Raw genomic sequence first — 72,089 nt, 5'->3', positions numbered from 1 at the left:
TCTTCGCTCTCCGTCATCGCCATCACGTTGCTACGCACGCCGCTCCTACTGGATGACGGGACGGCGTGCACGACGACGTGATGACGACGAAGGAGAGCGCCGGCCATGCAGGGGATACCGGCACGGAGCAGATACCGAGGAGCCAGGTAAGGTCCCTCCCGGTGTCCTGTAAGCTGTTCGTGACGCCGTGATTTCACCGCGGCGGTCCCGAACAGCCCGACTGAACAGCCGGGTCATTGTCTTCAGACGCGGCGGTCAGCTTTCATCGCCGCGTCTGAAGGGTTAATACAGGGCATCACCGCGATGGGTGATGTCCTGTATTAGCCGCGGGTCCTGGCCGTTGATGGCCGCAGGGACCGCCGGTTTTAATGTGTATTTGCCGTATAAGATGCACCAACTTTTGCTCCCCAGTTTTGGGGAAGAAAAAGTGCGTCTTATACGGCGAAAAATACGGTAAATATGTGCAAATAACATGTCTGACTGGTCTGCTTCTTTATGAGATCATCTATACTCTAGAGAAGCACAAGGTGGAATTAATCAAATTTGCTTTTAAAATGGGTCTTTTTTGGGGGGGGGGGGGGGGTATTCCTGGTTGTAACAAAGATGGGACTTGCAAATATCCTTCAATATTGATTGCAGAATTTAAAATAACAAATTACATGCGCCAATGGTTTTTGGTGACTTATCCGCACCCCCCGCAATCATTATCGTGAAGTTGCAATAAGTTACTATGGAGGGCAGAATGACTGGCAGACTGTACTAGCCGAGCACCAATATAACCATTTAATGTAGTGCATAGTATTGATCAGTATAAGCAATCCAGTTCACTTCTCAAGTGTGGTACCTTCCTGTTAGGTGGCGGTGTGGCAGACCACCAAGGCAGGATACGGGAACCACACAGAATGGTGCAGGTGTACCAGGCCGGCTGTATGGCCAGGCAGCGGGCCCTGAAGCGACCTGTATCTTCTGGATCTCGCCCTAAGGTTCGGGTAGAGTGAAGGCCGAGGTGCAAAAGTGCCCAGGGAGTGGTGAGCCCAGGGTGCCAGAACTCACTTGGGAGTAGCGACCCCAATTGACGAATGGCACGCAGCACGCACTTTATCTCTCACTCTTCTGAGCACTCACCTCTAGTGTTCCGGCCTTCTGGCTGTTGATATGCAGAGAAATTTTTTTAGATCCGGCCGGATGTCAGGGGAGTATCACACTGTGCACATCCACTTAATTATTTTATATGTTTTTTGGCACTGTGCTCACGTTTGTGTTCTTTTTATGTACACTAGGATTTGGTCTGGGTGCGGTAGCCCTTCTGGGTGTCCCTCCTGCCGGTCTAGGGGAGGTGTGTGTGTTCCTCACCTCCTGCTTTAGCAGGAATGCCATAATGGTTTTACTGTTTCCTCAGTGGCAACTTGGTTAACATCTAATTGTTTGCCAGGAACATTTTTCGGTCCCTGAGTAGCTTCGGTGAAAGGGGACATTGCACCTGGGACCTTGCAGGTGCCTTTTGGCCTGGAGGTGAAGGGTTCGGTTTGTTGGGGGGGCCTCTCTGTTGGAGAAGGGCTTGCGATGGACCGCATCCTCGTGCATGTTTTTTTGTGTGAACACTTGCACTTTTTACTTGCACTTTGTTGATTTGAGAGCACGTACCTCAGCTCTTCAAAAAATAAGCAATCCAGTGATTGCTTATAACAATCTTCTATCATGACTTAAAAAGTTATTTATTTTTTAAATATACAATTTTTAAATGTTAGAATCACTCCCCTTTCTCCATTTCCAAACAAAAAAGTGAACCTAAAAAGAAACAAACATATTTGGCGTTGTAACGTGCAGAATTGTCAACTCTGTTAAATTATAATGTTTACACTCATGCAGGTTGAGCGACTGATTTGTCATCGTATATACAGGATATCAGGAAAAAAATATATAGAAAGTGATCAAAAGTCAGATCTAAACAAAAAGGATAGAGATAAAAACAATAAATTCATGTGTTTGGAAAAATAAAAAGTTACAGGGGTCGGAAAAAGATGATAGCACATTTCTTTATATATCTTTTTGTTATAATTACTTAAGTAGTAAAATAAAACAAACCTCTATAAATTAGGTATAATTATCACAATCATATTGACCTACAGAATGAAGATAACAACATTTTTATTGTAAAAAGGACACTGCGTATTAAAAAATAACTCCGCAAAGTACAAATTCCAATTGGTCCAACATACAGTAGTGTTTCTCGCATTAATAAATATGAATTTGATAATTTCTTAAGGTTCTATATCATTTTTTCGGAGGTTTGACTTTATTGCATCATGTTGCATATTTATTTTTGTAATATACTGCACCCACTATTTCCCTAATGATTTGTTCTTATTGTATGTATATGTTTTTATTATGATGAATTATAATAATATGATGCTTTATATGGCATCTTTCTATGTGTGATTACATATTTTGTCTTATACTAGTGGGGGGGGGGGGGAGGGGAGCAAAGACCGAGACAATGGAACAGACATTTCCACCGCACCATGTAACTGTAGACAAGGAGGAATCAACAGCCGGCTCATCGTCATCATTTCACACTCTTTTTTCTCCTCCTGGGAAGCCTTCAAACCAGTCACCCAAGTCAGCAAGGGCCGTAGTATCCTGTGATCCTGCACAACCTCTTAAAGACAGTGAAAACTTTGGTTTGCTGAGGCGGCTGCTACTACTCCCACCAGGCACCTGGCTGCCTGCACTGGTGCTGGTACTGCCACCAACATTCTTACTGCTAGAAGACATGACAGGGATCTTCTATCCTCTACCCTGTCCTCTCCTAACCATTCCTTAACCCCTTAACAACAATGGACCTAAATGGACGTAATGGTGCCGTGGAACTTAGCGCACCATGACATGCAGGTCCCAGCTGCTATCAGTAGCCAGGAACCCGCCGGTAATAGGAGAAATCAGCGATCGTGCGGATGTCTGCCATCAACCCCGGAAAATACCGTGATCAATACAGATCACAGCATCTGTGGCAGTGCGGTACTTAAAATGGATGATCAGATCGCCTGCAGCGCTGCCACGGGGATCCAATCATCCAGCATGGCGGCCAGAGGTCCCCTCATCTGCCTCCAGCTGTCTCCAGTGTTCTGATGCTCTGGTCTGAGATCGAGCAGACCACAGCAGAAGAACATCGATAATACTGATCAGTGCTGTGTCATGTACATAGCACTGAACAGTATTAGCAATCAACTGATTGCTATAAACAGTCTCCTATGGGGACATAAAAAGTGTAAAAAAAAAAGTAAAAAAATGTAAAAAAAAAATTAGAAAAATCCCCTCCCCCAATAAAAAATGTAAATCGGTCCTTTTCTCATTTTACCCCCAAAAAGCACAAAAAAAATGTATAAACATATATGGTATCATCGTGTGCGTAAATGTCACAAATATAATTTTAACTAAATAACTTAATAAAAAAGGCCAAAATTGCTGCTTTTTTGTCACATTTTATGACCAAAAAATTCATAAAAAGTGATTAAAAAGTAAAATATAAGCACCAGTGGTACCAATAAAAACTACGGATCACGGAAAAAATGAGCCCTCATACTGACCCATATACGGAAAATTAAGAAAGTAATAGGTGCTCAAAATAGGGCAATTTAAAACATACAAATTTTGTTAAAATAGTTTGAGATTTTTTTAATCGGTACAATTATAGAAAAGCATATAACATGGGGATCTGTTACGCCGAGCGCTCCGGGTCCCCGCTCCTCCCCGGAGCGCTCACGGCGTCTCTCTCCCTGCAGCGCCCCGGTCAGTCCCGCTGACCGGGAGCGCTGCACTGTCATGGCCGTCGGGGATGCGATTCGCACAGCGGGACGCGCCCGCTCGCGAATCGCATCCCAAGTCACTTACCCGTCCCGGTCCCCTGCTGTCATGTGCTGGCGCACGCGGCTCCGCTCTCTAGGGCGCGCGCGCGCCGGCTCTCTGAGACTTAAAGGGCCAGTGCACCAATGATTGGTGCCTGGCCCAATTAGCTTAATTGGCTTCCACCTGCTCCCTGGCTATATCTGATCTCCTCCCATGCACTCCCTTGCCGGATCCTGTTGCCTTGTGCCAGTGAAAGCGTTTAGTGTTGTCCAAAGCCTGTGTTACCTGAACTCCTGCTATCCATCTTGACTACGAACCTTGCCGCATGCCCCGACCTTCTGCTACGTCTGACCTTGCCTCTGCCTAGTCCTTCTGTCCCACGCCTTCTCAGCAGTCAGCGAGGTTGAGCCGTTGCTAGTGGATACGGCCTGGTTGCTACTGCCGCAGCAAGACCATCTCGCTTTGCGGCGGGCTCTGGTGAACACCAGTAGCCTCTTAGAACCGGTCCACCAGCACGGTCCACGCCAATCCCTCGCTGACACAGAGGATCCACTACCTGTAAGCCGAATCGTGACAGGATCATTTTCATTGTATTGACCAACAGAATAAAGAAAACGTCATTTTTACTGTAAAGTGTACAACGTGAAATTGCAGTTTTCTTTTCAATTTCTCCACATAAATAATGTTTTTTTTGGTTTTGCCGTACATTTTATGGTAAAATTAGTGATGTCATTACAAAGTAAAATTGATGACACAAAAAGCAAGAATCACATGGGTCTGTGAATGGAATTATAAAAGTTATGATTTTTAAAAGGTAAGGAGAAAAAAACGAAAATGCAAAAATAAAATTGGCCGTGTCCTTAAGGTGATAAAGAGACATTTTTTATTGAAAAAGATTAAAAGGTTATTGCTCTATTTTGGGAAGATATGGATCTCACCAAGTAATCAAGTGACGGAAAAACAGCCAGTCAACTTTCATTCTCAACGCTTTCAATGCTCATTTGTGATAGCCTGGGGGAGTAGGGTATATGGGGTGTAGCTGTGCGGTGACTAAATGGTGTCTGATTAACCCTCGCTATTCGTGATGTCCTACCACCACCCTTCCCATGATATGAGCTGTTCCACTGGATTTAGGGGGATTAGTTGCGGTCCAGCAATCACGCTAGCTTTAGCAGGGATTAGTTTAGAACTCACGGTTTAGTTCCGCTGAGGCCGGCAGGTTTTCTGGCCTAGCATGGCTCTGAAAGTTGCGCAGATCCATCCTGCTAGTCCGGCATCCAAGAGAGCAGCAACCCAAGAGAGTGCTAATTGGCTACAGCTCCCTTATATGGGCAGAGGCTGGACTAAAGCTCATTGGTCCATACAACTGTCAATCTCCTGTACAGAGAGTTATGGGTAATCATGTGACCCAAGGACCTCCAAAGGTCCTCCAACATACCATAGAGGATTTAACATAGTCACATGACCGAAGGTCCTGCGATGCTAACAAGGTAAGTACTCTAATATACCTTATATTAAATATACACATTTATGAAATATATACATAATAACACTCTAGCATTAGAAAATAAGGAGGCGACTAGGGGCTGTCCCACCTGAGGGACACTACCTGAACTTAGTAACTCTGACTTTAGGGACCACCACACTAGGTACAGTATGCAATATGGTACCGGGACACCACACATTCATGTTAAACACAGGTAGAATCACTAGATGTATGCTTAAACCCAGAAACCACTGGCAAGAACTTGACCTACAATGCCTATTTCCTGTTCCCTATAAACACTTTTAGGGTGCGTTCACACGCTGGTAGGTAGCGGGAAACCCACTGCGAGTTATGCTACCATTGATTTAAAGGGATCCGCAGACAGTCCACAAATCTGACACTGCTGCGGACTGTCTGTGGACCCATTCAAATCAATGGTAGTGTAACAGGAGGTTTCCCGCAGTGTGTGAGCGTACCTTTATTACATATTAATGTCAAAATACAGGTCAGCCCACTGCTCATTGCTTTGCTCAGCTTGCCTTGTATTGTAATGTGACAGCTTTTATGGGCTCGTTCTGCATAACACTGCTGGGATCTGTAGTGCAGCAACTGGACACAATAATGCAGGTGACAGGAGGTCACTGTCTGAAGTCGGGCCACGGCAAAATGCTTTGCTCGGTTTGCTTTGAATGGGATCAGTAGTTCCTCGACGCACTGCTCTCTTTTAGCTTTCTCTCCAAAATGGCGGCCACAATCAATGCACTGAGCTTTATCTACTTCTTAAACCCACCCTTTGCTGTGTCCTGATTGGCCTGGGAGCTTTATATCACAAAATGCAAGCAATGATTGGATAACCTGGGGTCATGTGATCTTGCTAATAGCTGCAGGGTATGCTGGGCTACCATGACGTCATCTCACTGCTCCAAGTATTTTTTCTTTCATTCAGGTGGCAAAACATTATGTGTTCCTCATACCGTCTTCTAATAATCGCGCCAATGCCAGGCTTGAGCGAGCTGAAGCTGACAAAGTTCAAAAGTTCTGCTAAGCCGAATTTACCATAAAGTTCTGAGCAAGACCAAGTTCCTCTGGCCGGCTCACTCATCTATCGCCCCAACACATATTTCACTTCTGTTTAAAGAGTTAAACTTTATGCCTTTATAACCAATATTTACTTTATTTTGACCACATGAAGACTGGGATTATTTTTGTCCACTTTGTCTATACACAGTATTCCGCTCTATTCGCTGTATTTTCCCTTTTAGCAAATATTCGGAAACATTCTGTTGATTATATCGGCTTGGCAGAATTTTAGAAATTTCAAATAGAATAAAATTTTAAGTAAGCTTAATAAATATAAGGCATAAAACATGTGCTGCAGAATGCAATCACGGGGGAACAGATGGGAAGTATTTATCTAGGAAATGATTTTTTAGTTGAGAGGACTGAATAATACAATGCGAGATATTAGAGGGAATGAACAATCCATTATAAAGGATAGTCATATGAGCACAGGAGATTGGGGGCAGAAAGAGACCACCTGCTCCGTCTACTCTGTCTTAGAATAATTCCATTTTATTTTTATTAAAAAAAAAGAAAGAAAGAAAGAAGGACAAGGTAAATTAAGAATATTTGTTTTAGGTCCACGAAATGGAACATTTTAAAGTAGTCGAGTCCAGAATCTCTTGCTGGTCTTGTCTAATAGTAAGTAACTCTGCGGCAAATTACCAAATTAGATCTGGTGTTCCATTTTAAAGGAGTACTCCACTGGCCAAAGTTTTCTCCTATAGACTTGCGTTGAGGGGGCGTGGCAATGATGTCAAAAGGGGCGGGGCCAACCCCTGCAGCGTGAAAAAAGCGTTCGGAACATTTACTTCCGAGCACTGGCCAGTGGAGTACCCCTTTAAGAGTAGGTTGACCCATGCAGCTGGTCGGGTTTGATTCTTTGAGGCTCATTGGTTGCAGCCTTAAAGGGGAATTCTGGACAAAAACATTTTATCCCCTATCCAAAGGATAGGGGATAAGATGTCTGATCTCCCTGCAGCACCCGCATTTTATGCGGGTGCTGAATCTCCAGTTTCGTAAACCTCTGGGTTTCCGGGACTGGGGGATGTGACGTCACGCCACGCCCCCTCCATTCATGTCTATGGGAGGGGGCGTGAATAGGGGATAAAATGTTTTTGCCCGGAATACCCCTTTAACCTCTTAGAACTCAAGGGTAGTATATTTTTGTTGTGCCCATGATTGTAGGGTGCTCAAAAGATTCTATTCAGAACCAAATTGGTTCCTGTTGAGCTTGAGGGTTTGTAGATAAGTTTTGATTGACCCATGGCACCCATGCGCTGTTGAACTTGAACCCAAGATCAGTGTCAGCAGAGCCCAAGGTTATGTGCTACTCCATAGATTAGGTTAACTACCAAATTTTGGGTCCAACCAACGATGATCTTGATTCCTTTGGGTTCCTAAGTTACAGGAGCTTATCCTTCCAATTAGAACTTTTTATTTTCACACATTAGACATGTCTTAAGTTTCTTCATAATTATATATATATATAACTTTTTTTTTTTTTTTTAAACATTGCATGTGTTCCCAAAGTGACCTTTTTTAGGAAGTGTCCCATGATGTCTGCGATTCATTTAGCAGTTCCTAATATGAAGAAAGAATTTCTCTCTATACTTTGTATTTTGACTTTGTTCTTCTGTCTTGCATATGTGGGCGCAATACAATAAAGAGTTCAAAGGGAACTAACAAAAAAGTGCGCTTATTCTGTGGTAAAGAATGCAGATCAGAAATTTCAGCTTCAGACCCAGCAGCCGGGAGAACCCTGAGGAGCCATCCCTTATAACACGTCTGCCGCTCCCGCTGTTCCCCCGCGTTCACAATCTAATGCTCATTACCCCTTTTAAAATAAAATATATGTCAGCACAATAGTATAATAAGCCTCCACCGCTATGTATCAGCTGCGTTTAAAGTAAATCTCTAAAACTAATTTCAGAATGAATTGGAAAACCAATGTCTGGCTACAGCTTTAACCCCTTAACCACACAGCAAATATTCATTTTTGGATTTTTGTTTTTTTTCCTAAAAGCTATAATTCTTTCTTTTTTCATCCACAGATCCATATGAGGCTTGTTGTTGTTTTTTTGCAGGACCAATTGTACTTTGTAAGGACACCTTTCATTTTACCATAAAATGAATCCAGAATAACATATTTTTTTTTTTATGCATAAATAAATAAATAAATTAACTTCTTGGGGACGCAGGGCGTACACATACACCCTGCATCCCCGATCCTTAAAGGGATATTCCAGGAAAAAACTTTTTATTTTATATCAGCAGGCTCCAGAAAATGAAACAGATTTGTAAATTACTTCTATTAAAAAATCTTAATCCTTCCAATAATTATCATCTGCTGAAGTTGAGTTGTTCTTTTCTGTCTGGCAACAGTGCTCTCTGCTGACATCTCTGCTTGTCTCAGGAACTGCACAGAGTAGAAGAGGTTTGCTGTGGGGATTTGCTTCTACTCTGGACAGTTCCTGAAACAGGTGTCATCAGAGAGTACTTGTTACGCCGAGCGCTCCGGGTCCCTGCTCCTCCCCGGAGCGCTCGCGGCGTTCTCCTCTATGCAGCGCCCCAGTCAGACCCGCTGACCGGGAGCGCTGCACTGACATTCATGATGGGGATGCGATTCGCATAGCGGGACGCGCCCGCTCGCGAATCGCATCCCAAGCCACTTACCCGTCCCAGTCCCCGGCTATCATGTTCTGGCGTGCGCGGCTACGCTCTCTAGGGCGTCTCTTGGTACGAAGTCTGCTTCTCCATGTCTCACTGTGCCTGTGCGGATTTCTCGTTCTGCCAACTCCTCCTTCTCAGCCGTGGCCGTCTTGGACTCTGGTTCTTCTGGAAATTTTATTCTGGCCTCTTTGCTTGATAGGTACTGCATCCCGGTGACCCGTCTCGTCAAGCCGCTCTACATTTCTTCGGTCAGCGGAGTGAAGTTGCACTGCACTGTGCGTTACCGCACAGAGCCCCAAGAAAATTGAATTTTTGGTCCTGCCCAACTGCACCTTTGAAGTCCTCCTTGGTCTGCCATGGCTCCAACGTCATTCTCCCACCCTTGACTGGACCACCGGGGATATCAAGAATTGGGGTCCTGCTTGCCGCAAGAAATGCCTCACGTCTGCTCCCAGCCCCGTCTGTCGGGCCTCAGTGTTTCCTCCTGTGCCTGGTCTCCCAAAGGCCTATCACGACTGTGCCGTGCCTCCTCATAGCCCCCGTCCTGGTGACACTCTGCCCTGTGACATGCTTCACCCTCTGCCCCCACTCCCCATTCCTTCTGAACTGCCTGCCGCTGATGTAGCTACCCAGGACTTCTTTTTTCAGAAGGAGACTCAAGAGGCGTCCCCTATTTTCTCGTCTCTTTTGAAGGGGCAAGGAGACAAAAAGAGGGGGATACCTAAAGGGGGGGGGGGTACTGTTACGCCGAGCGCTCCGGGTCTCTGCTCCTCCCCGGAGCGCTCGCGGCGTTCTCCTCTATGCAGCGCCCCGGTCGGACCCGCTGACCGGGAGCGCTGCACTGACATTCATGATGGGGATGGGATTCGCATAGCGGGACGCGCCCGCTCGCGAATCGCATCCCAAGCCACTTACCCGTCCCGGTCCCCGGCTATCATGTTCTGGCGCACGCGTGCCAGCTCTCTAAGATTTTAAGGGCCAGTGCACCAGTGATTGGTGCCTGGCCCAATCAGTCTGATTAGCATCCACCTGCTGCCTGTCCATATAACCTCACTTCCCCTACACCTCCTTGCCGGATCTTGTTGCCTTAGTGCCTAGAGAAAGCTACTACTGTGTTTACCTTTACTGTGTTCCTGACCTCCAGCTATTAGCATTGACTACGAACCTTGCCGCCTCCCCCGACCTTCTGCTACGTCTGACCTTGCTTCTGCCTAGTCCTTCTGTCCCACGCCTTCTCAGCAGTCAGCGAGGTTGAGCCGTTGCCGGTGGATACGACCTGGTTGCTACCGCCGCAGCAAGACCATCCCGCTTTGCGGCGGGTTCTGGTGAAAACCAGTAGCAACCCTAGAACCGGTCCACCGACACGGTCCACGCCAATCCCTCTCTGGCACAGAGGATCCACATCCAGCTAGCCAAATCATAACAGTACTTAGACAGAAAAGAACAACTCAACTTCAGCAGCTCATAAGTACTGAAAAGATTAAGATTTTTTAATAGAAGTAATTTACAGATCTCAGAGATAGTAGAAAAAATCCAGCTCACCGTGTGCTCGTCCCTTGCCCGGACTGTGCTGTGGCAGGCACTATGGCAATAAAGGAAAGTTGTCCAGCGAGCGAATAGTGCAAAAATCTTCTTTATTGTTAAAAGCCAGCAAACTGGATACAAGTGATGCGTTTCAGGTGTCCATCTGCACCCTTAGTCGTACATAGTGGAACAAGATAAAATTGTTGCACGGTGATGTCTCCCGCAACTGACTTTGCATCTTTTGTTACAGGAGAAACATTTAATATAAAATAATGTATCAGTTGTAACACTTCCTTTGTTATGTATTTAATTTCCCGTACAGAACGCAAAGTCCAGTACGTGGGATGCGCAACAAATTCCCTGAAAACTCGAATCAGAAAACATCAAACACTTAAACTCCAAACATGTGTCAGCCGTGTCAAAACATTGTGCACAATAGTGTTGGGCACGAATATCGCATTTCAAATTTTTATCGCAAATTCGCGAATATTGCGAATATATTCACTATATATTCAAAATCACGAATATTCACTTTTTTCCACATATTTGCCTATTGCTTCTTTTCACTTGGGGGCCAATTAGAATGATGCAAATACACTTGTCAGAAGTTATTAACAACATTCCTAGCAACCAATAGTAATAGTAATAGTCCTAGCAACCAATAGTAAAGTTGCCCCCCCCACTGTTTTCTTCCTCAAATATGCAAATATAACGAATACAGAAAATTCGCAAATATAGGAAGAATATTTGTCTATATTTTCGTGAAATTTAGCGAATTCGAATATGGCCATTGCTGCTCATCACTAATGCACAACAACATGCAGGAGACACCTCTAAGACGCTCCTTACTGGCATTGAAAGAGTAAACACGCCTTATCGGGGAGGAGAAGAAAACATTGCTTAATAGAGAGGTCTATTGGATCGTTAAATTGGCGCCCGAGTACCGCGAGGTCTAAACAGACGCCAAGATGTGTCACTTTACTATTGAAACAGTATCAAACCTTAGCTGTTTCTTCCTCTTTGCTTCTTCAATACATTGTTGCTGTTTAGTTGTTTCTTTTTAGCTTCCTCTGATAGTTCGGTCTTTTTTCTTTTTCTATTCATTTATATCAGGGACTCTCAGTGTTTGTTCTTTGCACTTATGTTGTGAAGTAATCGCAAGTTCCATTGTCTAGAACAGGAATATGTACAATTCCCCGTGTATATGTACTTATAGAGTATTTCTTATACTTGTCTACTTATTAGTGATGATACATATTATTCCTTTCTACAAGGGAATCATTTTTCCTTATATCCCTCTTTATAGGTTTTATAGTGGGTCTTTATACCATATTTCTATTTTATACATATTATTATGCCATCCTGTCTATTGATAACATCGGAATTTTTCTGGTATATATTGGCAGTGAAGTGTAAAAAGGATTTTACATGTAAAGGGTTAAGATTTGTGGTCCACCTCAATACAGATCCCCTGGAGGGGGTTGACCTCACTTCTCCCCATGCACATATATATGTGTAATTTATCTCGTTCCACTATGTACAACTAAGGGTTCGGATGGACACCTGAAACGCGTCGCTTGTATTACTGTTTTCTGGCTTTTAACAATAAAGAAGACTTTTTCACTACTTTCCTTCTTCATTTACAAATCTGTATATCTTTCTGGAGTCAGTTGATATATATAGAAAACGTTTTATCCTGGATAATCCCTTTAAGGACTCAGGGTGTACCTGAATGCTCTGGTCCAGTTTAACGGGTTTAAACCATTGTCCCCGGCATAGAACTTGACTGAACGTTGCGGATCACTGCTCATGGATCCCATCCATTCAGGTGTCTCTGTGGATAAAAATCACAGTAAATTGTAACATTTGAACATTTAATCTCATAGCAAATACGCTAATTCGTAATCCCTGTTCATTCCCCGGGGTTCCAGTGAACCTAACTTGTGTATCCAGAATAACTCTTTCTTAAAGGGGTACTCCGGCCCTAAGACATCTTATCCCCTATCGCCACTGGGGACCCCGCAATCTCTCAAGCAGCACCCACCTGTCTCAGCTGCATGAGGCGATGATCGCTCCATGTCTGAAGCCTCACAAACACGGGGATGGAGTATTGTGATGAGATGACTCCGCCCCCTCAATGCAAGCCTATGGGAGGGGGCGTGATGACCACAGGCTTGCATTGACAGGGTGGGGCGTGACATCACAAGGGGTAGAGTCATGACATTTGTTTTGATTTTTTGTTTAGATTTTTTAGTTGATCCTCCATCCGCCCGTATGAGTCTATCCCCCAAATTTGGGGAACATTTATTACATATACTTACTTTTGTTTTATTTCACCATTTCTAAAATGTTAAAACTTTAAATTTATCTCTGGCCCCTCCCATTTCTCTTAATTATCTTAGATGTTTCTCCACTTTGTTCGGAGTCACCTGCAGTAAATTAATCTGATTGGACAAGACACAACCCTGTCTATATAAGATCTCACAGGAAACACCAAGCCATGAGGTGGAAAAACTGCCTGTAGAGCTCAGACACAGCCCTGTCTATATAAGATCTCACAGCAAACACCAAGCATGAGGGGGAAAGAAGTGTCGTAGAGCTCAGACACAGCCCTGTCTACATTAGGTCTCACAGCTGACAATGTATATCAAAACAAACATTGAGCCATGAGGAGGAAATAACTGCCTGTAGAGCTCGACACAGCCCTGTCTACATAAGGTCTCACAGCTGACAATGTATATCCGAGCACACAGCAAGCCATGAGGGGGGAAAGAACTGTCTGTAGAGCTCAGACACAGCCCTGTCTATATATCAGAGCAAACACCAAGCCATGAGGGGGATAGAACTGCCTGTAGCGCTCAGACATAGCCCTGTCTATATATCAGAGTAAACACCAAGCCATGAGGGGGATATAACTGCCTGTAGAGCTCAGGCATAGCCCTGTCTATATATATATATATATATATATATATATCAGAGTAAACACCAAGCCATGAGGGGGGATATAACTGCCTGTAGAGCTCAGGCATAGCCCTGTCTATATATATATATATATATATATATATATATATATATATATATATATATATCAGAGCAAACACCAAGCCATCAGGAGGAAAGGATCTGCCTGTAGAGCTCAGAGACAAAAACACAAAATTGTTGGTGTGAAGACTTTTGAATATAGCACCTTATTGTATATGGTTCTTTTAGATCAGTGGTCTCAAACTGTGGTCCTCCAGATGTTGCAAAACTTCAACTCCCAGCATGCCTGGACAGCCGTCGGCTTTTTTGGATAGTGTTTTGGATAGATGTCGGCTTAGTCGGACCGGTGTGATTTGTATCTTCCAGTTGCGAATGAGTCAACGCTGAAGTCATATCACAAATCTTCCCTAAATGTTACCAGTAAGTTTTATGGCTCCAGGTAATGTCAGTGGTTTTATTATGTGAGTGTGAAGGAAAGATCAATGACTAATTATTCAAGGCAATTGGCATTTGCAAATCACCGCCTATCGCCTTTCTTCATTTGCTTTTTGACTTTTTTTTGTAAATCTTTTTTTACTCATTTGTTATGAAATCAGAAGTCATTCCAGGCCTTTACTGTTTCACTGTATGATGAAGAGCTCAGCGACGCCGTGAAATACCGGAGATTTATGGTGAGCCCTCCCGGCCAGGGCCCTCTCTCCCTCGCTATCAGTCATTTGCTGTGTCAGCTCCATTGTACTTGTGTTTGTCTTATATGTATTTTAACCCTTTATCATATGTACAGCGCAACGTAACTAAGGACACTCCCAAAAATAAATTAATAAATAAAATAAATGAAAAAATTATCATAACAACAACAGCAACAATAATGATAATAATAATAATAATAATGGTGGCGATTCATCAGTAGTAAAAAAAATGGGGTAAATTGTGCAAAAAGCTAACAGCATGTGGTGCAGTTCACATTTGTCCCAAATCTACCTGATTCAAGTAGCCTCATAATTACACCCCTTAACCCCTTCAGGACCAAGCCCATTTTGGCCCCTTAACCACTTGGGAACGCCCCCGTTCCTGAGTCCTGTACGCCCTGGTCCCGATACCGGCATTTAAAGCGTTCTCATGAGCTGAGAAAGCTTTAAACGCGGTGGGTCCGGACTGCTATCAGCAACACGGACCCAGGGTTAACCTTTTAAATGCTGCCATCAAAGTTGATTGCAGTGTCTAAAATTAAACTAAAAGTATCCCGGCAGTTCAGCGGAGCAGATCGGGACTATCGCGGCGAAATCAAGAATTCCCGATCAGCTGAGAGGATGGCGAGAGGATGGCGAGAGGGCATTTACCTGGCTCCCCACCATCAGATTGATGATCTATTGTCCAAGCCTGTCATGCAGGCTGGAGCAGCAGAGCACCGATAACACTGATCAATGCTATGCTATGGCATAGCATTGATCAGTATATGCAATCAGAATAATAAAAAGTGTAAAAAAAAGTTAATAAATGTAAATAAGAAAAAAAATAAGAAAAAAAATGATCAAAATGAAGTTTTTTTTTATTTCCTTCCACAAATATGTTTTTTCTTTGTTTTGCCGCAGATTATGTTATAAGAAAAAGTGATGTCATTACAAAGTACAATTGGTGACACATAAAACAGACAGAAGGATAGGAGGAAAAAACCAAAGTGCAAAAAGGAAAATTGTCATGTTCTGACCCCTATAACTATTTATCTTTCCATATATGGGGCTATATGAGGCTAATTTTTTTTGCGCCGTGGTTTGTAGTTTTTATTGGTACCATTTTTGTTTGATGGGATTTTTGATCGCTTTTTATTATTTTTTTATGGTAAATGAAGTGACCAAAAATGCCCAATTCTGGACACCATCGACCATGCGGTTTAGATAACCTTATATTTTAATATATCATGAATTTAAGCACGCTGTATTTCACTCTTGGACCCAGGAAGCACAATGGCCAACATTCATCATTGTAGGTGTAATTGAAGCATTTTTTACACCTTCTTTTTGTGTGCTGGTAATGTGTAGGAACAGCAAATCTATGAAATGGTCACAAAGCATTGAACCAATTAACGACCATGGACGTCTATGCTGATCCAATGGCCGTTAACGGGGTATGATGCGGGCTCCCGACTCGAGTCCGCGTCATACCGGCCGGCCCCCAGCCGATTCCTGTGGCTGGGGGCCGGCGTTAATAGCCGACATGCGGCCGGCTATTAACCCTTTAGATCTTCACTGTCAAAGTTGACAGGGGCGTCTAAAGGTACCTTTATCCTGTCCCTGATGGTCCAGTGGGGTGGATCGCCCCCCCACAGCGTGATCGCGGGGGAGCGATCCACTGCTGTGGTATCCTGAGGGTTTACCTCTCCTCCTGCGGCGGCTCCGGCGCTCAGAATGATAAAGCCTGGGAATCTAATGATTTCTCCTAAAAGTCCCTTAAGGGGACTAAAAGTGTAAAAACAAAAGTTTTAAAAAAGTTTAAAAACACACACATTAACCGCTTCCTTATTAAAAGTTTAAATCACCCCCCTCTTCCCAAATTCCATGTAAAAAATATATAAACATAATAAAAATAAACACATGTGGTATCGTCGCGTGCGTAAATGTCTGAACTATAAAAATATATAATTAATTAAACCGCACGGTCAATGGCGTACACACAAAAAAATTCAAAGGTCCAAAATAGCGTATTTTTGGTCAAATTTCACACCATAAAAAAAGGAATAAAAAGTGATTAAAAAGTCAGATCAAAACAAAAATGGTACCGATTAAAATTTCAGATCACAGCGCAAAAAATGGGCCCTCAAACCACCCCGTACGTGGAAAAGTAAAAAAGTTATAGGTGTCAGAGAAGGACAATTTAAAATGTATTAATTTTCGTGCTTGTAGTTATGATTTTTTCCAAAAGTACGAAAAAAATCAAACCTATATAAATAAGGGATCATTTTAACCGTATGGACCTACAGAATAATGATAAGGTGTCATTTTTACTGAAATAGGCACTGCGTAGAAACGGAAGCCCCCAAAATTTACAAAACGGCGTTTTTTCTTAAAGTTTTTTTGCACAATGATATTTTTTCCTGTTTCGCTGTAGATTTTTGGGTAAAATGACTGATGTCATTACAAAGTAGAATTGGTGGCGCAAAAAAATAAGCCTCATATGGATTTATAGGTGCTAAATTGAAAGAGTTATGATTTTTAAAAGGTGAGGAAAAAATGAATGAAGGGGTTAATACATTCTGCGTAGGTCACATTTTCTGAAATTTCACTCTTCACACCAAAAATCTAAGCTAAGTCTGGGCTGGTGTAGGTTTCTGGCAGTTTTGCACCTTTTTTGCGCCTTTTTACGAAAAGGCACAGTTCATAAAACCCGTCCATATCATGTGTATTGTCAAAATCAGTGGATTGCAACTCAAAACCAGCAGAAATGCATAAACCAAAAGGAGCAAAAAAGGACACTTGTGACAAAATAGCGCAAAATATATATAAAAAAAATAGGGGGGTAAACACAATGATAAATGCCGGCCAATGTCTTGGGCAGGCCCCTCCTACACTCGCACTACTCTGGCCCTAACATGCTCCCAATGCATTTCATCCAGAACCTGGGAATCATCATAGAGTTGATCAACAGAATGGGGGCAGTTAAAGGGGTTATCCAGGAAAAGAGAACAGTTTAAAGGGGTTATCCAGGAAAAAACTTTTCATATATATATATATATATATATATATATATATATATATATATATATCAACTGGCTCTAGAAAGTTAAACAGATTTGTAAATTACTTCTATTAAAAAAAATCTTAATCCTTTCAGTACTTATGAGCTGCTGAAGTCGAGTTGTTCTTTTCTGTCTAAGTGCTCTCTGATGACACCTGCCTCAGGAACTGTCCAGAGTAGAAGCAAATCCCCATAGTAAACCTCTTCTACTCTGTGCAGTTCCCGAGACAAGCAGAGATGTCAACAGAGAGCACTGTTGCCAGACAGAAAAGAACAACTCAACTTCAGCAGCTGATAGTTATTGGAAGGATTGCTATTTTTTTAATAGAAGTCATTTGCAAATCTTTTCATCTTTCTGGAGCCAGTTGAGATATATATATATATATATATATATATATATATATATATATATATATATAAACTGTTTTTTCCTTGAATACCCCTTTAATAAAATGGGCAATGGCTATCCAGCAGTTCATGGGAGAACGTATAATGAGACATTGAAGCCTGTATGTATAATTTGCCCATCACATGCACTTGTAGGATTTGTAACACTCTTTTTGGTTACATTGTATCTGTAAATAGGGTTAACTATTTGCTGTATGGGATTCCCTGTATATCCTGCTGTTTTGTATTGTTACTTTTGTAGAATCATTATAGGGCAGCAGACGGTATTACAGCTACAGGTCTCAATTTGTAGTACCCGAAATAGCACAAACATTTTTATTTTTTGATTAATAGGAGAACTGAATAACGTGCACCTGTTGTTGAAGAGAGCGCCCCCCTGTGCCATCAGGATGCTCTGTGCAAATGCAAGCACAACAGCTTGTTAATCAAAGACTATAGAGATGGGGGGGGGGGGGGGGGGGTGAGAGGACGGCACTAGATCAGGTTTTCCTAACCAGGGAGTTGTAGTTTTGCAAAAGCTGGAGGCACGCTGGTTGGGGAACACCGGATTAGAGGACAATAAATGCAGTGGCGGTTGTCGAAATCATAAAGGGGTTGTCGAAATCATCCTGCTAGTTTGTCTTCCCCTATTTGTTTGTTGCCGTTGCTATTACTCTGGATCAGATTGCTACAGTATGTCAGCTCCGTCTGGGCTCATTCGGAGATCCTGATTTGTTAGTTCTCCTTTAACATCCCCGACATGTGCCGTGTGGTGCGGATTATAGCATCTGCTCATTTTCATTCCCGTGTTCTCTTTTACCTTTTTCTAGTCAGGTTGGTTCTTGTCTCTCCAGCTGGTTCTTGGTTTACTTTTTTATGCCTCCAGCGGTTGCAAAACTACAACTCCCAGCATGCCCGGACAGCCAACGGCTGTCCGGGCATGCTGGGAGTTGTAGTTTTGCACCACTGCACTAGACTATGAATCAGATCATCCCATTTTTGTGCCATCTAGGCTTCTGCATCACTCAGCCCTTTCATATCTGTCGATTGCCTCATTTAACCGTTGCATTTCTTGCATTGTAAAATAAAAAATAACGAAATTTTGCCAGTAAATTCTGTTTATGGTTGCCCCGTGGAGCGGCGGGCATTGCCCATGAGATGCCAATGACGTATATAACACGTTACAAAAAAAAAAAAAAAAAATGTCCATCTGTGTCCGGTCTAAATAAATGTGTCCTAATTTATTTTACGCTCTCAGAATGAATAGGCAAAACTTTTGGAGAAGTTTTGGATCTCACAAGGGCACATTCACGAGCGTCAGATGGCGCGTCCCCTCCCCCCCAGGCTACATGGCAACTGGAATGAAAGGACGGCATCGAGTCAGCAGCAGCAGCTGGTGAAGGACCTCGCAGCGGCGGAGGTGGATTACGATGTTCCTGAAGGGATATTTTAAGACGTGGCACTTTGCCCACGAGGAAATAGTCTAATATCACCTTGAGGAATTTCTCGCTCGGTTTATGCAGAGCCAAGTTACGGCTGCTCCTAGAAGTGCTGATCGTGCAGCGGACGTCCTGATGGCGTCGTGTTCTATAGACACAGACAATAGAGGCTTAGGAATACAAAAGTCAATACACTAATGGAGAAATACCTCTGTATAAGAGCTGCCCGGCCCAGCTGGGATCGGAGAATGATATATGAGGAACATTTAAATGGGCACTGTCATTAAAGGGGTACTCCGGTGAAAAACTTTTTTTTTATTTTTTTTTAAATCAACTGGTGCCAGAAAGTTAAACAGATTTGTAAATTACTTTTATTAAAAAATCTTAATCCTTCCTGTACTTATTAGCTGCTGAATACTATAGTGGAAATTATTTTCCGTTTGAAACACAGAGCTCTCTGGTGACATCATGAGCACAGTGCTCTCTGCTGACATCTCTGTCCATTTTAGGAACTGTCCAGCAAACATATGCTGTTCTGGACAGTTCCTAAAATGGACAGAGATGTCAGCAGAGAGCACTGTGCTCATGATGTCAGCAGAGAGCTCTGTGTTTCAAACGGAAAAGAATTTCCACTGTAGTATCCAGCAGCTATTAAGTACAGAAAGGATTAAGATTTTTTAATAGAAGTAATTTACAAATCGGTTTAACTTTCTGGCACCAGTTGATTTAAAAAAAAAAGTTTTTCACCGGAGTACCCCTTTAAAACTAATTTTTGCTATTGCACTCCTTATGGTAAATTAAACATCTTTCTAATGTACTTTGTTTTAAAAAAAAAATGAAGTTTTCTGTGTTTTATTTGTGTTTAAAAAAGCTGCCACTAGGTGTCTCCCTACTTGTCCAGAGCACATTACTCCCCATTTCTTGCACCGACTCTGGACTCCTGCTGGCCTGGCAGAAGGCCAAAATTAGGAAGTGCAGTCTGGAGGGCTGGGGGGAGTGCAGCCTTAGCAAATCATAGCTCATCTCACACTGAACTGCTCTGGGCTGTGTGTAGCAGAGTGAGGGAGGAAGTTCTCCCCTGTCTGGCTTCAGATGATGTCACGCCTGCTGGAGAACGCCCCTTCCCAGACTGTGAATCTGACTGAGACTGAGCAGAAAATACAGAACAATATCAAGGTAGAAAACTAACAAATAATAATAATAAAGGCAGGGGGTGGTTTATCATGATGGGGGCAGTGACCTGACAGGATTATAAAATTTAACAAGATCATGACCCTCTTTAAGCCAATTACAATATTGTTGGGAAGATTTGTTTTTTTAAATAACAAGAAATTGTTTAGATCCGAAACTTTGCCAAATAATTCTATGTTATAATTTTTTATCCCATATATCAGAGTTCCAAATCTCCATGTGTGGCTGTAAAGGTAGATGGTAACATTTGAAGTTCCTGTGGCCACCACTAGGGGGAGCTCTAGATCTCACTGCAGACATGTTAATGATAGAGATGAGCGGATGGCCTAAATCCCATTTTTTATGATTCCCTCTAGGAGAATTGAAAAGGATCTCCTGTGCATAGAGCCGTATACTCCATGCTGTATACTATATACTTTGTATTGTATATTAAATACCTGCTGCTCAGTTCACATTCACAGGGCCGGGTGCAGGATGATTGGCCCGGAGTGCTGCCCGGTGGGGTAAATGCTAAAGCTGTGCACATATACTTCTCCTATACAGATGCTCTATGTGTTATGTACACAAGGGACAACCCTTATGTTGCTGCGGAGACCAGTACTCCAGTACTACAACTCCCAGAATGCCTTGCCTTCCCTTAGTTCTTCATCATACTCCTCTGACCCTACCTAATCCCTTCCCACAACACTCCAGCCGATTCCCCACAAGAGCAGAATAACTGATATCACAAATAAACAACACAGTAAGTCGGCACCAGGGCCTTTGAAGGAATTTGAGGGCCCAAAGCAAAATGGACATGGAGGCCCCCCCCCTCTTGATGTTCACGCACTTCACGCTCTAGGGCCGGCGTTACTACGTCCTGACGACGGCCCTAGAGCGCGACGTGAGTGGGAGCGCGACGTGAGTGAACGTCGATACGAGGTGCAGCAGAGTACCCCCCACATTAGGTGCAGCAAAGTACCCCCCACATTAGGTGCAGCAGAGTACCCCCCACATTAGGTGCAGCAGAGTACCCCCCACATTAGGTGCAGCAGAGTTCCCCCACATTAGGTGCAGCAGAGTACCCCCCACATTAGGTAGGCAATGTTCCCCCACATTAGGTGCAGCATAGTTCTCCCCACATTAGGTTGGCAGTGTTCCCCCCACATTAGGTGCAGCAGAGTTCCCTCCACATTAGGTGCAGCAGAGTTCCCCCACATTAGGTGCAGCAGAGTTCCCCCACATTAGGTGCAGCAGAGTTCCCCCACATTAGGTGCAGCAGAGTTTCCCCCACATTAGGTGCAGCATAGTTCTCCCCACATTAGGTTGGCAGTGTTCCCCCCACATTAGGTGCAGCATAGTTCTCCCCACATTGGGTAAGCAGTGTTCCCCCCACATTAGGTGCAGCATAGTTCTCCCCACATTAGGTGCAATATAGTTCTCCCCACATTAGGCAGGCAGTGTATGGCTGGAGGCTGTATGCTTGTGTACTGCCCCACTTCAGTGCTCCGACCACTGCTACTCCGGTCCGGCCATAGCATTAGTTCCCAGGACCGGAGAAGCGGTGGTCGGAACACCGAAGATGACGTCCCGCAGGTCACTTACCAAGCTGGCCAGCGCACGTCTTCCTCCTCCTCGATGCTTCGGTCTTCTGCGCCTCCATTGCTATGGGCACAAGCACGGGACGTCAGTGATGACCCGGCGTGCGCTATCACCCAGCGGCCCCTGAGTTTTTAAACTTAACGCGGGGCCGCAGACATCTTTCAGGGACACAGGAATGTCCTTAATAGTGATGGGGGGAATTGCCCTGTGGCTACAGGATGGGGAAGCACCGGCTCTGCTCAGGGCCCCAAGCAATTGCTTGGTTTGCCAGTCCTGTAGCAACGGGCCTGGTCGGCACTACCTCAGGGCCCCCTGCTTGGCATACAGTCCGATCCTGGCAACAGCTGCAGGTACTCCGATGCATACAGCAGAGAAATAGAGTGCGGCAGCTCACCGGGTGGATGCAAATCAACTTCTTTTATTCTTTAAAACATTGTGCAAGTGCAGACATGATAAAATCAGGAGAGAGAAGATACTCCAGGACTCCATGCAACGAACAACAGGTAACGCCGATTCACACAACACGTCTGCTGCTACACCCCATCTGCCTGTGATAGAACACATGTGGCATCTGTCTGCTTCTACACCCCATCTGCCTGTGATAGTACACGTGCTGCATCTGTCTGCTGCTACACCCCATCTGCCTGTGATAGCACACATGTGGCATCTGTCTGCTTCTACACCCCATCTGCCTGTGATAGTACACGTGCTCCATCTGTCTGCTGCTACTCCCCATCTGCCTGTGATAGAACACGTGCTGCATCTGTCTGCTTCTACACCCCATCTGCCTGTGATAGTACACGTGCTCCATCTGTCTGCTGCTACACCCCATCTGCCTGTGATAGAACACGTGCTGCATCTGTCTGCTTCTACACCCCATCTGCCTGTGATAGCACACGTGCTGCATCTGTCTGCTTCTACACCCCATCTGCCTGTGATAGTACACGTGCTCCATCTGTCTGCTTCTACACCCCATCTGCCTGTGATAGAACACGTGCTGCATCTGTCTGCTGCTATACCCCATTTGCCTGTGATAGTACACGTGCTGCATCTGTCTGCTTCTACACCCCATCTGCCTGTGATAGAACACGTGCGGCATCTGTCTGCTTCTACACCCCATCTGCCTGTGATAGTACACGTGCCCGGTTTTTCCTTCCTAATCCTTGTTGGGAAGGAAAATAAACAAAGGAGGAAGCTTTTGACTTCATATCCCGTCCTCATATATTGTTGTCATATCCCGACCCCACATCCCATTCTCATATCCCGTCCTCCTATCCAGACCTCCTATCTCGTCCTCCTATCCAGTCCTCCTATCCCGACCTCCTATCCCGTCCTCCTATCTCGTCCTCCTATCCAGTCCTCCTATCCTGACCTCATATCCCGTCCTCCTATCCCGTCCTCCTATCCCGACCTCCTATCCCGACCTCCAATCCCATCCTCCTATCCCGTCCTCCTTTCCCGTCCTCCTATCCCGACCTCCTATCCTGACCCGTAATATGTGACCAGGTATTAAAATATCTCCAGCCGTACTGAAGTTATGTGGGAACATACATTTCCCATTGATTTGCATGAGACTTTAAACAAAAACCCCGACCCTCACAAATGGGGGTAGTTAAGGGTGAGAATGCGCATGCGCTGGAAGGTTACAGCAGTCTGGACGCGAGGTGATGTCAGATCCGGAGGAGCGCTTTTCCGGACCTGCGCTCTGTCAATGTTTATAAACGACAGACGATATGGTGGAACAGCGAATCAGAGTTAGAACACATGGACACGGAGGTGAGTGACCACCTACTTCTGGATATATAGACACAACTGTATTTAGGATCTAATGCTTTATGTTAGTTAATAAGAAGATCAGAATACACGATGTGAGAAAGCACTTGACAAGATAACAATTGAATATTTTATTGATGCACTTCCATGTGAAACATGTATATATTTGCATGCTGTTGTGTTATTGATGTAAATGAAGCCATGTGATGTCACTGATGATTATTACCATATATAAGGAAGTGATGTAATACTATTGAATTGCTTGAAAAAGGCCTCAGGGTGAGGCTGAAATGTCGCAATGTACCTGATGTTTTTTCTTGAAGTTTGGTGATATGACAGCAGAATATTGCATCAGTTGCAGCACCTGCTGTATACATTCCCTGTCTGCTCCTCTGGCTTAGTTATTGTTCTGCACAGGAAAGCATGATGTAACCACACCATATTCTTCCCTAAATGTATCAATAAAGATATATATATGCAATGTGGCTGTAGGGGCTGGTAAGAGATAGTGACATCACTCAGGGGGCAGGGCTAGAGCTGAGAGACAAGATCCAGCCATGTCTCCTGAGAAAGCAGAGGTTGAGGAGGAAAGAGCTGCTGAGACTACACCATACTGACAATAAAGGGACTACACAGCTTTCTGTTAGGGGAGAGGGAAACAATTATTTGCGTATTAGGAGTTTTGTCTATAACTCAGGAATGGTACAATGGATCTGGAATAGGTCACCTGCGTTGGCATCAGTGTCACCTGAGTTACTATGTAAAGCAGGTTAATGTCCCAGTATCCCTATAAAGCTAGAGATCAGCAAATCAGTTTGTCCAGTTTTTTCTGATCTCTCCGAGTTTCTGAAAACATTGGGGCTCCCTGCTCCTGTACACGTGTAGCGTACACTGCATGTGAATGTGCTGCCTGGTTGAAAGCTGCATTGCTACATGCATTGTTCTTCACAGTGTACATAAGCAGGGGCACCTATCAAACAACCAGAGTCCCTGCTACTGTGCAGAAACAGGTAACAAAGAGAAAATACAGCCATCACCTAAAACACTAAATTTACCAAATCAGTTTAACTCTTACCCTGCACCTCTGGACTAAAGAGCTGCTGTCTACGCTTCTTAATGCTGGAAGGAAAGAGGAGGGGGAGGGGGCTCCGTATTTGCTGTTTTCTTTCCAGGAATATTCCCATTTGGTTCATCCTACAAAATAGGCGTCTCAAAGGTTCGGAGCCACAATGTGTTTAAAATGTTTTAAATAAAACCCAATTTCTTGCATTGAAAATGTAGGAATTAATCTGACCAGAATAAAAGGAAAACAGAACAGTATTATAGATGTCGGCCTTTCTTTGTTTACAAGGTATTAGTTGTTTAGCTGTTGATTTATGTTTGTGTTATATAAATTGTTATATTATTATTTTTATATTATTATATTATTTAGCATTATTATATTTTTCTTCTTATTATTATTATTTTTATTGTTATTATAATTATATTATCATTTTCCTTTTTTATACCTTTACGTACAGTATTTTGTTGTGGCTACTAGTGCAAACTTCCTAAGACAGTGTTTCCCAACCAGGGTGCCTCCAGCTGTTGCAAAACAACAACTCCCAGGCATGCTAGGAGTTGTAATTTTGCAACCGCTGGAGGAACCCAGGTTGGGAAACACTGACCTAAGGGTTGGTTCTACCTAATATTGGAATATGGTGGACCTGGGTAACAAAGAAACGTTAAAAAAACCATGTTACAAGTGTTATTAACATCAAGAACACCATCAAAAATGCTAATTAAAAATGCAACGAAAAAACGTTCAAAATTATGAAGAATTAAAAAATAAATTCTATTCTTTTCGATTATTTGGTTTGGTTGCTCAGACGTATTTCTTGTCATGTGTTGGTCATGTCTCTCATCAGGGATGTTAACCCATGCTACATGTCATTTGTTATATTTTTGAAAATGTTTCAATCAAAAAAAAAAAAGGCCATAGAGTCGGCCATGACATCACTTTCCTCTGTAGTGCACGTGGCGCACTTCGCCGATATATGCGCTTAATCAGTTTGATATTTGAGAGGCGCCGCACCGTATTGACATTTGTGAAATATCCAAGTGGAGCCACGTAAACTCCATATTTAATATATTTAAATGTCACTTTGTATCTCAGACATCAGGACACAGCTGGAGCCGCCGGAGAGGACGCGCAAAGCGCATAAGTCATTACGGACCCGTGTGTGGTACTGGATTTGTTCTGTAAACACTTTCGTCTTGAAAATTTACTAATTTGGGTCAGATCTAAATCCTGTCTCTTTGTTTCGGGGTTTGACATTTTGGCTGAGTGCAGACTCAGCGTGACGTTGATACATAGAAATCTCGAGGAGAAACGACAAATTTAGCGCAATTTACTATTCACCTATAAAGAAGCTGTTTCTGGGCTGATTTACTCTGAAAGGAGTTTTTATACTTTCTGTCTTTACTCCTCTCGACTTTTAAGGTGTCTCATTTCTGTCTTTGTTAGGAACGTTCTCTTATTTCTACGGGATCAAACTAATTACTTATAAGGTCCCACCCAGAGAAGAAGACCCCTGTAATGACTCCACCAAGTAATTCACGAAGGGTTAAACCATTCTAGTCTATGGCAAAGCTTGTGGTTGCCGTAGCGATGCCCTGGCGTATTCTGGCCTCTCGGTTTTTCTATGGCCAGTGCTGTGTCCTCTTTGAGTCCATACCCTGCAACTTGGCCATTTAAAGGGGTACTCTGGCGCTAAGACATCTTATCCCCTATCCAAAGGATAGGGAATAAGATGCCTGATCGCGGGGGTCCTGCCACTGGGTCTTGCCCGCCGCACCCCGTTAAAATCAGTCCCCGCAGCGTGTTTGCTCCGAGTCTGATTACTGTCGATCACGGGGCTGGAGCATTGTGACATCACGGCTCCGCCCCTGTGTGATGCCACGCTCCGCCCCCTCAATGCAAGCCTATGGGAGGGGGCGTCACGCCCCCTCCTATAGGCTTGCATTGAGGGGGCGGAGCGTGGCATCACACGGGGGCGGAGCCGTGACATCGCAATGCTCCGGGGACTGATTTTAACGGGGTGCAGCGTGCAAGATGACGGTGGTCCCCGCGATCAGGCATCTTATCCCCTATCCTTTGGATAGGGATAAGATGTCTAAGTGCCTGAGTAACCCTTTAAGGACCAGGCCAATTTTATATTGATATTTTCGTTTTTATCTCCTCGCCTTGTAAAAATCATAGCTCTTTTATATTTTCATCCACAGAACCATATGAGGACTTGTTTTTTGCGTCACCAATTGTACTTTGTAATGAAATCACTTGTTTTACCATAAAATGTACGGCGCAACCAAAATAATATTATTTATGTGGGAAAATGTAAAAGAAAAATGCAATTTAGCAAATTTTGAAAGGTTTTGTTTTCACACTGTACACTTTACGGTAAAAATAACATGTTTTCTTTATTCTGTGGGTCAATACGATTAAAATGATACCCAGGTTATATGCCTTTTCTATAATTGTACCGCTTAAAAAAATCACAAACTATTTTAACAAAATTAGTATGTTTGCAATTGCCCTATTTTGACCACCTATAACTTTTCTAATTTTTCCGTATGCGGGGCGATATGAGGGCTCATTTTTTGCACCGTGATCTGTAGTTTTTATCGGTACCATTTTTGCTTATATTTTACTTTTTATACATTTTTATAAATTTTTTTTAGAATAAAATATGCCAAAAAAGCAGCAATTCCGGCCTTTTTTTTTACGTTTACGCCGTTCACCATACGGGATAGTTAACAATATATTTTAATAGTTCTCACTTTTACGCACGCAGCGATACCAAATATGTTTACTAATATTTTTTTATATGCTTTTTTGGGGGTAAAATGGGAAAAACTGATGCTTTACATTTTTATTGGGGGAGGGGATTTTTCACATTGTTTTACTTTGAACTTTTTTTTAACTTTTTAAACTTTTTTCTTTTTGTAATTTTTTTTCATACTAAAAATAGGGGACTATTGCTAATACTGTTCAGTGCTATGCATAGGGGCATAGCACTGATCAGTGTTATTGGTGATCTTCTGCTCTGGTCTGCTCGATCTCAGGAGACCCCAGGTGAGGGGATCTCCGTCTGCCATTACAGATGATCGGATCCCCGCGGCAGCGCTGCAGGCGATCCGATTATCCATTTTAAGTGCCGCACTGCCGCAGATGCCATGATCTGTATTGATCACGGCATCTGAGGAGTTAATGGTGAAAATCAGCGTGATTGCGGATGTCTGCCATTACCGGCGCACAGCCAGGACCTGCCGCGCATGACCCGAGCACCATTCCTGTGCTCACGTTCATATCCATCATGTAATTGTACGTCATGGTTAGTGTTGCTCGCGAATATTCGCAATACGAATTTTATTTGCGAATATCGAATATTCGCGAATTCGTGAATATTCGCGAATATAGCACTATATATTCGTAATTACGAATATTTGTTTTTTTTTTCTTCACAGTACACATCACAGTGATCATCCCTCTTTGCTTCCAGCTTGTGTAGTGTAAAGAAGGCTCTAATACTACTGTGTGACACTGGTGTGCGAATTTTCGTATATGCAAATTTATTTTGTCCGTGTTTTATATATGCAAATTTTCGCATATGTTAATTTTCGCACACGCGAATATTTGCATATGCGAAAATAAAACGCGAATATTCGCGAATATATGACGAATATTCGTACATATATTCGCAAATATTCGCGAATTCGAATATGGCCTATGCCGCTCAACACTAGTTATGGTGCCTTAAGTACCACCGCACCATGATGTACATTTACTTCCATTGTCGTTAAGGGGTTAAAGGGGTTCTCTGCCCCTAGATATCTTATTACCTATCCAAAGGAGCTGCTGAGACCCCTGCGATCTCTGTGCAGTACCCGACATTCATTTAGAACACTGGGTGCGTGCAGCAGGGGTTATTATGTCACTGCCACGCCCCTCATGATGTCATGACATGCCCCCTCAATGCAAGTCTATGGGAGGGGCATGGCAGCTGTCTCACCCCCTCCCAAATACTTGCAAAGAGGGGGCATGGAGTGACATCACGAGGGGCATGGCAGTGATGTCACGACCCTCGCCACCCACTCCAAGAGTTGGGAGTACTCCTTTAAGAGCTCAGTTGTCTCTCAGTTTTTGCCTGTGAAAGAGGTTGTTCTCTGAAGCATTTGCCTGCATCTGTATCTGATTCTGTCTTTTTGGTTTTGTGACTTCAGCTCTGAATTTGATTAACCCCTTGATACTCATTTTTTTGGACTTCTGTTGTCCTCTTGACTTTCTGATCCGGCTTGCTTACCATCTTTTATGTTTGTCTCCCTGTTAGTTTTTATATAGTGTGTGTTAACCCATTGTGTTCTGAACGTTTTTCCCTGACATTCCTGTTTTGCTGTAGTTTGTTATTTTGAACTGTGACGTCCCTGCACTTATTTCAGAGTAAAGATCATCTTCTAGTTTTTGAGTCATCGTTTAGGGCAATTACACAGTAGGCAGGGACAGGGGTCCTGGGTGAGAACTATGGAGCACTGTATCCCAACCCTACTAGATCTGGTTCAGGATATGGAGTGGATCGATACTCAAACATTACATTACCTGCCCTTTGCAGTTTTAATATGATATAGCTCCAAACAAAACAATAAAATGCAGCCAATAACCTAAATATTACACAAAGTCTCAGCATAAGATATAAATAACCTCCAAACAAAAACACTGATCACTGATGACAGCACAAAAAATGCTTTACTGAAACAATATAATGTACAGTAGGACATAAATACATAGTAAAAAATAATAATGTACATATATAATTACCGACCAAAGAAAAAGATAGCTGACCAAAAACAATGGGGGTCTAAACATCTACCATGTACATATCCTTACTCAGAGGTGTGTGTACTCCAACAGACATTTCACTCCTACTGAGCTTCATCAGGGGTCGTGAGTTTCATTATGATTTTAAGTGGTTTGTCAATTCATACTTGTTTATGTACCCTGCATTCTGAAGGCTTAGTTTTTAGACCCTTTCACTTTTTTACATTTTGGTATGTTGTTTCTTGTGCTTAAATAGGCACTGTCATCAAAATTATTTTTTGATATGTTGTAGTACATATGTACTACAACATATCTCTATTATATTTTCATTTTTTTTTTTATTGAAACCTTTTAATTTACGTTTGAAAACCGGCCATTAGGGGTCTCCCTCCTAGTGAGCAGGGGGGGGGATTAGGGATAGATGGACAATAGGCAGGGACAGAAAAAAAATATGGGGGGAGCTACACTTTAAATTAAAAAATCAGTTTTTCCCACCAATCTGCTCTTTATACAGGCAGGTACTAGTTCTGCTTTGTACCCCATCCCCAGTACTGGTTCCTCCGTGCTCCCACCCCCAGGACTAGTTCCACCCTGCTCCCCACCCTGTAATAGTTTCACCCTGCTCTTCTCCCCCAGGACTAGTTCCACCCTGCTCCCCACCCTGTAATAGTTTCACCCTGCTCCCCACCCTGTAATAGTTTCACCCTGCTCTTCTCCCCCAGGACTAGTTCCATCCTGCTCCCCACCCTGTAATAGTTTCACCCTGCTCTTTGCCCCCTGGATTAGTTTCACCCTGCTCCCCGCCCTTAGGACTTGTTCCACCCTGCTCTTCTCCCCCAGGACTAGTTCCATCCTGCTCCCCACCCCTGTAATAGTTTCACCCTGCTCTTCTCCCCCAGGACTAGTTCCATCCTGCTCCCCACCCTGTAATAGTTTCACCCTGCTCTTCTCCCCCAGGACTAGTTCCATCCTGCTCCCCACCCTGTAATAGTTTCACCCTGCTCTTCTCCCCCAGGACTAGTTCCATCCTGCTCCCCACCCTGTAATAGTTTCACCCTGCTCTTCTCCCCCAGGACTAGTTCCATCCTGCTCCCCACCCTGTAATAGTTTCACCCTGCTCTTCTCCCCCAGGACTAGTTCCATCCTGCTCCCCACCCTGTAATAGTTTCACCCTGCTCTTCGCCCCCTGGATTATTTCAGACACTTATACCGCTCGGTTCACGCTACAAGAAGATGGTAGGAAACAGTATTATTTAATCTACTACACACTGGCCATAATTGTATAACCCTAACCCTGACGACAGGTCCCTTTATTAATGACAATTCTTTTGTTCTGAGCAATAAATGGAAATATAATTAGATGATAATTTACTTTGCGCTGGAAAAGCTCTTGACCTGGATGTAACTTGTTAATCAACGCTCTTCTGATTCCGCTGAGCTCTGGAGCGTCTCTTTACTATAGATCTGTCTCCTATGTTACCTGGGTTAAACGCTCTTATCGTAGGGTCATCTGTGAATGGCGTCAAGGTTATCACTGATGAGTAAGGTACTAAGTATATGTTCATTGAAAAACATTGTTATACAAAGTATAAATAGTGGAGTGAGGAGGAGTGTGAAGGACCTCACTGGTGGTAATGGTGGTCGGGGAGGGGGGCGTCAGATGGGTTCAAAAATGAAGCCCACATAACCTCTTAGACCAGTGGCCTCAAACTGTGGCTCTCTAGGTGTTGCAAAACTTCAACTCCCAGCATGCCCAGCCAACGCTGTCCGTACATGCTGGGAGTAGAAGTTTTGCAGTATCTGGAGGGCCACAGTTTGAGACCACTGCTTAGACCTTGTATTTGGATTGCAGGAAAAAGAAGATTTTCTGCTGCTTCAGTTAACATTACAAATTCAGCCTTTGGGTCACATTTCCCCCTAAAATCTTGAGGAAGAACTACTTAAAGGGGTGCTCCACCCTAGGACATCTTATCCCCTATGCAAAGGATAAGATAAGACGTCTGATCGCAAGGGGTCCCCCCCCCCCCCCTGATCTCTGGGCCAGCACCGTAGAGTTCTGAACACAGAAGCTTGGAGCGGGTTCAGAACACCCCCTGAATTCATGTCTATGGGAGAGAGGGTGTAGCAGGTAAGTACATACCCATCACACCTCCTACCATAAGGTGTGAAAAAGGTGAGAGGGCTGGGGTCGCCCATCATCCTTGCACCGGATGACTGGGGTGCTGTGCCGGAGATCGTGGGGGGTCCCAGCGTCTGGACTCCTGTGATCAGACATCTTATCCCCTATCCAAAGGGATGGGGGGATAGGATTTTTAGTGGCGGAGTACCCTTTTACTTGAATTGTCTTTGACAAGAAGTCTTTGACATTTTTCATATAAACTGGCGCCAGAAAGTTAAACAGATTTGTAAATTACTTCTATAAAAAAATCTTAAACCTACCAGTACTTATCAGCTGCTGAAGTTCAGTTGTTCTTTTCTGTCTGACCACAGTTCTCTCTGCTGACACCTCTGTCTGTCTTAGAAACTGTCCATAGCAGGAGAGGTTTGCTATGGTGATTTGCTTCTACTCTGGACAGTTCCTGAGACAGCCAGAGGTGTCAGCAGAGAGCACTGTGATCAGCCAGAAAAGGACAACCCAATTTTGGCAGCTGATAAGTACTGGAAGGATTAAGATTTTTTAATAGAAGTAATTTACAAATCGGTTTAATTTTCTGGAGCCAGTTGATATGAAAAAAAAATATGTTTTTCACTGGAATACCCCTTTAACTTTGAGTAACCAAAGAAGGGGTCTGGAATTGTAAAAAGTCTTTGCCATTTTTAATCAAGGTACAATACACATTGGTATCAATCATTTTTACTCACTGGTAAACTTACAGGCCAGTTCTTGCAGACAATTAAGTTTTTTAGATACAATGAAGCATTTTCTGTAAAAAAAATAAAAAATAAAAAAAAAATTCAGACATAATATGCAAAATCTCTCATCTCATTTTTGGGAAAGGTTCCTGCCCATTTAATCTTCTCCACTATATCTGTAGCTGTGATTGGGCCTTTTTTTTATTCTTCTCCACTTGTGCATTTAAATTGTACCCATAAAGATGCCCAAAGCTCAGGGCTGGCATGAATAAGGAAGTAAGTGATTGTTGGCAGCTAAAAAAAAGGGAAAATGACTAAGTAGACGAGTGTCGGGAGATGTTGTCTGAGGACATTCATTTATCCGTCCTGTAGAACCTTCACCGGGCTGCGACTAAGACTCCTCATTTATAAGAGGTTCACAAATGAATGCCCTTTACCAAATTACAAAACATATATAATCCGGGCTGACAAAGGCTCAGGTAATATCAATGATGGATATGGGAGCATAAAATTATCCCTGCACAGTTTATTCTGACATAAATATCCTGCAGTCCTCATCGGAGATTGCTTCCGCGGACAACTCACAAGTGCGCTTGAAAAGTTGGTAACATATAGGTACACATGTCCAAAAATTATATTATAAAAACATATAAAATATCATTAAAAATAATAATAATAATGATAAAAAATAAAATTAACATCATCTTTCACTTTTACGATGATGAAAATTATACATTCGAAAACATCCCGTGTGCATCAGCCTGAAAGGTCCCCCGGCAGGTCATGGGTAAGATGTGACCTGAAGACAAAATTTGGGCGCCTCTGTTTTATTCCGGGACCGATCAGAATGTCAAGAAATAAGAACAATCAAAAAGAAAGAGCAAGAAACCTGCACTAGAACTGCGCCTCTTAAAGGGGTACTCCGGTGCTCCGGCGTTCTGAACATTTTGTTCAGAATGCTCGGAGCCGGAGGCTGTGATTGTGACATCACGGCTGCACCCCTTGTGCCGTCACACCATGCCCCCTCCATTCATGTCTATGGGAGGGGGCGTGTCGTCGACACGCCCCCTCCCATAGACATGAATGGAGGGGGCGTGGTGTGACATAATCAGGGACGTGTCTGTGGCGTCACGACCACTGTTTGTTAAGAATGCTGTGTGCTGCGGGAGATGGTGGGGCCACCAGAGGGACCCCCGCAATCAGACTTTGGATAGGGCATAACATGTCTAGCAGCAGAGTTCCCCTTTAAGTATTATCAAAATCTATTTGTTGATAGTAACCTAAGACCGAAGTACAAGACATATTAAAATGCCTAAAGTGTAAGTCCAAAGTTTCAGGCCCATGTGATCTTCAACTCTAATATGGGGAGACATGGGCCAAGCTGGGCCATAAAGTTGCCAAAGCAACTGCACCGCGCTCCGTGAAGTTCCGTGCACGAGTCCCATTCCTAAGACGAGAGCTCATGCAATAAAACTCTGTTGAGCATTATACGGTTGCCTCGGCAACTGCACTGTCCAGCATGGCCCGGGTCCCCCACCCTGGAGTTGAAGATCACGTGGGCCTGAAACTTTGGACTTGCACTTCAAAATCTGTCGACCACAGAGGAAGCGGCCGTATCCTACTTTATATTACTGGTCTCAAGTATTTCTCCTAAATATATCACTTGGCTGTTCTAAAAACATTTATTTTATATACAGGAGCCCCCTTGCCAATAGACAGGAAGTTACAGACACAAGACAGGAAGTGACAGCCATTTTTATTATTACAGGATCATCATTTATTGTTGGAAGAAAAAGGTGGAAGTGTTTTTGTTATTACATACATGGTGCAGATTATTCTATGTTTTTGGCTCCTTTTTTGATGATTTGATGTCCCTGAATGAGCCGGGAAGACTGACATTGGGATTGGTCATGTGTGAGCGATGGTGTCTGGATGGTGTCTTTTTTTACCAGAATCTTAGTGCCGGGCAATGAAATAATTTCCTAATGTCAGAACTGAAGAACATTTTAGCCACATTAAAAGACCTTAAACAGTAGAAATGCAAATAAAATAGTATTAGAACATGAACGGTTATTATGTAGTCCACTGGGTCACATTCAGGGGCCTGCACGGAGGAAACAAGGGCGCATTGGGTGCTGATGATCAAACCGGGGTACAGAATGAAGTAACCTGTCAGGCAAAGGCCGAGAACAGCCGGTCTTGGCTACGGCCACGTTGGTTGGCAGCATCTATGGGAACTTTTCACCCTTTAACCCTGTACAGTGGTCCCTCAACATGCGATGGTAATCCGTTCCAAACAGACCATCATTTGTTGAAACCATCGTATGTTGAGGGATCCGTGCAATGTAAAGTATAGGACAGTGGTCTACAACCTGCGGACCTCCAGATGTTGCAAAACTACAACACCCAGCATGCCCGGACAGCCGTTGGCTGTCCGGGCATGCTTGGTGTTGTAGTTTTGCAACATCTGGAGGTCCGCAGGTTGAAGACCACTGGTATTGGAGGTTATACTCTCGTGTCCCCGCCGCTCCGGACCGTAACCGCTCGTCACCGCTGCCCGGGATGTCGCCGTCCATCGCTGTCGCTGCGTCCCCGAGGTGTCCCCGACGCTCCGGCAAGGCCTCTGCTTCCCCGGCATTCACGCTCTTCATCGCCGCTATCACGTCGCTACGCACGCCACTCTTATTGGATGACAGGACAGTGTGCGAAGCGACGTGATGGCGTTGATGGAGAGCGCCAACGATGCAGGGGATCCCGAAGAGGACGCACCAGAGCCCCGAGGACAGGTAAGTGATTGTCAGTGGACCACACGGGGCACCGTAAACGGCTATCCAGTGGCAGCTGAAGCAGTCTGCGCTGCCGGATAGCCGTTTATGCGATGGCCCCGACATAAAAAAGCATCGTATGTTTATGCTGCCTTCACCATGTGATGGCCTCTGAGAGTGATCGTATGCTGGAATGAGCGTATGTCGGGGCCATCGTAGGTCGAGGGGTCACTGTACAAGGATATGGATTTTGCTGCTCTGTATCCCCAGGTTGTGTCTGCAGAGTAGTCAATGACTGGTGGAGTTGACAAGAGAAAAACAGAACTAAACGAGACAATGCCGGGTAGTCAGCAAAGACAAAATACAATCTCCAAACCATAGAAAACACAACTTAGACATAGGTACAGGTAATGGAGGATCAAACAATCCAATGTCAATACCAGTCTTACAGGCGAGGGTTAATCTAAAAGATTTTAGCACTATACTCAATGGGCTGGGTTAGTCATGGAAACTACATCCTCAGCAGGAGACATACACTAGGACTCCTGTAGTTTTAGGGTGTCTCTGCTTTTCTACATGTTTGACTTGGTGCTTTATGTTAGAATGCAGTGAAAATTACCTACTGAGCAGAGAGGTATACATTGTATGCCATGCTTCTCAGTGATGACTGGCCGGGCCAGGTCCAGAGTGATCGGCCCCTGAATGTATAAACGGTGAACAGATAATATCTCTGCCTCCCTCCGGGTTGCAATCAATCTCTTTTCTAGGCGCTTTTCACACTGAGCAGTTGGATATACAGTATATACCTTTTTTTCTCAGTGAACATTGGTTAGTCCAGGTGTAGAGTGATCGGCCCAGTAAATGTAGAGTGGCCGATCCGATGTCTGGGACAAGTCAATAACAGGACCCTGTGCAGCTTCCTTGGGACAGTTGCATGCTATAATGTCAACTATGATGGACTCATTGACAAGTGTGCACACTAGGTTGGATACTATTGAGAGCAGCATCTCTCAGGGGTCAGCGCCTCTCAGGGGTCAGCAGTAGGGGTTCTTGTGCCGGTTGCGGTGCCTGATCAAGCTAGTGCTGGTATGCAAATAGTTGTGCCAGTTGCGGGATGCAGTTCTGGTACAGGTAGGGGGATGTTTCCACTTAGTGTTGCTCCGGTATATTTTGTACCTACTAAGATATCTTGGATGGGAGAGATGTCAATCTGGCGTCCCAGCTTATTGCCACCCATGATGTGTCAGACACTAGAACCATAGCGTGTGGAGAGTTGGCAGCTGTACTCAAAAGTAAGGACACCAGGCTGAATAGAAAGCTATCTCTTTCCGTATTTATAGTGGCATTCAGTGTGTTCAGGGACGTGATCTGTTCAGTCAAGCCACAAAGAAGAGGGGAACGGGACACGTATTTGCACAATATTGCAGAATTGTGTAATAAATACGGCGGAACGTATTTCTACGATTATCATAAATCGTCCACTGCTGAGGTGGCGGCAGCCTTTGAACAACACGGTTATTGTTACGATTGGTCCAGACTGGATACAGAGTGGTTCTGTAGGCACTTTAGACACTGAAGCGGAATGGGTGCATTGGCTGTTGGTCGGGTTCAGCAGCGGATTCCATACGGGCTTGGTGGCTTTGCCGCAGAACACGTATGAGTGTAGGAATCTGCTGTCGGCAGCCAATGACCCCGTGACTGTGTCAGAATTGTTAAATGTGGAGGTGGAAAGGGGTTACATGATCGGTCCTTTTTCAGTCTCTCCTTTTCAAGCTTGGCATGTAAGTCCTATTGTTACGGGTAAGTTCAACATCAAGAAGCGGTTGATCTTTGATTTGTTGGCGCCGCATGTGTCAGTCAAACCTAGTATCAATTCTTTAATTCTGTCCCGTGAATTTGCTATGAAGTACGCTTCTACAGACCAAGCAGTTCAGATAATGGTAACTATGGGTCTAGGTGCCCGGTTATCTTAGGTAGATATAATGGATGAGTTGAAGCTCCTTCCAGTAAAGAAAGAGATATGGCAATGATTTGGAGATAAATGTCAACAACTATATTATTTCGCTATCAAACGGATGTTCGGCCCAAAATCTAGTCCCTGGCTATTCGACCAACTGGCTTGTGCCCTGCAGTGGATCTTACAGGACGTGGTGGGCTGTATCAATGTCATCCATTATCTTGGTGATTTTCTTCTGATGAGCCCCCCCCCCCCCAGCATGACCCTTGGCAGTTGACTGAATCACTTAAAGTATTGAAGTTGCTTGGGGTTCCTGTATCTCCTACGAAGGTGGAGGGTCCAGCCAAGGTTTTAACATTTCTCAGGATAGTCTTAGACGCCCAAAAAAGGGAAGCTAGCTTACATTCAAGATGTGGTGGGTAAGTTTTACAGGTCTCAGGTCACAAATAAGGCTGAACGCCAGAGTCTTCTGGGCATGCTGGCGTTTGCTATGAGAGTAATCCCACAGGGTAGAGCATTTATATCGAGACTGTCGGAGCTGCTATCATCCTCTCCTCATCAGCACAGCACAGGGAAAAGCAGCAACAGCAGATCTGGTTGTGTGGCAGCATTTTCTTGACAATTGGAACGGGGTGTCGTCCTTTGTGCCAGTTGTCTCCCCGGAATCTCCCCGAATATTTACTGATGCCTCATCTAGAGTCGGTTTCAAATCTGGTTTGCGAGGGTTACCAAGTAGATGGCCCAGTCAGGTGGATAGGATCCCCGGGTTCGTGGATAGCTCTGCTACCTTAAAAATTGTGCCTATTATGGCTGCCGCACAAGTCTGGGAGGACAGCTGGCGCAATACTTCAGTACTATTTGTCTGTGATAACTCTGCCACTGTGGATATTATAAATGAAGGTAGTTCCAAGTCAGCGGAAGTTATGAGGTTTTTGAGGAAATTAGTGTGGATTGCGTTACAGTGTAACTTCCATTTGGTGGCGGAACACATTGAAGGTGTTAAAAATGTAGCAGCTGCCTTCCTTTCCAGGTTAAAATATGTTGTTTTCTTTCAGGTGATGCCGGAGGCAGATAGGGACGGTTCTCCAGTTCTGCAGTTCCACTTTGCTTACGTTGGATTAGAACAGTAAAAGCAGGTGGCACGTAAACGTATTATTAGCACCCAGTGCTGCCCGCTCGTACAGCTTGGGGTGTTTATAATACATTTTTAGCAGAGTTTTCTAATCCCTCTGAAGATCATGTATCTAACTTATTTTGCTTTGTGACTTTTTGCCATCATACGAGAAAGTTATCTTATAACACGATTAAGGTATCCAGGCTGCGCCATTTCTATGGATACACCTTAATAAAATGGGAATGGTTGGTGATAATAACTTTCTGTTTGTGGAACATTAGTATATGTGAGGGGGGAAACTTTTCAAGATGGGTGGTGACCATGGCGGCCATTTTGAAGTCGGCCATTTTTAATCCAACTTTTGTTTTTTCAATAGGGAGAGAGTCATGTGACACATCAAACTTATTGGGAATGTCGAGATTCAGAGTAGAGTTTAGCGCCTTTTAGGACTATAAAACTGAATTTTATGAACTTAATATCTCAAAGACTATCACAATAAGCTAATGAAATAATAAAGGTAAATGTGCAAAAAAAGTGATAAAGAATAAACACAACTGCGCTGTGTATACTATAGGCATTCTTTCCGAATAGGGGCCGCATCGGCTGCCCGCTCATGTCATCAAGGGGTTGGGTAGGTGGAAATCATCTTGTTATGTTCGGTATATTCCAAATCCAGAGAATGAAATGTCTGATGTCTTTGTTAGTTCTGCACCTCTTAATAAATTGAAATACTTACCTATTTTGGCTTGTCGTTTGGGCTCTATAGGCGTTCCCTCAATACACGCGGTTATGGAACATTTCAGACCGCTTAGGTTATAGGTTAGGTAAGTACGTTTTTCTCATGTGAAGCCATGACCACAAATTCTTTTTTTTTTACTGACCGGGACCAGCACAGAAGAAACCGTATGAATAATGCCGGATGAGTATATTACAGCCCGGAGGAGAACAACAGCAACAGCAAATAATTGTGTAGTTGTGTAGTAATCCGTGTAGTATTAACCCTTGGTGTATTCATACCTGTAGTAGTAACCCCTGTAACAAGAATCCCTGTAGCAGTAAAGGGGTACTCCACCCCTAGACATCTTATCCCCTATCCAAAGGATAGGGGATAAGATGTCTGATCACAGGGGTCCCGCCGCCGGGGACCCCCGCAATATATCACGCAGCACCCACCTGTTACTGCTCCGGAAGCGCTGGAGGGTCTGTCTCCCGACCACGGGGACGGAAGATCGTGACATCACGACTCCACCCCCGTGTGACGTCACACCTTGCCTCCTCAATGCAAGCGTGATGCCCCCTCCCATAGACTTGCATTGAGGGGGCAAGGTGTAATGTCACATGGGGGCGGAGTCGTGATGTCACAATCTTCCGTCCCCGTGGTCGGGAGACAGACCCTCCAGCGCTTCCAGAGCAGTAACAGGTGGGTGCTGCGTGCTATATTGCGGGGGTCCCCATCGGCAGGACCCCCGTGGTCAGACATCTTAAGGATAGGGGATAACATGGGGTGGAGTACCCTTTTAACCCCTGTATTATTAATCCCTGCAGTATAAATCCCTGTATTATTAATCCCTGTAGAATTAACCCCTGTAGCATTAATTCTTTTAATAATAATCCCTTCAGTATTAACCCCTGTAGTATTAACCCCTGCATTACTAACTGTTCTGGAGGAGAAGGAGAATCGGCAGGAGGTGCAGATGTCTTCCCTTCACAGAATGCGATGTGTGTAATGTTCCTTCTGTCCTGTATCCTTTGCATTATCCTGATGTTCATTTCTGTGAATTCCATTTCTGTGACACTTCGGAGCGGCTCCTCGAGGCCCCGATCCTCTTATTTACATGTCTGTCACCATTTTCGCAGTTTCGGATGGAAAGATGTCTTTTCCTGCAGAAAGTTGAAAATAATCTGAACAAAAAGATCAGATCGGTCTGGATGGTTCTGTACATGAAATGCAGATGATGATACTGAAGTTACCTAAGATAAGAGTGCCTCCAGCTGTTACAGAACTACAACTCTCATCACGCCCAGACAGCAGAGCAGGACCAGCTGGGAGTAGTAGTGCCCCTGTAGCAGTCTATGGTCTCACAATAGCTTTGTGGGTCTTGTCCCTTACTGTAGGGTGACAGTGTCTGGGTGCTGGGGTGCCCATGGTGTTAGGTACAAATGACTTAAACCAGACCCAGTGGTGACCTGTAACAGGGAACAACCTTTACTTCCTCTGAGTTCACCAATGGGAAAAATAATCTTCTGTAGAGATGAGCAAACCCGGGATTGCTCCGAACTTTGGGGTGACAGCGACTCGCCGAGCTTTCGATGAGCCTGGCACAAGTGGTAATAATAGGAGAAGAGATGGAGAACACATGGCATTTGGTGCCTGAATAAATGGAGGAAGTACTGGGAAAAATGAGAGGACGTCAGAGTAGCCCAAAATACCTTATAGTTAGCAACAAGATCACATGACCCCATGTTATCAAATCATAGTTTGTATTTATGTGACATAGGCCAATCACAGCACAGGGGCCGGTTTAAGAGGCTTCATTGTGGCCACCATTTTGGAGAGAAAAAGCTGAGAGATACTATGATCCCAGAAAAGACTTCACAAATCCAATAGCATTTGAAAACAAGCTGAACCTCCTGTCACCTGCATTACTGTGTCCATTTGGTGCACTACAAATCACAGCCAGCAGTGTCACTGCAGTCACATTACAATAACTAGCAAGCTGAGGAAAACAGTGTTAATAGTAAATGGGAAATACACATTTTAGGCAAAGTTACAGGTATTTTCTGGGTTTAATCAAACATATATTAATTCTACGTGAGTTGAGCGTTAATATGCATTTAAAGAGAGTGAAAGTGAAAGCTGACAATTTCTCCGCCATTTGACTACTTGGTTAGTGTCAAATCACCTTAAAAATAACAATAATCTCTAAATCTTTTTCACCCCTGCCAAGTCCTCTGTAGGTGGTGGATGCAATGTCCGAGCATAGCACTAGTGGGATTGGTGTTGGTGGTCGTGGTGGGAATAATGCAAGGCATCACGGTGGATGAGCTGAGGGGGAGCAAGAGGATCAGACATTTATGCAGAGAGGAGTGATGGGGACGATCAGGAAGAGCTTGATTATGTAGATTAGGACAGGATGTGGGAACCTGGAGAGGAGGAGGGGACATGCTCAGAGCTGGAGGGTAGTGACCGAGGTATGGGCAGGACATCTGTCAAATGTACCGAACATAGGACTGCTGGTATTATCAGCTCAAAAAATAGTTTTCAAAATGTTCAAGAACCTCTTACCCCAGACTCATCTCCTGCGTCACTTCATAAATTAGACTTTTTCGGGAAACTGATACTTTAAATTGATTGTCAAAAAATGTTTTTACAATTTTCAAGGAGCAATGGCCGAGCACAGCACTAATGGGACTGTAGGTGGTTGGCGTGGAGGGGATACTATAAGGCATCATGGTGGATGTGCTGAGGGGGAACAAGGGGCCAAAAAAACCTTCTAGAGGAGGGGCACAGTCAGGTGGTGGTGTACCTGACCGGTATTCTGCCTTATCATATGCAGACAACGTGGCACTAAGCCGTGGCCAGGATCCAAATCTAGGAACTGTCTCTCTACGTATGGTGCGTTATCACAAGGCCGTGTGGGACAGTTAAGACGCCCCATAATGTGAAGAAAATCTTGCTGCTGCTTCAGAAACCTCCCCACTGTCTAGCAGCCAGGACTCGTCCACAGGCAGCACGTTATCTGTCAGCAGTCAGGCCTCGTCCACAGGCAGCACGTTATCTGTCAGCAGCCAGGACTCGCCCACAGGCAGCACATTATCTGTCAGCAGCCAGGACTCGTCCACAGGCAGCACGTTATCTGTCAGCAGCCAGGACTCGTCCACAGGCAGCACGTTATCTGTCAGCAGCCAGGACTCGTCCACAGGCAGCACGTTATCTGTCAGCAACCATTCCACATCCACAAGCAGCACATTATCTGTCAGCAGCCAGGACTCGCCCACAGGCAGCACATTATCTGTCAGCAGCCAGGACTCGTCCACAGGCAGCACATTATCTGTCAGCAGCCAGGACTCGTCCAAAGGCAGCACATTATCTGTCAGCAGTCAGGCCTCGTCCACAGGCAGCACATTATCTGTCAGCAGTCAGGCCTCATCCACAGGCAGCACATTATCTGTCAGCAGTCAGGCCTCATCCACAGGCAGCACATTATCTGTCAGCATCCAGGCCTCGTCGACAGGCAGCACGTTATCTGTCAGCAGCCATTCCACATCCACAGGCAGCACATTATCTGTCAGCAGCCAGGACTCGCCCACAGGCAGCACATTATCTGTCAACAGCCAGGCCTCGTCCACAGGCAGCACGTTATCTGTCAGCAGCCATTCCACATCCACAGGCAGCACATTATCTGTCAGCAGCCAGGACTCGCCCACAGGCAGCACATTATCTGTCAGCAGCCAGGACTCGTCCACAGACAGCACATTATCTGTCAGCAACCAGGACTCGTCCAAAGGCAGCACATTATCTGTCAGCAGTCAGGCCTCATCCACAGGCAGCACATTATCTGTCAGCAGCCAGGCCTCGTCCACAGGCAGCACGTTATCTGTCAGCAGCCATTCCACATCCACAGGCAGCACATTATCTGTTAGCAGCCAGGACTCGCCCACAGGCAGCACATTATCTGTCAGCAGCCAGGACTCGTCCAAAGGCAGCACATTATCTGTCAGCAGTCAGGCCTCGTCCACAGGCAGCACATTATCTGTCAGTAGTCAGGCCTCATCCACAGGCAGCACATTATCTGTCAGCAGCCAGGACTTGCCCACAGGCAGCACATTATCTGTCAGCAGCCAGGCCTCATCCACGGGCAGCACATTATCTGTCTGCAGTCAGACCTCATCCACAGGCAGCACATTATCTGTCAGCAGTCAGACCTCATCCACAAGCAGCACATTATGTCAGCAGCCAGGACTCGTCCACAGGCAGCACATTATCTGTCAGCAGCCAGGACTCGTCCACAGGCAGCACATTATCTGTCAGCAGCCAGGACTCGTCCACAGGCAGCACATTATCTGTCAGCAGCCAGGCCTCATCCACAGGCAGCACATTATCTGTCAGCATCCAGGCCTCGTCCACAGGCAGCACGTTATCTGTCAGCAGCCATTCCGCATCCACAGGCAGCACATTATCTGTCAGCAGCCAGGACTCGCCCACAGGCAGCACATTATCTGTCAGCAGCCAGGCCTCGTCCACAGGCAGCATGTTATCTGTCAGCAGCCAGGCCTCGTCCACAGGCAGCACATTATCTGTCAGCAGCCAGGACTCGCCCACAGGCAGCACATTATCTGTCAGCAGCCAGGACTCGTCCACAGGCAGCACGTTATCTGTCAGCAGCCAGGACTCGTCCACAGGCAGCACGTTATCTGTCAGCAGCCAGGACTCGTCCACAGGCAGCACGTTATCTGTCAGCAACCATTCCACATCCACAAGCAGCACATTATCTGTAAGCAGCCAGGACTCGCCCACAGGCAGCACATTATCTGTCAGCAGCCAGGACTCGTCCACAGGCAGCACATTATCTGTCAGCAGCCAGGACTCATCCAAAGGCAGCACATTATCTGTCAGCAGTCAGGCCTCGTCCACAGGCAGCACGTTATCTGTCAGCAGCCAGGCCTCGTCCACAGGCAGCACATTATCTGTCAGCAGCCATTCCACATCCACAGGCAGCACATTATCTGTCAGCAGTCAGGCCTCATCCACAGGCAGCACGTTATCTGTCAGCAGCCATTCCACATCCACAGGCAGCACATTATCTGTCAGCATCCAGGCCTCATCCACAGGCAGCACATTATCTGTCAGCAGCCAGGACTCGTCCACAGGCAGCACATTATCTGTCAGCAGTCAGGACTCGTCCACAGGCAGCACATTATCTGTCAGCAGTCAGGACTCGTCCACAGGCAGCACATTATCTGTCTTATCCTCTTCATTGTTGTGTCCTCCTCCTCTATCCTGTCAGTTATCTATTGGGAAATCTATGTCCTACAGACAACAGTATTGTCCCAGTCACCCCATTGTAGTGCGCCTTTATTTGCACCTGGACAAGCTGTTGGTGGCGCAGGCCCTCTCGTACCATCTTTAGGCAATTAATTGGGTGTGCCCAGCCCAGGTGGCACATACGTTGTCACCATTATTTTGCCAAATTTTTTAGAGGGTGGGCCACTCCATGCAGTTGTCTATGTGCAGCGCAGTACATGCCATAGTAGATATCTGAAGAAGTAGCCTTGGCCAGGGCCAATACTTGTCTTTTGTGGCCAACTTAGTCAACATCCTGCAGAACGAGGTTCAACCGCAACAGGGCCAGAAAATTGTGGTGACGCCTCCACAGGCAACTTCTGCCACCTGCCACTTATCCTCCTCCTCTATGGACATCTTAGTACCCCTCACAGGGAATGACATATAGATGTGTCCACCATTATCTTCCCCTGATTTTCACCCTAAGAACTGATGAGCTGTTGGTCCTATCAGGTAGACGCTCATAAATAATGTAATGCAGGAAAACCACGTAGACGCCTCCTACATTTACTGCATTTTCTTTAAGATATTCTGCTCCAGTTATCTGTCCTTTTTAAGATAATCTCCATAAACTTCTAAAAGGAATTATCACCAATCCCCAGGACATGATCTATGTGAGATATAAGTCCTGAGGCTTCTCCGCGCGCTGCGCCCGTCCGGCTCACACCGAGGATCCTTTCATCACATTCACCTTGATTCACCTTTTTGGTTTACAGAATATTTTCCGTCTCTTTCTTCCAAATGACTCCTTCTATACGGATCAATAAGCTCTGACACCCGGTGATGTCTGCGGTGGTTTTATCAACCTCCTAAGGTTATGGGGTCAGACTAATAATTCATGAGAAGTAATTGTCACAGCTTCTTGGCGTGTTAACCCCTCCTTCACCTTGACCTTTTCGTGTGTCCAGGGCCTCGGCGAGCTGAGCTGTGATCATTGGCTCCATTCTGCAGCTTTGATACAAAAATAAAAAAATGTTATTAGTCCTAGAATGCTGAGATGAGAAATCCAGATGTTTTGTGCCGTCATAATAGCGAAAACCCATTGACCTTCAAGGATAACCCGATCCTGTAGGGTCATTTCACACCCATCTTATTTACAATTATTTTTTTTAAACAAAACATAATTCAAATAATAACTGTTATTTAAGGCGACACAAACTGAGAGCGAACGAATCTACATATGGTGAGTGGTGTGACGCCTCACGTTTTTTATTATAATAATCAATCATTTAAGTGGAGTTCACAGGGACCACCAGACTTGACATGACCATTAAAGTATTATAAGTAATTCCCAGCTGTCCTGCGACACAATTGTCACATGGTCCCTAGTTGCTACAGATAGATAAATAGATTATGCTGAGACATTCAGCTTTATTAAGTTTCTTATATGGGGACAGGGCGGTATCCTAGGGAGGAGGCTTGAGACTGCAGGGACCTGAGAAAATGCTGTAGGTGGTTCTTAAAGGGGTACTCTTTGTTTAGAATGACACTCCCCCCTTGTGATGTCACGCCACACCCCTCATTAAGGTCTAAGGGAGGGGGCCCCCTGCCATAGACTTGCATTCATGGCGTGTGGCGTGACATCATGAGGGGTGTGGCCGTGACATCACGAGCCTCAGTGCACTGGGGTGCAGCAGCGGAGATTGGACATCTTATGCCCTGTCCTTTGGATAAGGAATGAGATGTCTAGGGGCGGAGCACCACTTTAAGTGTGAGATGTCTTTTTATGGGGCAAAGCAGTAATTGTGTGACCACAACCTCTGCACCCCCTATAGTTACCCCCCCCCCCCCTATTGTAATTCTCCATTCACTTCCTCGCTAAAAATATTCAGTTACTTGATCAGTTCACCACAAGTTCAACAAGTTTGTCTACTAAAAGGACAGAAACTATAACGCAGGAGGAGGGGAATGCAGATGCAGATTGTGAGACTCTCTGATGTGAGGAGGTGTTGGCGATTGGAGGGAAATGCAGATGCAGATTGTGAGACTCTGATGTGAGGAGGTGTTGGCGATTGGAGGGAAATGCAGATTGTGAGACTCTATCATGTGAGGAGGTATTGGGGATAGGAGGAAAATGCAGCTGCAGATTGTGGGACTCTTTGATGTGAGGAGGTGTTGGGGATAGGAGGGAAATGCAGCTGCAGATTGTAAGACTCTCTGATGTGAGGAGGTGTTGGCGATTGGAGGGAAATGCAGATTGTGAGACTCTATCATGTGAGGAGGTATTGGGGATAGGAGGAAAATGCAGCTGCAGATTGTGGGACTCTTTGATGTGAGGAGGTGTTGGGGATAGGAGGGAAATGCAGCTGCAGATTGTAAGACTCTGATGTGAGGAGGTGTTGGCGATTGGAGGGAAATGCAGATTGTGAGACTCTATCATGTGAGGAGGTATTGGGGATAGGAGGGAAATGCAGCTGCAGATTGTGGGACTCTTTGATGTGAGGAGGTGTTGGGGATAGGAGGGAAATGCAGCTGCAGATTGTAAGACTCTGATGTGAGGAGGTGTTGGCGATTGGAGGGAAATGCAGATTGTGAGACTCTATCATGTGAGGAGGTATTGGGGATAGGAGGGAAATGCAGCTGCAGATTGTGGGACTCTTTGATGTGAGGAGGTGTTGGGGATAGGAGGGAAATGCAGCTGCAGATTGTAAGACTCTCTGATGTGAGGAGGTGTTGGGGAGGAGGGCATTTTTGTTTATCTCTTTTTATTACACTTTTATTAGCTGATACAAATAGCGTCTAGTTATGAGGATCACAAATACCTGGTCATATAGCGGTCGTATTATTTAGTATTACACAAGTAAATTTCGATCACTATACAATAGCAGCTGCAGCCAAGACGTCGTGAATAATAAACGGAGCGGAATGTGTCCCGGGTCAGGGTGATTGCAGCATCGATATTGGATTGAAGGATTTAATTCTTGAAGTCCACAGTCCTGACTCATGAGACCATTGGAAACATTCGGTAGTTGAGATTTTTTATTTTTTTTGTACATCACTCGGGGTCTTTTTTTAGTCGGAGATTATTGACTCTGATTGTCTCTTCTGTCCTCATTGTCCCAATACATTTGTTTTGCAATATTTTCATATGGCGAACGCCAGGCAGAGTATTTTTCTCAGCGTGTGTCGCGGAACACAGTGACATTTAAAGGCATTCATCAAAAGTTAATGTTTTACTTTCCATAAAGTAAAGTTCAACAAAGCATTTCAATAAATTCCTGACAAAAAGCATTTGAGTCTCTCGCTGGCAGGAAATATGAGATGTCCAAATCTTATTGCCGTTCTTTAGCGTTCCGGAGTAAGATGTATGTGTTGTGTGCGTGCATACATCCGATCCATTACGGGGACGGTGAGACTGACGGATAGACTGTATAAACACCGTACAATGAACAGGTAGACCATCTGCGGGGAATTGCTTGTCCTTGAATGATGATGTGTAATAAGAAATAAATCAGAATTCGCCTTCAGCCGCGGTGATGCTCTTGCCTAATACAAAAGCTTTTGTTTTAAAGGGGTACTCCGGTGGAAAAAGTGCCAAAACATTAAACAGATTTGTAAATTACTTCTATTTAAAAATCTTAATCCTTCAAGTACTTATCAGCTGCTGTATACTCCACAGGAAGTTGTGTAGTTCTTTCCAGTCTTGTCACAGTGCTCTCTGCTGACACCTCTGTCTGTCTCAGAAAGAGCAGGAACAAGTCCCCATAGCAAACTTTTTGTGCTCTGGACAGTTCCTGACACGGACAGAGGTGTCAGCAGAGAGCACTGTGGTCAGACAGAAAATAACTACACAACTTCCTGTGAAGCATACAGCAGCTGATAAGTCCTGGAAGGATTAAGATTTTTATATAGAAGTAATTTACAAATCTATTTAACGTTCTGGCACCAGTTGATTTAAAGAAAAAAAAATCACCAGAGTACCCCTTTAAATAAAAATCCTTTAATCCATTTAATTCATTGTATTATGATCTAAACATGAACAAGTCCAAAGAATGGCCTCATGCACCATTATACCGGTTCCCCGATTAGTTCTTATGAATCTTGCCAGAATAAAGGATCGGGGCCTGGTCTACCTCCTTATTACCAGGGTCTTGTCCCTTAGAAACAATGTCTCATGGAGAATCGGAGAACCATCCACGTAGCGGACCCTTACAGAATATATAGTATACATATTATATACTATATTATATACTATACAATATATTTATTTACAAATCCCCTTAAAGGGGTACTCAGGCCCTAGATATCTTATGACTGGTGGTGGGTGGTATGGATGCTGGGACCCCCCCGAGATCCCGAGCCCAGGTCCTGGTCGTGACATCACGCCCCTCCATTCATGTCTATGGGAGGTGGCGTGACGTCTGTGGTCGCCTATCCTTTGGATTTGGGATAAGATGTCTAGGGGTGGAGTACCCATTTAACATCAGACATAAATGCACATCCTGGTGCCTGGGTACTTCATGTGATGAAGGCATCTGAAGCAATTAAGGTGGTTGTATTCACTCATCGGACCACCTGCAGCACGATCTCAGGGGTCTGATGAACGAAAAATTCGGCCGAAAGGTCTCCTCAACTGCCTCCCGCTGATCCGACGGGGAAATTCCTGTATAGCCACCGAAGCAGACTGTACAAGTAGATCACTGATATCACTGATCAGTGCTATGCCTATGCATTGCACTGGATAGTAGTAGAAATCCAAAGAGTGTTATAAACAGTCCTCTATGGGAAAGTAAACATTTTTAAATAAATAGTAAAAAAGGGTTGTTTAAAAAAAACTGTGAACAAACCCCTCCCCCATTAAAAATTTTAATTGAGCCCTTTTCCTATTTGCAAACAAAATAATAAAAAAAATATTTTTTTAAACATATTTGACACTGCCGAGAGTGTAAATGCCCTAACTATTAAAATATAATGGTAATGAAAAAAGTAAAAAATCCCCAATTGTTTTTTTTTGATCACATCAAGTTAAATGGAATAAAAAGTAATTAAAAAGTTTCATATACGTAAAAGCGGCACCGGTAAACACTTAAGATGACGGCGCAAAAATTTACCTTCACACAGCCCCATTTACAGAAAAATAAATAAAAAAGTTACAGGTCCCAAATTGTTCACAGAATAAAGATTAAATATAATTTTTTTCTATAAAATACACTTCTTAAAAACGAAAACCCAAATATTCAAAATTTCTGTTTCCTTTTCAATTACCCCCCCCCCCCCCAAAAAAAAAAAAATAATAATAATTTCTGCTTTGTTTTGCACAAAAAACATCAATCTCATATGGGTCTGTGGACGAAAAAAGATTTTTAAAGGGATACTCCGCCCCTAGACATCTTATACCCTATCCAAAAGATAGCGGATAAGATGTCTGATCGCAGGGGTTCCACCGCTGGGGACCGCCGTGATCTCTGCTGCGGCAATTCACACATCCGGTGCACAGAACGAACTTTGCTCCGTGCCGGATGACCGGCGATTTGAAGAGGAGGCTTGTGATGTCATGGCCATGCCCCCTAAATGCAATTCTATGGGAGAGGGCGTGACGGATGGCGAGCCTCATGAGCCTCTGGTGCTGCACCCGATGCTCTAAATGAACGCCGGGTGCAGCAGAGAGATTGCTGGGGTCCCCAGCAGCAGGACCCCCATGATCAGACATCTTATCCCCTCGCCAAAGGAGGTTAAATATTAAAGGGGTAAAAGTTAAATGACTTCTCCCCTATCCTGTGGATAAGTGTCAGATTGCAGAGGGTCCAACTACAGAGAGATTAGTGTGTGGCAGAGAGGTCCTTGTTCAGCCTTATTCTCTCTGATGAAGGCTAAAAACTCTGTTTTGGAGATGAAGAACTTAATTAACCAAATTATTTTATTCTCACTGTGTAGACAGAAACATAAACAGTGACTTGATGTCACCGAGAGAAGTCACATGTGGCCTAGGTGAAGGTATGCCCAGCAATAGCGGAAGCTCGGGGATGTAGCCCTACAAGGCATAAAACAGGCGCTAAGTGGTTTGGGTCCAACCCTTCTCCAGACGGAACAAGGCTGGGCTACAGACTTCCCCTGAAACCATGGGCTGTAAGGATCACGTGACCAAGGCATCATTTATCTGTATACATTAAATGCAGATTTTAACCCTTTAAGGCAATGCACATAAATACATTTGTAATAAACTACCAGTATCTAATACACATTGATACATTAGACAAAGTCCCTTTTCACTTCGTGTGTATAGGAGCTCGACCATCGGTCCCGCGACACTTCCCTTGGGCACAAGAGCCTTTAGTGTTTTGGCTCCTGACACTACCCTACACGGCCATTTATGTAATGCTCTACAAACTGTGAATTAGGAGACTGGTTTTATAGTTAATCCCTTATTAATTTATATATTTCGCTTTCATCGTATGAATTATTTATCTCCCTAGATGACATTTTAATTTTCGTGAATTTATTAGAGAGACGCCGTTTTGCTCGGGTTGCCATAGCCAGCGTTATATTACAGCCATCCACTCCGCCGCTCCCGAATATTTGACTGAGCATTAGAAGAGGCGCCCGCGATTGTGTACACACCATTTGTGAGGCTCGGAAGGTTTATTAAGGCTCTTCATTTTACTTGGGCGGCGTATGAGCACAATTAACATTTGGAAGATTTTTCATGCTAATATGTTCCAGTCCAAGAAATCTACAATTTCCCCAAAACTGCTTTATCGTCATTGTCTGGTTTGTTGCAGTTACAGGATTTGTGCCCAGTTACTGTTTATCCTTCCGCAACAAACATTTCGGAGCATCAAATATAAATCAGATACAGCATTTTTTTCTAGGGAGATTTCCGGGTCTTTACAGTCATCTTAAAGGGGTACTCCGCCCCTAGACATCTTATCCCCTATCCAAAGGATTGTGAATAAGATGTCTGATCACAGGAGGTTTGGCCCCTGGGACAACCTGCGATCTCTGGCTCCCCACCCTGGCGTCCTGAACATTTATGTTTACAACTCCGGTTTCAGGTGGCCGGGACGTCACGCCCCCTCCATTCATGTCTAGACATGAATGGAGGGGGGGTGTGACGTTTCGACCACGGCCGCCTGAAACCGGCATTCTGAAGAAGAATGTTCAGAACACCGCATTGCTGAGCCGGAGATCGTGGGGGGGGGGGGGGAGTTCCAGCGGGTGGACCTTCATGATTATCCCCTATGCTTTAAAGGAGTATCCCTACTATAGTCATCTATGGTCTTTGTATTGGATATGCCATAAATGTCTAAAAGATGAAGGTTTCACCCCTAGGGCCCCTATGTTAGTGTATTGATGTATCAGCCACCTTAAATGGGCACTGTCATTTAAAAAAATATATTGATATGTTGTAGAAACATGTCAAAAGTTTTGATCAGTCAGGGTCTGAGTGTTCAGACCACAACTAATCAGGAGAATGAGCCGGGAGAAGTGACATGACCAGGACAAGTTTCATATGACCAGGACAAGTGTCATATGACCAGGACGGCTCATAATGTAAGTCTATGGGGCCATCTTAGACATAGAGTGGGGAGAGCACAACCGTATTCTTCTCTCGCCGGTGATGCAGGGGATCCCGAAGATGATGTCCTGGAGCGCTGCGGACAGGTGAGTAACCATCACCGGAGCTCTTGGGGCACCGTAAACGGCTATCCGGTGGCAGCTGAAGCGGTCTGCGCTGCCGGATAGCCGTTTATGCGATGGCCCCGACATACAAAAGCATTGTATGTTGATGCTGCCTCTGAGAGTGATCGTATGCTGAAATGATCGTAGGTCGGGGCCATCGTAGGTTGGGGGGGTCACTGTATATATCTATATGGTATGTCGGGGCCATCGTAGGTCGGGGGGTCACTGTAAAATATTATGGTATTATGACTTGTGGGGCCATCATTTGTTAGTTTAGACCCAAGTGTTATTCAGGGTTGTTCCAGAATTCTGCAGAACCAGACACATTATTTTAATTAGAAATCGGATTTCATCCAGAAATAAAATAAACAACATTATTTATTCGTATTTTTCTCTCTCTTTAATCTGTTCTGCAGAGGAACATAGAACAATCATTATACAGATTACAGGCCGGGACCATCTGGAGTAAATACATCCGCACCGTACACTTAATGATCAGATAAAAGACGACGCTATCCTGTCTCTTCACCGTTCACATATTTTTTTTAATATTACAGCGGTTTTCCAGTTGACCGTCAACCATACAAAATACGGTAATTACCGAGCTCCGAGTGGATTCCTATGGAAATGATAATAAATTAAGACATATCGCTCCTTATTTTGTGCATGGTTCTAAGTGGTGTACATGGTAGAGGCAGCACCTATAGGGAAGGTTAACATAGTCCCCCCAATTATGGTGCTAAGTATTGGTCCCCATTTCTTTGGCATTAAAGGGGTACTCCCATGGAAAACTTTTTTTTTAAATAAACTGTTGCCAGAAAGTTAAACAGATTTGTAAATTACTTCTATTAAAAAATCTAAATCCTTCCAGTACTTATTAGCTGCTGAATACTACAGAGGAAATGGTTTTCTTTTTGGAACACAGAGCTCTCTGCTGACATCACAAGCACAGTGCTCTCTGCTGACATCTCTGTCCATTTTAGGAACTGTCCAGAGCAGCATATGTTTGCAATGGGGATTTTCTCCTACTCTGGACAGTTCTTAAAATGGACAGAGATGTCAGCAGAGAGCACTGTGCTCGTGATGTCAGCATAGAGCTCTGTGTTCCAAAAAGAAAACCATTTCCACTGTAGTATTCAGCAGCTAATAAGTACTGGAAGGATTAAGATTTTTTAATAGAAGTAATTTACAAATATGTTTAATTTTCTGGCACCAATTGATTTAAAAAAATAAAATAAAAGTTTTCCACGGGAGTACCCCTTTAACCTTAGTCCACTTTGCTGGTTCCTTGAACATACATCTATCCAGAACTGGACCTGCTGTCTCTAAGGGCTCCATAACAACAGTAATGTCTGCCTGTATGGTCTGTACACCCCCGACGGTTCTGTAGTCACAAGGTCCGGGTGTTATAAACCCACCAGAAAAACAATAAAAAATATAGCTGCAGGCAGCAATACAAGTGGCCGAGCGGCACAGCCGGGGTATAGCACACGATTGCCGAGACCCCTGGTGATAGAGAAGCTGATCGGGGACATGTCTGATAATTTTCGTACTGTTCAGACCAGTAATTTTAGAGAAAACTATGTTTACAGAATATTGCGCAGTCCAATATGGCCGACAAGTATAGTGATCAATTGGTATAGAACGTGAGGACGAACATGTCTTCTAAGTGTCACATTATTCAGACCATAGAACCATGTACACAGAATATTCCTTTAGTCTCTCTCTGTTTTTGACTCATATTGGGTAACAATTGCAGTCACCCAACTTTCCAAAAACCTGGAATTACAAACAGGGGCTTGTGATGCAGACATTACATGAGGAGGATGTGTCAGTCCGCACTGTGCTTTGTGTGTTCCACGTATGACGGTCTGGGCAGTGCTGGTAGACGCCATTTAACCCATTGTACAGAAATTTCCATTTCTCTTTATAAAGCCGGCATGTTTGTCACTCTTCATTTCAGGTTTGTATTCTCTTCATGAAACAGGAGGCTTAGGATGAACAATGCTGCAGGCAATGCTGCCCTGGATGTCGCTCCATCGCTGTCGCCGCGTCCCCGTGGTGTCCCCGACGCTCCGGACGTCTTCTTGCCCGGGATCCTCGCTCTCTGTCGCCGTCATCACGTCGCTACGCACGCCGCTCCTATTGGAAACTCCAGTTTTGGAAACCTCCGGGTTTCCGGGACTGGGGACGTGACGTGACGTCACGCCACGCCCCCTCCATTCATGTCTATGGGAGGGGGCGTGGTGACCGCCACGCCCCCTCCTATAGACATGAATGGAGGGGGCGTGGCGTGACGTCATGTCCCCAGTCCCGGAGGTCTCCGAAACTGTAGATTCAGCACCCGCATAGAATGTGGGTGCTGCCGGGAGATCGCGGGGGTCGGTTAGTGCTTTGCTGCGACCCCCTGGGTATGATCCCTGACTCATTTGTAAGGTCTTTTCCACAGTTGTTTTAATTTTTTCTACTGTAATCACCAGCACCTTAAGTGTTAATTCACCAGCACATTAAGTGTTAATTCACCAGCACATTAAGTGTTAATTCTCACCTGTGTCTTCACTTGCATGACGTTACCTGGGAAGAAGTTAAAAACGTGGTGTATACGCGATGACGTCCTTTAGCGGCCTGACGAAGCGCCTAGTGGCGTGATATGGTCCGGCGTCTGAACTCCCCCCGGATCCATCTGCTGCCGCCCTGCACGGACCGATGCGGTCTCCGGATTAAGAAGTCCGTTCTGCCAGCGCTGTGCTCGGTGGGCGCTCCGTGCTTCTTTCCTTTCTGTGTGGGTTATTACTGCATGTTTTACTTCATTATACGCGCAGCGCCACCGTTAATACGGTTGTTCATACATCTGATTCCACGATATACATATTGGTAGGATACATATGGGCAGGAATAGCGTTGGTGCCGACTGCTTGGATCTTTGAATAATTGTGATCACAGTGCAACCAAATATAATAAATTTTAAATCTGTGTATTAAAGGGGTTCTCCCTTGTTTATACTGTTTTTTGTTATTATGTTTGTGTGTTATGTGTGTATAAGTGTTTTTTTATGTGTGTTGTGATTATGTATATATGTATTTTCTTACCTTTTGTGAAGATCCGGAAGCTGGACCCCTTTTTCTTCCAGTGGGTTGCTGTGCACCTCGGCCTCCGCCATGTTGTGTTCGGTACATGGGATGTCGGGGGGGGGGGGGGGGGTGTTCTTGCTTCTGTCCTTCCTATCTTCTGACGTCCGAGGCAAATCTTTTATTCCTGTTTCTTCCGTGGCTCAGCGACGAATCTGCGGCCTCTTCTGGCGCATGCGCAGGTATTTTTTATTTTTTTTTACCAATAAAGTTTTTTTTGACCAATTGACAAACTGTCTGCGCATGTGCGAGTACGCAAGTGCTACGCTAACAGCGTAGCGTATGTTAGGTCTATGCTAATAGCATAGCTTCGCGCAAGCGCAGACAGTTTGTCAATTAGACAAAAAAAACTTTATTGGTAAAAAAAAAAAAATACCTGCGCATGCGCCGGAAGAGGCCGCAGATTCGTCGCTGAGCCATGGAAGAAACAGGAAGAAAAGATTTGCCTCGGACGCCAGAAGATAGGAAGGACAGAAGCAAGAACACACCCCCCGACATCCCATGTACCGAACACAACATGGCGGAGGCCGAGGTGCACAGCAACCCACTGGAAGAAAAAGGGGCCAGCTTCCGGATCTTCACAAAAGGTAAGAAAATACATATATACATAATCACAACACACATAAAAAACACATACTTATACACACATAACACACAAACATAATAACAAAAAACAGTATAAGAAAGGGAGAACCCCTTTAAGCGATTGTGGAAATGCATAGGTTTCAATATTGTGCAAAAATGTGCCACACAAACCAATATGGCTGCCTGACCATGTGACCTATGACCTTTATACATAGTGCTGGGGTCTACCATTGGGTAAAACTTCAGGAGTTTTGAAGCAACATTGAGGCAATTACAGGCATATTACAAAAAGCCCCATAAAAATAATAGGAATAATTGTTGATATTTACATTACTCAATATGGCCGCCGAACAATATGGCTGAATGACGTCAAACAAACCTTTATGAGTCTAGGTCACGGTGTAACCGTACACAGCTATTTGTACATCTGTATCTTTAAAGGGGTACTCCGCTGCTCAGCGTTGGAACAAACTGTTCTAAACGCTGGGGCTGGCGCCGGGAGCCCGTGACACCATAGCCCTGCCCCCTGCCCCCTCATGTCTTCACACCCCGCCCCCTCAATGCAAGTCTATGGGAGGGGGCATCTGTCACGCCCCCTCACATAGACTTGCATTGAGGGGGCGGGGCGTACCGTCACAAGGAGTGGGGTTATGACGTCACAAGCTCCCGGCCTCGGCTCTAGCGTTCGGAACAGTTTGTTCCAACGCCGATCAGTGGAGTACCCCTTTAATTGTTTCAGGAAGACATGTCTTGGAATATAGTACTGAATATTGTCACCTAAAACAAGATGGCTGCCAGCTCATGTGACCTATGACCTTTATATTGAAAAAAAAATCTTAAGCACAATAGAGTACTCTACCATTGTGCAAAGAAACATACATTTTTAATTAACAGTGTACATATTACACACATTTAAAAAAAATATTGGCGAGTGGTGGCCATATTGAATATGCAAATGAACCAGCTTTAACAACCTTGGTATAGGAGGTAACCATGAACATGTCTGCCAAATCATACATTATTCTAACATACGGTTTCAGAGAAGAAAATGTTTGTAGAATATTGAGCAATCCAATATGGCGGCCACACCATGTGACCAAAAGTCTTACAATGAACAAATCAGGACAACTCGGGACTCGGGACAACAGTGTCACCACAGACAGCGATTTATATATATATGTAGCTTTTGCGGTTGTAGAGAAGATTCTTGAATATTGTGCAAAATTGCCACAAAAACAAAGATGGCGGCCTTACCATGTGACCTATGACCTGTATATTACATAAGATTATGCACAGCTCATGGATCTACCACTATGCAAAGTCACATGTGTTCTGGAGTAACAGTGCAGCAGATATAAGTATTTAAAGTCCACGGCGGAATAGTAATAAAAATAATAATAATCTGAGCAATAACAATATAATCTCTCTTTGTGTATACAGACTCTAAATGAAGGCAGACAGCCCTTATACAATGGGACTTACTACTATATTTGGGAATGTGGGGGTCCTTACTACTATATGGAGCAGTGTGAGGGTCCTTTCTACTGTATGGGGGAAGGGTGAAGGTCCGTACTACTATATGTAGCAATGGATGTGAGGGTCCTCACTACTATATGGGGCAGTGTGAGGGTCCTTACTACTATATGGGGCAGTGTGAGGGTCCTTACTACTATATGGGGCAGTGTGAGGGTCCTTAATACTATATAGAGCAGTGTGAGGGTCCTTACTACTATATGGGGCAGTGTGAGGGTCCTTAATACTATATAGAGCAGTGTGAGGGTCCTTACTACTATATAGAGCAGTGTGAGGGGCCTTAATACTATATAGAGCAGTGTGAGGAGCCTTAATACTATATAGAGCAGTGTGAGGGTCCTTACTACTATATGGAGCAGTGTGAGGGGCCTTACTACTATATGGGGCAGTGTGAGGGTCCTTACTACTATATGGAGCAGTGTGAGGGGCCTTACTACTATATAGAGCACTGTGAGGGGCCTTACTACTATATGAGGCAGTGTGAGGACCTTTACTACTATATGGGGCAGTGTGAGGGGCCTTACTACTATATGGAGCAGTGTGACGGGCCTTACTACTATATGAGGCAGTGTGAGGACCCTTACTACTATATGGGGCAATGTGAGGGTCCTTATACTGTATGGGGCAGTGTGAGGTGCCTTACTACTATATAGAGCACTGTGAGGGGCCTTACTACTATATGAGGCAGTGTGAGAACCCTTACTACTATATGGGGCAGTGTGAGGGGCCTTACTACTATATGGAGCAGTGTGACGGGCCTTACTACTATATGGGGCAGTGTGAGGGGCCTTACTACTATATAGAGCAGTGTGAGGGTCCTTACTACTATATAGAGCAGTGTGAGGGGCCTTAATACTATATAGAGCAGTGTGAGGGTCCTTACTACTATATGGGGCAGTGTGAGGGTCCTTACTACTATATGGGGCAGTGTGAGGGTCCTTACTACTATATGGGGCAGTGTGAGGATCCTTACTACTATATAGAGCAGTGTGAGGGTCCTTACTACTATATGGGGCAGTGTGAGGGTCCTTACTACTATATGGGGCAGTGTGAGGGGCCTTACTACTATATAGAGCAGTGTGAGGGGCCTTACTACTATATAGAGCAGTGTGAGGGGCCTTACTTCTATATGAGGCAGTGTGAGGGTCCTTACTACTATATAGGGCAGTGTGAGGGGCCGTACTACTATATAGAGCAGTGTGAGGGGCCTTACTACTATATGGAGCAGTGTGAGGGTCCTTACTACTATATGGGGCAGTGTGAGGGGCCTTACTACTATATGGAGAAGTGTTCGGGGCCTTACTACTATATAGAGCAGTGTTCGGGGCCTTACTACTATATAGAGCAGTTTGAGGGTCCTTACTACTATATGGAGCAGTGTGAGGGGCCTTACTACTATATGGAGCAGTGTGAGGGGCCTTACTACTATATGGGGCAGTGTGAGGGGCTTTACTACTATATGGGGCAGTTTGAGGGGCCTTAATACTATATAGAGCAGTGTGAGGGTCCTTACTACTATATGGGGCAGTGTGAGGGTCCTTACCACTATATGAGGCAGTGTGAGGACCCTTACTACTATATGGGGCAGTGTGAGGGGCCTTACTACTATATGGAGCAGTGTGAGGGGCCTTACTACTATATGGGGCAGTGTGAGGGGCCTTACTACTATATGGAGCAGTGTGAGGGGCCTTACTACTATATGGGGCAGTGTGAGGGTCCTTACCACTATATGAGGCAGTGTGAGGACCCTTACTACTATATGGGGCAGTGTGAGGGGCCTTACTACTATATGGGGCAGTGTGAGGGGCCTTACTACTACATAGAGCAGTGTGAGGGTCCTTACTACTATATGGGCAAGTGTGAGGGTCCTTACTACTACATGGGGCAGTGTGAGGGTCCTTACTACTATATAGAGCAGTGTGAGGGGCCTTACTACTAAATGGGGCAGTGTGAGGGTCTTTACTACTATATGGGGCAGTGTGAGGGTCCTTACTACTATATAGAGCATTGTGAGGGACCTTACTACTATATAGAGCAGTGTGAGGGGCCTTACTACTATATAGAGCAGTGTGAGGGTCCTTACTACTATATAGAGCAGTGTGAGGGGCCTTACTACTATATAGAGCAGTGTGAGGGGCCTTATTACTATATAGAGCAGTGTGAGGGGCCTTACTACTATATGGAGCAGTGTAAGGGGCCTTACTACTATATGGAGCAGTGTGAGGGGCCTTACTACTATATGGGGCAGTGTGGGGGGCCTTACTACTATATGGAGCAGTGTGAGGGGCCTTACTACTATATGGGGCAGTGTGAGGGTCCTTACTACTATATGGAGCAGTGTGAGGGGCCTTACTACTATATAGAGCAGTGTGAGGGTCCTTACTACTCTATGGGGCAGTGTGAGGGGCCTTACTACTATATGGGGCAGTGTGAGGGGCCTTACTACTATATGGGGCAGTGTGAGGGTCCTTACTACTATATAGAGCAGTGTGAGGGGCCTTACTACTATATGGAGTCCTTGCTGTTTCTGTATTATAACCACTGTCTTTAATAGACCATGTGGTGGTTATATAGGGGTAAATGCATGTGCTCAGATGCCCCACCATGAATAAGGACAGTGATCTGTTCCGGTCGTCCATGTTCACCCTTACTTTGAAAAGAATATCTTGGCCTGTAATGCTACATGTTTCCTGTAGAGGGCACTGAGAGAAAACTGAATACTGAATACCCAGAAGTTTCCTCTGTCAATCACAAGTGAGAAGCTGGATGCCCAGCGATCAGCTGATCCCCAGTCTTGTTCTATGGCTTTTCTTATGTGACAACCTGCACTGAGCTCATTTGTTGAAAAGAAAATCTCATAAACGACAATAGAAAGAATGTATTTATCCTTCCGCTGTTTTCCTGTCTTTCTGCTGACAGAGACGCCTTCATCGCTCCATGTTCCACAATTTCTCTCAGCCCAGAAGTCAGAGGTTTACAGACGTTCTGCCATTCTGTTGTGTCAGAGAAGGTTTGATCAGCAAAATTCTCCATTAAAATACTTCAAAGGCGCCAAAGATCTCTCAGCTGTTGTGGGATAAATCCGATTCGTCCTCATTATGAGATGTATGGCGGCTTCTTTGTATCCCGGAGAGCGCTGTTATTTCAATTTAGTATTCTAAGAAATGCAGAGGAATGTGATAAAAGGTCTGAGAATGCGCCATTTAATGTCACCATGACAGATGTTTCAATTACACGGACAGGACTGTTTCTCCTTAAAATAGGTAGCAATGAAAATTTGATGAGATTTTGCTATTCCTGTTTATACTTTTCATTTATAATCCTGTTTTATGGCGTTGTATTCATTAGACCAGCTCCGATCTCACCACATAACTTGTCTCTTCTAAAGGGCCATTAGCACAAGAAAAAAATCATCCGAAAGTTTTCACAGTAAAGGTAAAATAGAGGAAAGTGCTGTCGTGTTTTCATAAAATGACCTTTTGTTAAAATCAAGTTTTTATGTTAAATATATTTTTTAGGAATTTTTGGTGATGCACCGCCACGAAGAGGCGCCAATAATTAACTCCTCAATACAGAGATTTTTGGGATTCTTCTGTCTAAAACTCGTAGATGGTTTGGAATGAATTCCAGAAAAGATTTAATACTTAGCTATCAATACCCAGGTCTATTATTATTATTATTATTATTTTTGTTTGTTATTAATATTACTATTATTTTTTTTATTATTGTTATTTTTGTTATTCTTCTTCTTATTATTATTGCTATTATTATCATTATTATTACTACAACTATTATTACTATTGTTATTGTTGTTATTATTAATATTATTACTATATACTGTTCCATAAACAAATACAAGGGGCTCTGGATGTTTGAAAAACATAACATTGAAGGTTAAAGGGGTACTCCGCCCCAAGACATCTTATCCCCTATCCAAAGGACGTTCGATCGCGGGGGACCCTCCACTGGGGACCCCCACAATCTCTCCTGCGGCACCCACATATCAGCAGCTGCACGGAGAGAAGATTAGGGGCTGAGTATCGTGACGTAACGGTTCTGCCCCCTCGTGATGTCACGTCCCCACCCATAGACTTGCATTGAGTGGGTGGGGCGTGATGTAACGAGGGGGCGGAGCCTTTACGTCACGATACTACGGTCCCTGTATCGTAAATCATCAGACATGGAGCAATCTTCGCTCCGTGCAGCTGGTGACCAGTGGGTGCCGCAGGAGAGATTGCGTTAGTCCCCAGTGGAGGGCCCCCCATGATCAGACATCTTATCCCCTATCCTATGGATAGGGAATAAGATGTTTTTTGTCAGAGTACCCCTTTAAGGATCCTAGATTTATTTGGAGAGGATATATAGTATAAAAGATGTGCTCTGTATCTTTATTTCAGTTCCATTTAAATTCCCCATGGAAAGCATGAAGTGCAATAACTACAGCATAGGAAAAACTCTCTGGGTTCTGACATCACAAAAGGGGGAAGGCTGGAGAATGAATATTGATGAGGCAGGGGAGCTGGGTGAGTCGGCTCCCTGCCTCCACTGCGTGCTGAAGTGCAATATGAATAACAGCTCATTTTAAAGCTGTACAGCAGCATTATTATCTCTTTAATATCATTCCTTCATGTTATAATAAATTCTGATACTCTGAACTGACTTTTGCCTCAAAGACAAAGAACAAAAAGGTATAAGAGAAGGGTAGAAAGCGTTGGGGTCAAAAAGAATCAAGAAGTGAATGTTACGCCGAGCGCTCCGGGTCCCCGCTCCTCCCCGGAGCGCTCGCTTCTCTCTCGCTACTGCAGCGCTCCGGGCAGCTCCACTGACCCGGTGCGCTGCGATACCGTCTCCAGCCGGGATGCGATTCGCGATGCGGGTAGCGCCCGCTCGCGATGCGCATCCCGGCTCCCGTACCTGACTCGCTCTCCGTCTGTCCTGTCCCGGCGCGCGCGGCCCCGCTCCCTAGGGCGCGCGCGCGCCGGGTCTCTGCGATTTAAAGGGCCACTGCGCCGCTGATTGGCGCAGTGGTTCCAATTAGTGTGTTCACCTGTGCACTCCCTATTTATACCTCACTTCCCCTTCACTCCCTCGCCGGATCTTGTTGCCATTGTGCCAGTGAAAGCGTTTCCTTGTGTGTTCCTAGCCTGTGTTCCAGACCTCCTGCCGTTGCCCCCGACTACGATCCTTGCTGCCTGCCCCGACCTTCTGCTACGTCCGACCTTGCTTCTGTCTACTCCCTTGTACCGCGCCTATCTTCAGCAGTCAGAGAGGTTGAGCCGTTGCTAGTGGATACGACCTGGTCACTACCGCCGCAGCAAGACCATCCCGCTTTGCGGCGGGCTCTGGTGAAAACCAGTAGTGACTTAGAACCGATCCACTAGCACGGTCCACGCCAATCCCTCTCTGGCACAGAGGATCCACTACCTGCCAGCCGGCATCGTGACAGTAGATCCGGCCATGGATCCCGCTGAAGTTCCTCTGCCAGTTGTCGCCGACCTCACCACGGTGGTCGCCCAGCAATCACAACAGATAGCGCAACAAGGCCAACAGCTGTCTCAACTGACCGTGATGCTACAGCAGCTACTACCACAGCTTCAGCAATCATCTCCTCCGCCAGCTCCTGCACCTCCTCCGCAGCGAGTGGCCGCTTCTGGTCTACGACTATCCTTGCCGGATAAATTTGATGGGGACTCTAAATTCTGCCGTGGCTTTCTTTCCCAATGTTCCCTGCACTTGGAGATGATGTCGGACCAGTTTCCTACTGAAAGGTCTAAGGTGGCTTTCGTAGTCAGCCTTCTGTCTGGAAAAGCTCTGTCATGGGCCACACCGCTCTGGGACCGCAATGACCCCGTCACTGCCTCTATACACTCCTTCTTCTCGGAAATTCGAAGTGTCTTTGAGGAACCTGCCCGAGCCTCTTCTGCTGAGACTGCCCTGTTGAACCTGGTCCAGGGTAATTCTTCCGTTGGCGAGTACGCCGTACAATTCCGTACTCTTGCTTCAGAATTATCCTGGAATAATGAGGCCCTCTGCACGACCTTTAAAAAAGGCCTATCCAGCAACATTAAAGATGTTCTGGCCGCACGAGAAATCCCTGCTAACCTACATGAACTCATCCATCTTGCCACTCGCATTGACATGCGTTTTTCCGAAAGGCGTCAGGAGCTCCGCCAGGATATGGACTTTGTTCGCACAAGGCGTTTTTTCTCCCCGGCTCCTCTCTCCTCTGGTCCCCTGCAATCCGTTCCTGTGCCTCCCGCCGTGGAGGCTATGCAGGTCGACCGGTCTCGCCTGACACCTCAAGAGAGGACACGACGCCGCATGGAGAATCTCTGCCTGTACTGTGCCAGTACCGAACACTTCCTGAAGGATTGTCCTATCCGTCCTCCCCGCCTGGAAAGACGTACGCTGACTCCGCACAAAGGTGAGACAGTCCTTGATGTCTACTCTGCTTCTCCACGTCTTACTGTGCCTGTGCGGATATCTGCCTCTGCCTTCTCCTTCTCTACTATGGCCTTCTTGGATTCCGGATCTGCAGGAAATTTTATTTTGGCCTCTCTCGTCAACAGGTTCAACATCCCAGTGACCAGTCTCGCCAGACCCCTCTACATCAATTGTGTAAACAATGAAAGATTGGACTGTACCATACGTTTCCGCACGGAGCCCCTTCTAATGTGCATCGGACCTCATCACGAGAAGATTGAATTTTTGGTCCTCCCCAATTGCACTTCCGAAATCCTCCTTGGACTACCCTGGCTTCAACTCCATTCCCCAACCCTGGATTGGTCCACTGGGGAGATCAAGAGTTGGGGGCCCTCTTGTTTCAAGGACTGCCTAAAACCGGTTCCCAGTACCCCTTGCCGTGACTCTGTGGTTCCCCCTGTAACCGGTCTCCCTAAGGCCTATATGGACTTTGCGGATGTTTTTTGCAAAAAACAAGCTGAGACTCTACCTCCTCACAGGCCTTATGATTGTCCTATTGACCTCCTCCCGGGCACTACTCCACCCCGGGGCAGAATCTATCCTCTGTCCGCCCCAGAGACTCTTGCTATGTCGGAGTACATCCAGGAAAATTAAAAAAAAGGCTTTATCCGTAAATCCTCCTCTCCTGCCGGAGCCGGATTTTTCTTTGTGTCCAAAAAAGATGGCTCTCTACGTCCTTGCATTGACTACCGCGGTCTTAATAAAATCACGGTAAAGAACCGCTACCCCCTACCCCTCATCTCTGAACTCTTTGATCGCCTCCAAGGTGCCCACATCTTTACCAAACTGGACTTAAGAGGTGCTTATAATCTCATCCGCATCAGAGAGGGGGATGAATGGAAAACGGCATTTAACACTAGAGATGGACACTTTGAGTATCTGGTCATGCCCTTTGGCCTGTGCAACGCCCCTGCCGTCTTCCAAGACTTTGTTAATGAAATTTTTCGTGATCTCTTATACTCCTGTGTTGTTGTATATCTGGACGATATCCTGATTTTTTCTGCCAATCTAGAAGAACACCGCCAGCATGTCCCTATGGTTCTTCAGAGACTTCGTGACAATCAACTTTATGCCAAGATAGAGAAATGTCTGTTTGAATGCCAATCTCTTCCTTTCCTAGGATACTTGGTCTCTGGCCAGGGACTACAAATGGATCCAGACAAACTCTCTGCCGTCTTAGATTGGCCACGCCCCTCCGGACTCCGTGCTATCCAGCGTTTTTTGGGGTTCGCCAATTATTACAGGCAATTTATTCCACATTTTTCTACCGTTGTGGCCCCTATCGTGGCTTTAACCAAAAAAAATGCCAATCCCAAGTCTTGGCCTCCTCAAGCGGAAGACGCCTTTAAACGGCTCAAGTCTGCCTTTTCTTCGGCTCCCGTGCTCTCCAGACCTGACCCATCTAAACCCTTCCTATTGGAGGTTGATGCCTCCTCTGTAGGAGCTGGAGTGGTCCTTCTACAAAAAAATTCTTCCGGGCATGCTGTTACTTGTGGTTTTTTTTCTAGGACCTTCTCTCCGGCGGAGAGGAACTACTCCATCGGGGATCGAGAGCTTCTAGCCATTAAATTAGCACTTGAGGAATGGAGGCATCTGCTGGAGGGATCAAGATTTCCAGTTATTATTTACACCGATCACAAGAACCTCTCCTATCTCCAGTCTGCCCAACGGCTGAATCCTGGCCAGGTGGTCTCTGTTCTTTGCCCGATTTAATTTTGAAATTCACTTTCGGCCTGCCGATAAGAACATTAGGGCCGATGCTCTCTCTCGTTCCTCGGATGCCTCGGAAGTTGAACTCTCTCCGCAACACATCATTCCTCCTGACTGCCTGATTTCCACTTCTCCAGCCTCCATCAGGCAAACTCCTCCAGGAAAGACCTTCGTCTCTCCACGCCAACGCCTCGGAATCCTCAAATGGGGTCACTCCTCCCATCTCGCAGGTCATGCAGGCATCAAGAAATCTGTGCAACTCATCTCTCGCTTCTATTGGTGGCCGACTCTGGAGACGGATGTCGTGGACTTTGTGCGAGCCTGCACTGTCTGTGCCCGGGATAAGACTCCTCGCCAGAAGCCCGCTGGTTTTCTTCATCCTCTGCCTGTCCCCGAACAGCCTTGGTCTCTGATTGGTATGGATTTTATTACAGACCTACCCCCATCCCGTGGCAACACTGTTGTTTGGGTGGTCGTTGATCGATTCTCCAAGATGGCACATTTCATCCCTCTTCCTGGTCTTCCTTCAGCGCCTCAGTTGGCTAAACAATTTTTTGTACACATTTTTCGTCTTCACGGGTTGCCCACACAGATAGTCTCGGATAGAGGCGTCCAATTCGTGTCAAAATTCTGGAGGGCTCTCTGTAAACAACTCAAGATTAAATTAAACTTTTCTTCTGCATATCATCCTCAATCCAATGGACAAGTAGAAAGAATTAACCAGGTCTTGGGTGATTATTTACGACATTTTGTTTCCTCCCGCCAGGATGATTGGGCAGATCTTCTACCATGGGCCGAATTCTCGTATAACTTTAGAGTCTCTGAATCTTCCTCCAAATCCCCATTTTTCGTGGTGTACGGCCGTCACCCTCTTCCCCCCCTCCCTACTCCCTTGCCCTCTGGTTTGCCCGCTGTAGATGAAGTGACTCGTGATCTTTCCACCTTATGGAAAGAGACCCAAGATTCTCTTTTACAGGCTTCATCTCGCATGAAAAAGTTTGCCGATAAGAAAAGAAGAGCTCCCCGGCTCCCGTACCTGACTCGCTCTCCGTCTGTCCTGTCCCGGCGCGCGCGGCCCCGCTCCCTAGGGCGCGCGCGCGCCGGGTCTCTGCGATTTAAAGGGCCACTGCGCCGCTGATTGGCGCAGTGGTTCCAATTAGTGTGTTCACCTGTGCACTCCCTATTTATACCTCACTTCCCCTTCACTCCCTCGCCGGATCTTGTTGCCATTGTGCCAGTGAAAGCGTTTCCTTGTGTGTTCCTAGCCTGTGTTCCAGACCTCCTGCCGTTGCCCCCGACTACGATCCTTGCTGCCTGCCCCGACCTTCTGCTACGTCCGACCTTGCTTCTGTCTACTCCCTTGTACCGCGCCTATCTTCAGCAGTCAGAGAGGTTGAGCCGTTGCTAGTGGATACGACCTGGTCACTACCGCCGCAGCAAGACCATCCCGCTTTGCGGCGGGCTCTGGTGAAAACCAGTAGTGACTTAGAACCGATCCACTAGCACGGTCCACGCCAATCCCTCTCTGGCACAGAGGATCCACTACCTGCCAGCCGGCATCGTGACAGTGAAGAGTCATCAAGTGTCTAGAAAGTAGCAGCTTCTTCTTATAGAAACTTCCCACATCATTTCCAGAAACACTTCCCTCGGTGCCGGCTTCACACAATGAAAGATTTCGGGTCGGCTTTGAAGATTTTTTTGCATATTTTTCATGTTTTACACTAAAAAGAAGCGGTGTAGATGGCTGCAGTAATATTATATTCCCCGCTCCATCTTAGAGACTCCAGCTGCTATACGACTATCGGGATTACAAATTAGGGATGTACTTAATAAAACATCTGATTACTTTTTGTCCATTTCTGCACATTCTTTTTAGTAATGAAGAGGACTTCTACCAAAAATTCTACACTTAGGCCAATTCATATATATGGCTTCCGAATACCTTTTCCCCTGTGGCTATAAATGCTGGTGGAAAGATGACTACAAATCCCATATTTTTAGTTATTGGCATTTTTGTCACATCAGATTTGGTTGAGGAATGTTCTTAATCAGTTCAGCGAGACATCTGACACAGCAGCATTCACCTCAATGAAGCTCCAGAATTGATGACGGTGCAATATTCCTTATGTTCTGATACTCGCCATCCCATATGAAACGTAAAAGGGTACTCCCCTGGAAAACTTATTATTATTTTTTTAAATCAACTGGTGCCAGAAAGTTAAACAGATTTGTAAATTATTTCTATTTAAAAATCTTAACCTTTTCAGTACTTATCAACTGCTGCATTTTCCAGAGGAAGATCTTTTCTTTTTGAATTTCCTTTCTGTCTGGCCACAGTGCTCTCTGCTGACACCTCTGTCCATTTTAGGAACTGTCCAGAGCAGGTTTCCTATGGGGATTTCCTTCTTCTTTGGACAGTTCCTGACATGTACAGAGGTGGCAGCAGAGAGCACTGTGGTCAGACAGAAAGGGGAAAAAAAAAACTTCCTCTGGAAAATACAGCAGCTGAAAAGTACTGAAAGGGTTAAGATTTTGAAATAGAAGTAATTTACTAATCTGTTTAACTTTCTGACACCAATTGATGTAACAAAAAAAAAAAAAATTCCAGGGGAGTACCACTTTAACACCTTAAGGACCAGGCCATTTTACACCTTAAGGACCGGAGCGTTTTTTGCAATTCTGACCACTGTCACTTTAAACATTAATAACTCTGATGCTTTTAGTTATCATTCTGATTCCAAGATTGTTTTTTCGTGACATATTCTACTTTAACTTAGTGGTAAAATTTTATGGTAACTTGCATCCTTTCTTGGTGAAAAATCCCAAAATTTGATGAAAAAATGAAAATTTTGCATTTTTCTAACTTTGAAGCTCTCTGCTTGTAAGGAAAATGGATATTCAAAATATATTTTTTTTGGGTTCACATATACAATATGTCTACTTTATGTTTGCATCATAAAATTTATGAGTTTTTACTTTTGGAAGACACCATAGGGCTTCAAAGTTCAGCAGCAATTTTGAAATTTTTCACAAAATTTTCAAATTTACTATTTTTCAGGGACCAGTTCAGTTTTGAAGTGGATTTGAAGGGTCTTCATATTAGAAATACCCCATAAAAGACCCCATTATAAAAACTACACCCCCCAAAGTATTCAAAATGACATTCAGTCAGTGTATTAACCCTTTAGGTGTTTCACAGGAATAGCAGCAAAGTGAAGGAGAAAATTCACAATCTTCATTTTTTACACTCGCATGTTCTTGTAGACCAAATTTTTGAATTTTTGCAAGGGGTAAAAAGGAGAACATTTTTACTTGTATTTGAAACCCAATTTCTCTCGAGTAAGCACATACCTCATATGTCTATATTAATTGTTCAGCGGGCACAGTAGAGGGCTCAGAAGGGAAGGAGCGACAAATGGTTTTTGGGGGGCATGCCGCATTTAGGAAGCCCCTATGGTGCCAGGACAGAAAAGAAGAACACATTGCATACCATTTTGGAAACTAGACCCCTCAGGGAATGTAACAAGGGGTAAAGTGAACCTTAATACCCCACAGGTGAATCACAACTTTTGCATATGTAAAATATATATATATATTTTTACCTAAAATGCTTGGTTTCCCAAAAATTTTACATTTTTAAAAAGGGTAATAGCAGAAAATACCCCCCAAAATTTGAAGCCCAATTTCTCCCGATACAGAAAACACCCCATATGGGGGTGAAAAGTGCTCTGCTGGCGCACTACAGGTCTCAGAAGAGAAGGAGTCACATTTGGCTTTTTGAAAGCAAATTTTGCTCTGGGGGTATGTCGCATTTAGGAAGCCCCTATGGTGCCAGAAAAGCAAAAAAAAAACACATGGCATACCATTTTGGAAACTAGACCCCTCGGGGAACGTAACAAGGGGTAACGTGAACCTTAATATCCTACAGGTGTTTCACGACTTTTGCATATGTAAAAAAAAAATTTTTTTAACCTAAAATGCTTGTTTTCCCAAAATGTTTACATTTTTAAAAAGGGTAATAGCGGAAAATACCCCCCAAAATTTGAAGCCCAATTTCTCCCAATTCAGAAAACACCCCATATGGGGGGTGAAAAGTGCTTTGCTGGCGCACTACAGGTCTCAGAAGAGAAGGAGTCACATTTGGCTTTTTGAAAGCAAATTTTTCTCTGGGGGCATGCCGCATTTTGGAAGCCCCTATGGTGCCAGGACAGCAAAAAAAAAAAACACATGGCATACCATTTTGGAAACAATACCCCTCGGGGAACATAACAAGGGGTAATTTGAACCTTAATACCCTACAAGTGTTTCACGACTTTTGCATATGTAAAAAAAAAAAAAAATTTTTACCTAAAATGCTTGTTTTCCCAAAAATTTTACATTTTTAAAAAGGGTAATAGCAGAAAATACCCCCCAAAATGTGTTAGTCAATTTCTCCCGAGTACGGCGATACCCCATATGTGACCCTAAACTGTTGCCTTGAAATACGACAGGGCTCCAAAGTGAGAGCGCCATGCGCATTTGAGGCCTGAATTAGGGACTTGCATAGGGGTGGACATAGGGGTATTCTAGGCCAGTGATTCCCAAACAGGGTGCCTCCAGCTGTTGTAAAACTCCCAGCATGCCTAGACAGTCAACGGCTATCTGGCAATACTGGGAGTAGTTGTTTTGCAACAGCTGGAGGCTCCGTTTTGGAAAAGGTGGCGTACCAGACGTTTGTCATTTTTATTGGGGAGGGGAGGGGGGTTGTATAGGGGTATGTGTATATGTAGTGTTTTTTACTTTTTATTTTATTTTGTGTTAGTGTAGTGTAGTGTTTTTAGGGTACAGTCACAGGGGCGGGGGTTCACAGTAGTTTCTCGCTGGCAGTTTGAGCTGCGGCAGAAAATTTGACGCAGCTCAAACTTGCAGCCGGATACTTACTGTAATCCTCCGCCCATGTGAGTGTACCCTGTACGTTCACATTGGGGGGGACATCCAGCTGTTGCATAACTACAACTCCCAGCATGTACGGTCTATCAGTGCATGCTGGGAGTTGTAGTTTTGCAACCGCTGGAGGCTCCGTTTTGGAAACAGTGGCGTACCAGACGTTTTTCATTTTTATTGGGTAGGGGGGCTGTGTAGGGGTATGTGTATACGTAGTGTTTTTTACTTTTTATTTTATTTTGTGTTAGTGTAGTGTAGTGTTTTTAGGGGACAGTCGCACGGGCGGGGGTTCACAGTAGTTTTCTCGCTGGCAGTTTGAGCTGCGGCAGAAATTTTGCCGCACCTCAAACTTGCTGCCGGATACTTACTGTAATCCTCCACCCATGTGAGTGTACCCTTTACGTTCACATTGGGGGGGAGAAACATCCAGCTGTTGCAAAACTACAACTCCCAGCATGTACGGTCTATCAGTGCATGCTGGGAGTTGTAGTTTTGCAACAGCTTGAGGCACACTGGTTGTGAAACACCGAGTTTGGTAATAAACTCAGTGTTTTGCAACCAGTGTGCCTTCAGCTGTTGCAAAAGCTACAACCCCCAGCATGTACGGACAGCGGAAGGGCATAGTGGGTCTTGTAGTTATGCAACAGCTGGAGGCATACTACTTTGGCTGGGGATGCTGGGGATTGTAGTTATGCAACAGCTGGAGACACACTGGTTTGCTACTTAACTCAGTGTGCCTTCAGCTGTTGCAAAACTACAACTCCCAGCAGTCACTGACAGCCAACGGGCATGCTGGGAGTTGTAGTTCTGCAACCACCAGATGCACCACTACAACTCCCAGCATGCACTTTAGATGATTGTGTAAGCTGGGAGTTGTAGTTATACAACAGCTGAAGGTACACTTTTCCATAGAAAGAATGTGCCTCCAGTTGTTGCAAAACTACAAGTCCCAGCATACCCATAAGGGGATGCTGGGAGTTGTGGTGGTCTGCCTCCTGCTGTTGCATAACTACAGCTCCCAGCATGCCCTTTTTGCATGCTGGGAGCTGTTGCTAAGCAACAGCAGGAGGCTGTCACTCACCTCCAACGATCCAGCCGCATCAGGTCAGTCCCTCGTCGTCGCCGCCGCCGTCGCTGCTCCTGGGGCCCCGATCCCAACAGGGACGCCGGGCATCGGGGTCCCCAGCACCCGGGGTGCACGTCCCGCACCCGCTCACGTCCTCCGGAAGAGGGGCGGAGCGGGTTGCGGGAGTGACACCCGCAGCAGGCGCCCTGATTGGTCGGCCGGTAATCCGGCCGACGAATCAGGGCGATCGTGAGGTGGCACCAGTGCCACCTCACCCCTGCAGACTCTGGCTGTTCGGGGCCGTCTCTGACGGCCCCGATCAGCCAATAATTCCGGGTCACCGGGTCACTGGAGACCCGATTGACCCGGAATCCGCCGCAGATCGCTGGACTGAATTGTCCAGCGATCTGCGGCCATCGCCGACATGGGGGGGTCATCATGACCCCCCTGGGCGATATGCCCCGATGCCTGCTGAATGATTTCAGCAGGCATCGGGCACCGGCTCCGCTCCAGATGGTTGCGGGGGGCCGGTAAAACACATGACGTTCTCATACGTCATGTGTCCTTAAGGACTCGGAAATGGAGACGTATGAGAACGTCATGTGTCCTTAAGGGGTTAAAGGGGTACTCCACCCCTAGACATCTTATCCCCTATGCAAAGGATAGGGAATAACATGTCTGATCATGGGGGTCCCGCTGCTGGGAACCCCCGCAACCTCCCTGTTGCACTCGGCGTCCGTTTAGAGCATTGAGTGCAGGCA

This window comes from Hyla sarda, chromosome 10 (assembly GCF_029499605.1).
Source record: "Hyla sarda isolate aHylSar1 chromosome 10, aHylSar1.hap1, whole genome shotgun sequence".
NCBI classification, from domain to species: domain Eukaryota; kingdom Metazoa; phylum Chordata; class Amphibia; order Anura; family Hylidae; genus Hyla; species Hyla sarda.
This window is presented reverse-complemented; position numbering follows the sequence as displayed.